This window comes from Lactuca sativa, chromosome 8 (genome assembly GCF_002870075.4).
Source record: "Lactuca sativa cultivar Salinas chromosome 8, Lsat_Salinas_v11, whole genome shotgun sequence".
NCBI classification, from domain to species: domain Eukaryota; kingdom Viridiplantae; phylum Streptophyta; class Magnoliopsida; order Asterales; family Asteraceae; genus Lactuca; species Lactuca sativa.
This window is the reverse complement of record NC_056630.2, coordinates 51,584,162-51,656,250: the sequence shown is the minus strand read 5'-3', so window position 1 is coordinate 51,656,250 and position 72,089 is coordinate 51,584,162. Positions and strand designations below refer to the sequence as shown.

The window sequence follows — 72,089 nt, the reverse complement described above, 5'->3', positions numbered from 1 at the left end:
TCACTCACAAACAGGGACTTTCATGCATTCCAACCCTTCTCCATTCCAGATCTGAGGTAGCAACCTCAGATCTAACCTCTAAACTCCAATACATCAAAAGATATGATCTCTAACACCCCCAAAATGATGAATCTAGATAATAACAGCTCAAACAATGAAATAATACCTCAAAAGGAAGCTCCAAGAGAAGATTAACCCGAATCCTTGCAAAGCCCTTTGACCCAAAACTCTTCTCCTTCAAGATTTCTTCAACAACCACCTCTCCAAGCCTCCCAAATGCACTTTGATCCTCTCACACACAATAACTAGGGTTTCTGGACTTATCAGAGAGTAGAGAGGCTGGGGGAAAGGATGTTATGTTCTTTATATAGGGCTCATCCTCTGGATTTAGGGTTTTCTCCACTCAGCGCCTACTCGCCGAGTCCATCCACTGACTCGCCGAGTCGGGCACTTAACACGCGACCAAGTCGCGACTCTACTCGCCGAGTCCACCCATGGACTCGCCGATTTCCCCTCCCACATTTACTCTCTATATTCCGGGATATTACAGTTCGATATTCTTGCTCTCTGAAGGGATCATGTTGGGATACATAGCCGCCAAGTCGCAAAACCTGGCTGTGTAAGCTGTTAGATCGGTCCCTTCCATCTTGAGGTTCCAGAGTTCCTCCTCAAGTTTCTGAATTTCGCCCCTAGGGCAATACTCCCCTATCATGAGATCCTTCAGTGTGTCACAGCCCATGGCGTTGGCTGTTACCAAAGAGAGTGCACTGACATGACCGTTCCACCATGTCAGGGCCCTGTTAGTCAGGGTGGCAGTAGCGATCTTTATTTTGCTCTCCTCAGGGCATGAGCACATTTCAAAGACAGCCTCAGTTCTTTTGAACCACTAATACAATGCTAGAATTCCTCTGGTCCCATCGAAGAAAGTGGGTTTGCAGTTCATGAAGTCCTCATAAGTACATCCCTGCGCCCTTTGATGGACTTCACCAAATCTAGAGTTGCCACCGCTCACATCACCAGAGTTCATTTGAGCCATGGTTGTCGTCACAGCTACGGTCACAGCTGTTTGAAACAGCACTGGATCGAACTGCGGAGGAGGAGGTGGTGGAGGAGGTGTTTGAGTTGCTGGTCTGCCTCTGGTTGGGCGCTTGCGAGGAGGCATCTTTTACTGAAAGTTCATAGAAATGATAGCATTAGTAAGAGTCTATTGCAAGTATGATAAGAGTGTTTCATGGACTAAATCAACATAGTTCAAAATCAGAGAGAGAGTCATAGCAATAGAGTAGTTAACTGCCAATTACTGGTATTAATGATGTACTACAAGTTCGGGAAAAGCGACCTAACAGTAAGTCTTACATCAAACCAAAAGAAAGGTGTTGGCAGTCTAGAGGCCTAATTAGAGTACTTTCAAAGTTAGGAATGTTTACAGACAAGTGCTCTACTGAGCTTAGAAAGAAAAGGATAGTCCTTAAACAAAAGAGTGAGATGATTTGACATCTTCTACGGGCGACGGGCACCCGTTGTGCGAACCCGCAGATCAGCTAGTTGACGCATAACTTCCTGAAGATGTCGTTCATGATCCCTTTGACATGCTCGGAGTTCCCTAACTTCAGCTCGGGATGCAGCTAGTTGTTGTTGTAGAGCCTCGTTGGTCCTCCTTTTCCTATCCATGGCTTCTTCAAGTTGGCGGAAGCGAACCGTGTTGAGGTTTGAGTTGGCATCCACTTCTACAACTCGGCCAATGGCTGCTTGGCCTTGCTCGACATTCCTGGCAATCCTTCGGATCATTATGGGCAGAACTTGGTCTGTTGATCCTCCCTCACTTATGTTGTAGAATCTTCGGTCTCCATTGTAAGGTAAAGGTTGATCCTGCTCCTCGCTCCATCGGTTCAAGGTTATTGCCCACATGGGAGTGGGACCCTGAAATGTCAGACGGAGGTTAGGGTTTGGAGCTTCAGGGGGTAGGTTGTTAACTTCTGGCTCGGAGCTGGAGCTATCCGAGAAGCCTTCAGCATGATGATCATCCAAAGGGATCGGGTGATCATCATCTAACTCCTCATCGAGCCATTCTCCATTGCCCTGGTTTGGATAGTACGGATCGTCGGGATGGTGGAAGCCAGCCATGCTATCTATGCGAGAAAGGGGGAAAAGAAAGGTTAATAGACGTACTAATCTAGGATACTTATAAGATGAATCGTTATTAGTCGACCTAATACTTTCGTAGTGCATACCAATTACATGCAACCGAATCAAGATAGTCCTTCGAATAAGCAACCCTAACTTCAGATCCCCAATCAAACAAGAACAAGAAATGAAGCAAAGGTCACAGATTTTGAGTCTATAGCGCCCTAGTCACATGTAACCGTGGTGTATCCACTTAGCAACTATTGTCCTACTAGTAACGACCCTTTTAGTTATCACATATGTAGCTAGTAGTATACAGAATACTCCTATAGTATTCTTGTTCTAACATTCTTGTGGTAGTGTTGGTAAGTTTTTAGACTTGTTGCAACCCCACAATCACTCTTAGGCACATGCTAGTCACTCCTGGATAAATGTAGTTGATCATGCTACATCCCCCCAGATGTGACTATATGTCTCTAATCTTAATTGTGTTGTTCAACGATCTTAATACTTTTGTTTTGTTCTAGTATGATACTGACCCTTTTGTAGTGGTGAGTGTGTGTGTGTGTGTGTGTATATATATATATATATATATATATATATATATATATATATATATATACTTAATTCAATATTTTACTATCTACAAGTATATATTATTGGTCAGAGTGTTTTAGTCCCGAAGTGTTTATAGTTCATATATCTTTTTATAGGTTGATATACTTGATTCAACATAAACAATGCTCTGATACCAATCTGTCACACCCCAAAACCGATAACGGCGGAATACATTCTGAGGTGGGGGACGTCATGTACAGTATCATAAAAATTGCATAATAGTAAAAACAAGCGACAACAACCATTGCATAAATATGGTAAATTTAATCACAAGCGTGTTCTGTATAGTTTCATAGACACCAAAAATTTAAAAAAATAAAAGATGGGCCTTGTATGCGCTCCATCTTCTCCAAAAGTTGCACCTGTACCTGTCTATCTTTGACCTGAGGATACAAGTTATTTTGAAAACGAGTATCAGCATAATGCTGGTGAGTTCATAAGAATTTAGTGTCTTTGTTGTATAAAAGTGTTTTCAACTTATAGAATAAAACTGAAATTTATGTTTATAAGTAGTAGAAATCCCTAGAAAATCCTATATTTTCCAGAAAAGTACTTTGTAAGTTAAATCCTTTGGGTTGTGTGTAAGCATTATCATTGAACCCTTCAGTTGTAAAAGTACAGTAATAAATGTCATGTGAGTAACATAGGTGAAGAACAGTTATGCCCGTTAACAGTAGTAGTGTTGCAAACTTCCCTTAGTAATAGATATTTACTTACTTCGGGATGTTAGCTTAGACTTAAGTCTTTGTGTATTATGTTGGATAAAGGTGTAACCCATCAGGTGACCAGACTGAAGTGATAATAGAGAACCCGATGACCTTCCCGGTCATGCATAGTGTAGTGATGTAGTGCCACCCCTGAGCCTAGTCGGCTCGGACTGTAGCTAGCAGTCGGGATGTAATAGTGTCTGTCCCGTATAGATCTATATGTGCAGTGTTTCCTTCCATCCGGAAAGCCCTTGTCACATGGTGTAAGCGCGGTAGAGTGTCTTATAGAGGGATAGTGTGTTATATTCTGGATTTGTGTATTCTTCGGTATTATAGTATAATAGTCTTTTGTATAGTTCTTTTAGTGCTCTCTTATACATGTATTAACTTGTAGTAATAGCCGTTATATTGAGTATAGCAGTAGTAGAGATAACGAGTAGTAGTCTTAGCTATACCTATTATAGCTAACCAATGTGTATGATATCCTACCTTTGAATAACAAAGATATAGAGTGAGATGAAGACTTTCATATCTAACACAAATATATATGATATATAACTAAGAAATCAACGACAGTCGGACGGATAACCGATACCCTAAGACCACATCAAACAAGAACAGGAAATAAGGCGAGCTATCGATCCTAAGTCCTTCAAGCCTTACTTATAGTAATATATTAGTGTAGATATATTGTAAAAAGAAAAGTAATTTAAACACAGTATTAAAAGCAGTTTAATAACAATTTAATCTTAAAAATGCATTTGATAATCAACTAAAACAATTTTATTGGAAAACAGCTAAAACTGTAGGAAAAATTCCTTTTTAATGATAATTTGTGAATCACATATGATTTAATAATAAAAACTTGTAGAATTTATACTTGTATCCCCCCCCCCTTAAAACATGTAAAAACATTTAAAAGGTTCATTAAGGGGTATGAACTCACCTGAATTGAGTAGTTCGGGTGGAAGTGTCGGATGCACGTTTGGTGTCAAGTAGAGACTTGTACACCCTTTATGACCCTAGTAACATATGAAGATTTATGTTTACAAGTAATTAGTGATTTAAACTCTAATTAAACACATATAGGCATCCTAATTTGATTAAAGGTCTTATGGTTGAGTGCTAGAAGGCTAATGGGTTGCAAGGAAAGAGTATAAGACCTCACCATGGAGTTTACTCTCCTAAAACTCACCTTGAGTGAGTTTACAGTTGGGAGACCATATCCCCCATGAGTTTACGGCCGTAAACTCATGGGAGGAGTGTTTTTGAGTGTTTTAAAGCCTCAAGTGGTTCTAGGGGTGATTCTAAGGTAACTTAAAAGGCTATAAGGGTGTTTAAGGTTCCAAAAGTATACTCCCTTGGAGTTTACTGTCCAAGGACCACTCCTTGGGAGTTTACAGCCGTAAACCACATGGTTTATGGTAGTAAACTCTTGGACACCCCCAATCTTTGATTAAAAGGCCCTTGGCTCATTCCTAACAAGTTCTAGTAAGGGTATAAGGCTCTTTAGGGGGCTTAAACTTTCATTTGGCATGTTTTAGGGGAGTTTACGGTCTAAGCATATTATTGGGCCGTAAACTCTAGTTTACCCTTCAAATGTTGATGTTTGGGTGTTCCAAGTCCGAAGTAGCAAGTCCCTAAGCCATCTCTTAAGCCTAAATGGGGTTTGGAAGTGTTTTGGGCTTGATTTGCAAGCTTAGAGGGTGTTTACGGTCTAAGCATGTGCTTGGACCGCAAACCCTCTTTCAAGCCCGAAAAATTGATGATTCAAGGTCCAAACACTTCTAGGTTAAGGCCAAGGCTAGTTTCTAGGCTTAAGGGGAAAATTTTGACACTTTTGGCCACATTTTAGGGGTTTACAGCCTAAGGAGGTTCTTAGGCCGTAAACTCCTCCTTTACAGCCTTTATGATCGATTTTTGGGTTAATACAACAATAATTGATGTCTAGAACAAGTTAGGGTAAGAGATCTTACGTTTCGGAGGCGGAAACTCGCGGTTTTGAGGCGAAAACGAACTTGAAGAGAGAGAGAGTAAAGAGAGAAAGTGGGTCTAGAGTGGTAAAAGGTTTCTATGGAGTGCCCACCCTCCTTTATATAAGGCTTGGGTGTTGTACCCGGTATTCGACTACCCGATACTTATGTTTAACGAGGTTTAAACTTTTTACCCGGTTAAATGGTCGTAATAAAAATAATCTTTTTCCAACTAAATAGAAATGAAATTTACAAGTTTTATTTATTTTTTTACGACAATATTAACATAAAATACAAATAAATAAAACATTTATTTATTTGTCGACCCTAAATTAACGGAACTTTTAATAAATAGAATATTCTATTTAACGGAAACGGGTTATAATGACGGAAATAATTATGGGTTGTCACATAACTTTCCGACACCTGAAGAACGTCGCATTCAAGGCCATCTAGTCTTTAGTATGATTATAACATCTCGCATGGAACATTAACATAGCATAAAATTCATGGAAATTCTAAGGCTTTATACAAAGGAGTTTTATTTAAATATAAAACACAAACCTAAGTATGACGATTTACTTACATATCTTAGGCCTTGTTTCTATTCAGTTTACAACAAATCTTTTAGAAAATATTGGATTTTCTAGAAACAAACTTGTAACAAACGTTAAGAAAACAACATATTTTTTTTTTATAAAATACTTGTGAACTCACCAGCTTTATGTTGATACTCTCTTTTCAAAACAACTTTTATTCTTAGGTAATCAGTAATACAGGTAACCGCAAGATTTCTGAAGTCAAGACGCTATGGCGTAGATTATTTTGCTACATTTTATCATCATATGTGATTTAATTGAAAACATGTATTCTTGGAAACAATGTAATCTTTTAAATTATATCTATGATGGTTGTGTGTTACTTTCTTCACTATGGTTATGATACTGAGCATGACGTCATCCGCCCCCGAACGTTTCCACCGTTTCGTTTTGGGGGTGTGACAGAGTAATCGTTGGTACAATTAGTGATGGAATTAATACAATTTCAGTGACTGCAACGGATATATGAAGAGCTTTACGACTTCTAATCCGTGATTAATATTTTCCTTTTCCTACTGTGGAGGAGTATCGCACTCTTTTTAAAAAACTGGATTATGATTTTAAGAAACAAGGAAACCACAAGGTTCTCTAATAGAATTTTCCTACTACCTAGATTTTTTCACTAGAGTTTTGGGCAAATGTCTCACCCACAAGATTAGGAACCTTTATCAAATGAATTCCTTTAACAACATATACTTTCTCTGTCATCAACAATAAGTAACTATAATTTGCTCAGCTAATATTTGATCAAATTGCTAAGATTATCAGAGGAAATAAAAGGTCCACTCATGTTCTATATCCCATATGGTTTGCATTAAATCTTCAATATGTTGATACCGGTTATGGTGATGATCAAGTTGAAGATTGGGTTCATTATTTTGCCTCTTCCAATTTGTTCAACCAAGACCCTGTTGACTATTGGAGCATTACAAAGGGAATGAAAAAATGGATAGAAGCTCCTTATGTTTGTGAAAGACTACCATTCGCTGCTCCTGAAGTTCCTTCAGTTGATGAAGTTATGGAGGATGAGAACCTCTCGGTGTCAAACCAACAAGTTACAGATCCACAATAGTGAAGATATGAAAATGGTTCATGTTTATCAGGATCAAGAAGATGCTGACGCTACCAATGAGAATCTTCTTGCTCGTAGTAATTTCGAGTACAATAGTGAAGATATGAAAATGGTTCATGTTTATTAGGATCAAGAAGATCAAGTGAACTTAAAGGATTTCAATGAAGTTGAATCAATTCGACCAAACAAACACATTCAGTTTGAGTCTTATCCATCATTGGAAGAAGAAGAAGAAGAACAAGAAGAGCGCATTCTTGAAACTTCTCCAACTCAGCAAGCTAATGATGTTGACAATGATAATATCTTCGAGACTCCTCCTCTTGATCAAGTTAATGTATTTACCGCTCTTATACCCTCTTTTTATCGTGTTCTAACTTCTTTATTTAACACTCCTGAAGCTCCACAAGTCCAACATGATCTTACATGCATCAACTACTCAACTTGAACGACATCCTCTTATTCAACAAATTCATCCCAGAGAGGCAACTGTTTAGGGGGAGCAATCACTACCACACTAATTTCTTATTGAATTCTAAGATTTTCAACAGAAAACTCTTTCTACATTGAAGTCTCTAGTTCAAATCTCTTCCAATATAAATCAACGTCAAATTACATAATTTTCATTACATTTCACTCAATTACATTCTAATTCTATCATATACATAATTCTACCATCGTGGATGAATTTGAGCATTCTAATTGGATTTTTTGCTATCAAATACCATCTAGGTCATTGTAGCACCTGGTTCCTGGTACGTAAAATTTACCTAAGTATTTTACATTTTTAGCCTTGGACTCGGCGAGTTGTAGGCCCGACTCGCTGAGTGGAGACGGGTTTGGAGCACGTTTAAGTTGGTGACTCAGCGAGTCCAGATTCTGGACTCGGCGAGTCCCAGCTGTCTGATGAAACCCTAAATTTCAAGGGTTTGCACCCTATTTAAACCCTCTTATCCGTCCCCAAGCTCGCCCCCCTTCACCCTCAGAGCTCTCTACTTCGTCCAAGCCTTGTTCCTTGTGAGATTGAAGCATTTTGGTGTGTTTTCTTGAATATTTTGTGAGGGAAGGGGAATAGATCAAGAAGAGAAGAAGGAGGCCAGGCATCCTTGTGTTATCTCAGTGATTTCCTTGAGGAATAACTCAGTTTCCCTCTATTTTCATGCTTATAGTCCCTTATAGCTCCATGAAAGTCCTTCTTGAGCCTTTCCCCAAGCTTGATTGTGTATTAGGGTTTGTAATATGTTGTTTAGCCTCTAGATCTAGGCATGATTGAGCTCCAGGAGCTTGGATCTACTGCCTTTATGGAGCCATATTGCATGAAAGCCCTAGATCTACTCTTATGGGCAGACAAAGGGATAGGGACTCGGCGAGTTGGCAAGCCAGCTCGGCGAGTCGGGTCAACTGGCAGTTGACTTTGACTTTGACTCTTGGTTTGGTTAGGGGTAAATGGTCATTTTACCCTGAAGTCGGTTGGCAGTATTTGACTAAGTGTTTTGTGGGAATTATAGCCGGAGGATTTCCGGATCAGCAGCAGCAGAAGACAGTCAGTTCCTACACCGATCAGCAGCTACTTTGAGGTGAGTTACCTTCCAGTAGCGGTAGGTCTACGGCCACAATGCCGACCCACCAATAGGAGTTGTATGATAGATGATTGTCTTTGTGATATTCATCTAGGGTTGCTACTACCTGTGTTATGTTATTGTGCTAGTATGATACGATGCTATGTACAGTGACAATAGGGGGGAGATAGTCCCCCAGATTACCGGTCGATAGGGCCGAAGGGGTGGTCATGCCCAAGCCATGCTAGATAGATTATATGATATATATATATATATATATATATATATATATATATATATATATATATATATGTTATGTGGTAGTAGTAGGGGTGAAATAGTTCCCAGTACCCGGTCGAGAGGACCGAAGGGGAGACCAACACCCAGATATGCTAGTCAGTATCCGTTCGAGAGGACCGAAGGGGAGGCAAGCTCCCATATATACTGGTCAGTATCCGGTCGAGAGGACCGAAGGGGAGGCCAGCTCCCAGATATACTATACAATATCCGGTCGAGAGGACCGAAGGGGTAGGTCGGGCACCCAGATATGCCTGACAATATATGTATGTTATGTGATTGTATGGTATGTGGTATGTTGGGGGAAACTCACTAAGCTTTGTGCTTATAGTTTTCAGTTTTGGTTTCAGGTACCTCTTCTTCGAAGGGGAAAGAGCTGGCGCGGTAGTAGCCCATCACACACATGCCTTGTATTCTGCACTATGAGATCTTCCTGGGGATTTGTACTCTGACGTTATTATGTTTTATGAAAATGTTTTTCTAGACATGCGATATCTTTATGAAATGTTATGATCGGTGAATGTTTTATTTCGAATGTTTTGCTAAGTATATGTTTTAAAAATGAAATTTTTGGCTTGTATTTTTGGGATGTTACAAGTTGGTATCAGAGCCCTGGTTTGAGGGATTCGGACACACCTTCGGGGGTGTCTGAACTCAAATCGAGGGATTAAAAGATTTTAAAGAAGAAAATGTTTTCTAAAAAAAGGCTAAGTGAAGAGTTTTAAGAAGGAACAAGTGTGTGATGTGCGCGACCGGCCGAGCTCAAGTAAATATTCCCGAAAATACCCATACAAGCTTATGTTATGTTTATCAGTTTCAGTAGAACAGCATCCTAGACTAAGACTAAGGATCTAGGAGTGATGCCTTATGTGCCTGCTTTATGTGCTTCAGTGTATGAAAACTGCATGCTAGAATTGAGTAGACAGCAGTAGGATAGCATGTTTAGGTTATGCCTGATAGTATGAGTTTGGCATTGTATGCTAGTCAGTTTCTCTTTATGAGGGCGGATTTGCTTGAGATTGTTTCCTGTTGTCTGAATGTTGCTTGCTTTGTGCTTCGTGGGACTCTAAGTGATGGGAGTTAGACATTAGGTGAATACGTCACATCACATGTGATCAGGGTTGAATAATCTTAGAGTGCTGGATTTGCTCTATTGCGCAGCTCTTGTCTGAGTCTAACCGTTGTAGAGCCGAGTCTGTTACTCGAATGATTATCTGAGCCTCACCACATGTGATGGTATTCAGTTAATGGCTAACTGGCATTGCAAGGAGGCCTTCAGCAGTTGAGGACCAGGTAGAGTGGAGTTAGAGATTTTCCTAGGGCAAGCCTAGGATGAGTATAGCGGTGATCAGCGGTAGTGAAAGGGACCTGCTGGAGTCAAGGCAGTCCTTGGAGAAGGTACGGATAGATGTGGAAGGTAGTATGGGCCCGTACTACTGAAAGCAGAGGATCTGCACCCGAACCGAGGAAGGTCAAGATAAGACCAGGAAACTTGTAGTAGGTGTGATCCCTCCAGAGGTATCAGTATCGCTAACAGTTATTATTTATGTATTTCAGAATGGTGGTACTACGCTCGAGGCCAGCAGTTGGCAGTACAGGAGAAGGATCGGGTTCGGGATCAGGTTCCGAGCCAGTAGATGAGGGGCTACGCGAGTTCATCGCGTCAGAGATCACCAGAGGCATCCTTGAGTCGACCCCGATTATCTTTGGGTCAATCAAGGAAGGGATATTGGAGTTGATGGAGGATCGCCTCAGGGCATTCAGGAGCGACATGGCATCTGGCCAATCGGGATCTCGCACACTGTCCTTCAAGGACTTCTGGGGCAGTGGTGCGCCGGATTTTCACGGGGCAAAGGACCCCATAGCTGCCAGACGATGGATTGCAGACATTGAGTCTGCACAGTTTACTAGCTTCTGCTCTGTTGGGTCGAAGGTGACATATGCAGTAGGATGTTTGAGAGATCGAGCTAGGGATTGGTGGGAGTCCGTTGGTGACTCGTTGCGAGCCTTGGCTGTTGAGGCTATGACCTAATCGGACTTCGTGACCAGGTTCAGGGCAAAGTTTGCGCCGGATGTTGAGCTTCAGCAGCTGGCCAGGGAGTTCCTATATATGAGACAGACGACGGAGACTGTGGAGGAAATCACCGCCAAGTTCCGGGAGACGGCGTTGCTGGTGCCCAGTACGCGGGTGATGAGGATATGAGGAGGACCCGTACGAGCTGATATTCGGGAGCATGTCAGTTTTTCAGCTTGCCCTACCCTGGACTCTATGATTGCCAGGGCGAGAGAGAGGGAGATAGATCTGGAGCACATCCGGAAGAGGAAGGCGGAGGAGGGGCATGTTATGGGGGCTTCGGGGAAGAAGCCCAATGGATCAGATGCGGGGCCGAAAGGCCAACAGGGGTGGGGCCGCTGCAGGAAATATGGCAAGACGCACGAGGGAGCGTGCAAGTTGGGATCGTCAGGCTGCTACAAGTGCGGCAAGTTAGGGCACTTCAGTAGGGATTGTACCACCCCTGCACCTGTGGTTCAGTCATCGGAGTTGTTGTGTTTCCACTGTAACCAGAGGGTCCACAAGAAGGCCAATTGCCCCCAGTTGACAGCATCAGTGACGGTTAAGGCGCCAGCTCCAGCTACCCTACGGATTACAGATGGCCGGCAGGGCAAGGCAGAGGCTCCAGTGGTGAGGAGCCGGGCGTTTCAGCTGACGACAGAGGAGGCACGCACCGCACCCGATGTGGTGACGGGTATGATTCTTTCCCTCTACTTTATTTTTATGATGTTATGATATTGATATGTGCTCTGTGTATATGCATTAGGATCGTTCCATGTGAACGGTATTCTTGTTCAGGTGTTGTTTGACTCAGGTGCCACCCGATCGTTTGTTTCCCTTGCGCTTAGCAAGAGGTTTACTGAGTCTTCGGGCATGTTGGATTGCCCTTTAGAGGTAGAGATTGCCAATGATCAATCGGTGCGAGCGTCACCAGTATTCAGGGATTGTGACCTAAGGTTATTTGAGGAGCACTACTTGGTGGATTTGGTTCCTATTCCGTTGCGTGGGAACAAAGTGATTATAGGCATGGATTGGTTGAGCCCTAATGGGGCGGTGATAGATTGAACACAGCAGTTAGTGCGGATCAGGACCCCAAGTGGGGGGGGGGGGGGAGTTGGTGATCCATGGCGAGAGGCCACAGCGTGGACCTGCAGTGTGTTCAGCAGCGAGAGCTAGGCGCTACCTTCAGCAGGGTTGCACGGGATATGTCGCGTATGTTATGGATACCCGGGAGACGGGTAAGGCGACGGTGAGCGAGGTCCCAGTGGTGCGAGACTACACTGATGTGTTCCCGGAGGAGCTTCCTAGAATACCTCCGGAGCGTCAGGTAGAGTTCAGGATCGACCTAGTTCCTGGTGCGGCTCCGATAGCCAAGGCACCCTATCGGTTGGCTCCTCCCGAGATGCAGGAGTTGTCTACGCAGCTATAGGAGCTGCTAGACAAGGGATTTATTCGACCGAGCAGTTCACCCTAGGGAGCCCCAATCCTGTTTGTGAAGAAGAAGGACGGGTCGCATCGGATGTGTATTGATTACCGGGAGCTGAATAAGGTGACGGTGAAGAACTGTTACCCACTCCCGAGGATTGATGACCACTTTGATCAGTTACAGGGAGCATCTTGGTTCTCCAAGATCGATTTGTGTTCAGGTTATCATCAGATAAGGGTCAGAGAGGATGATGTACAGAAGACCGCATTTCGGACGCGTTATGGCCATTATGAGTTCGTGGTGATGCCGTTTGGGCTCACCAATGCTCCTGCCGCGTTCATGGACCTCATGAACCGCGTGTGTAGACCGATGTTGGATCGTTCTGTGATAGTTTTCATTGATGACATCTTGGTTTATTCCAAGACGCAGGAGGAGCACGAGGAGCATCCGAGAGAGGTTTTGGAGACCTTGAGGAGGGAGATCTTGTACGCCAAGTTCTCCAAATGTGAGTTTTGGTTGCGCGAGGTGCAGTTTCTTGGGCACCTCGTCAACCAGAACGGGATTTTAGTAGACCCGGCCAAGGTGGAGGCCGTGATGAGGTGGGAGGTTCCAACGTCTCCATCCGAGATTCGGAGTTTCCTAGGATTAGCAGGCTACTATCGGAGATTCATTCAGGATTTCTCCAAGATAGCCATACCCCTGACACAGTTGACTAGGAAAGCCGTGGTCTTTCGATGGGGACCTGAGCAGTAGGCAGCGTTCGAGATTCTGAGGCAAAGATTGTGCGAGGCGCCAATCTTATCCCTGCCTGAGGGTGTAGAGGATTTTGTGGTATACTGTGATGCGTCTATCTCGGGCTTAGGCGCAGTATTGATGCAGAGGGGTCATGTCATTGCTTATGCCTCGAGGCAGCTGAAGCCTCACGAGGCGAACTACCCGACGCATGATTTAGAGTTGGGAGCGGTGGTTTTCGCCCTCAAGATTTGGCGGCATTACCTCTACGGGGTTCGATGTACTATTTACACGGACCACAAGAGTTTGAGGTACCTCATGGATCAGCCGAATCTGAACATGAGGCAGCGTCGGTGGTTGGACGTGGTGAAGGATTATGATTGCGAGATCCTTTACCACCCGGGCAAGGCCAATGTGGTGGCCGATGCGCTTAGCCGTAAGGCAGCACCGATCAGGGATGTGTGTATGAGGATGAAGGTGGTGAATCCACTGTTAGAGCAGATTCGAGAAGCCCAGCGGGAGGCTATGAAGGAGGAACATCGGAAGAGCGAGTGAATAGTGGGTCAAGTCACCTCCTTTGATTATGATAGCCGAGGATTATTGACACTACACCGTAGGGTGTGGGTGCCGTATCACGAAGGTGTGCGCCAGATCTTGATGGAGGAGGCGCACAAATCCGGATTTTCTATTCATCCAGGGGCGACGAAGATGTATATAGATCTTCGTCTAGACTATTGGTGGCCCTGCATGAAGCGGGATGTGGCATGGTACGTGGAGCGGTATTTGACCTGCAGGAAGGTCAAGGCCGAGCATCAGAGACTGCACGGAAAGATGCAGCCGTTGGACATCCCGTTGTGGAAATGGGAAGATATTACGATGGATTTTATCACGAAGCTTCCCAGGACTACGCGAGGAGTAGATTCGATTTGGGTCATCGTGGATCGATTGACCAAGAGCGCCCACTTTATTCCGATCCAGGAGAGTATCTCGGCCGAAAAGTTGGCTGATATCTATATCAGGGAGATAGTGGTGCGGCACGGGGTGCCAGTGTCAGTAATATCAGACTGAGATGTGCGGTTCACTTCCAGGTTTTGGAAGAAGTTTCATGATGAGTTGGGCACTCGTCTGCATTTTAGCACCACCTTTCACCCGCAGACGGATGGTCAGAGCGAGCGGACCATCTTGACCTTGGAGGATATGTTGTGGGCATGCGTGCTAGATTTTGGTGGTAGCTGGGATACTTATCTACCCTTAGCTGAGTTCTCGTACAACAATAGCTACCACGCGAGTATTAACCGTCCTCCATTCGAGATGTTGTACGGTCGGAGGTGCAGGACCCCGATATGTTAGGGTGAACTTGGCTAGAGGGTCATGGGGAGCACCGAGGTGGTGCTCAAGACGACCGAGAGGATCCAGCAAGTTTGAAGCAGGCTTCAGACTGTGTAGAGTCGGCAGAAAAAGTTACGCCGACAAGCGTCGTTCAGACCTGGAGTTCCAGGTCGGGGATATGGTTCTCCTGAAAGTGTCGCTTTGGAAAGGCATCATTAGATTCAGGAAGCGGGGCAAGTTGGGCCCGAGATACATTGGTCCGTTCAGGGTTGTAGCCCGGGTGGGCAAGGTGGCATATAGGCTGGATCTGCCAGCCGAGCTCAGTCAGATCCACAGCACTTTCCATTTCTCCCAGATACGGAAGTGCCGAGTGGATGATTCAGCAGTAGTGCCGCTAGAGGATATACAGGTTGATGACAGCTTGAATTACATTGAGCGCCCAGTCGCAATCCTCGACCGGAAGTCGAAGGATCTGAGGAACAAGAGGGTGGAATTAGTAAAGGTGCAATGGCAGCACCGAAAGGGTTCAGAGTGGACTTGGGAGCCGGTGGAAGAAATGATGGAGCATTACCCCGAGCTGTTTCATGATCGAGCAGCAGACTTCGAGGACGAAGTCTAAAATAAGTGAGGGAGATTTGTAGCACCTGGTTCCTGGTACGTAAAATTTACCTAAGTATTTTATATTTTTAGCCTTGGACTCGGCAAGTTCTAGGCCCGACTAGCCGAGTGGAGACGGATTTGGGAGCACGTTTAAGTTGGCGACTCGGTGAGTCCACATTCTGGACTCGGCGAGTCCAAGCTGTCTGATGAAACCCTAAATTTCAAGGGTTTGCACCCTATTTAAACCCTCTTATCCGCCCCCAAGCTCGCCCCCCTTCACCCTCAGAGCTCTCTACTTCGTCCAAGCCTTGTTCCTTGTGAGATTGAAGCATTTTGGTGTGTTTTCTTGAAGATTTTATGAGGGAAAGGGAGTAGATCAAGAAGAGAAGAAGGAGGCCAGGCATCCTTGTGTTATCTCAGTGATTTCCTTGAGGAATAACTCAGTTTCCCTCTGTTTTCATGCTTATAGTCCCTTATAGCTCCATGAAAGTCCTTCTTGAGCCTTTCCCCAAGCTTGATTGTGTATTAGGGTTTGTAATAAGTTGTTTAGCCTCTAGATCTAGGCATGATTGACCTCCAGGAGCTTGGATCTACTGCCTTTATGGAGCCATATTGCATGAAAGCCCTAGATCTACTCTTTTGGTGCATTTTGAGCCCTAAAACCTTCATTGGTGTTTATTTACACGTAAAGTTGGAAACTTTACGTGTTAATCAAGCCCTAGAAACCAAGATCTATGAATGGCATGAGCTGGATTCAAGCAAAATCGAGTTTACAGTATTTGCATGTTGCAGACTAGGCGAGTCGTTCATCGGACGCGGCGAGTCGAGTCGTGAGTCCCCGAGTTTTCCCCCTTTTCGTGTTACGGTTTGGAGTAGTGAGTCATGGGGTGTGACTCAGTGGGTTGGAAGCCAAACTCACTCATGAAGTAACTCGGCGAGTCAATGTCATGACTCGGCGAGTTCAAGGCAATCTTCTTGCCTCAAGAACAGACTCGGCGAGTTGTCCATACAGCTCGGCGAGTCGCATCATAGAGTGTTCTTCGGATGAAGATGAACTCGGCGAGTTGTTCATACAACTCAGCGAGTAGGATAAAGGACTATTGGCCTTTGGTTTAGAAGGAAAACTCGTCGAGTCAATGCCTAACTCGACGAGTAGTGACGGGTTTATGGTCAGACAAAGGGATAGGGACTCGGCGAGTTGGCAAGCCAGCTCGGCGAGTCGGGTCAACTGGCAGTTGACTTTGACTTTGACTCTTGGTTTGGTTAGGGGTAAATGGTCATTTTACCCTGAAGTCGGTTAGCAGTATTTGATTAAGTGTTTTGTGGGAATTATAGCCGGAGGATTCCCGGAGCAGCAGCAGCAGAAGACAGTCAGTTCCCACACCAATCAGCAGCTACTTTGAGGTGAGTTACCTTCCAGTAGCGGTGGGTCTATGGCCACAATGCCGGCCCACCAGTAGGAGTTGTATGATAGATGATTTTCTCTGTGATATTCATCTAGGGTTGCTACTACCTGTGTTATGTTATTGTGCTAGTATGATACGATGCTATGTACTAGTGACAGTAAGGGGGAGATATTTCCCCAGATTACCGGTTGATAGGGCCGAAGGGCTGGTCATGCCCAAGTCGTGCTACATAGATTATATGATATATGTCTTATGTGGTAGTAGTAGGGGGTGAAATAGTCCCCAGTACCCGGTCGAGAGGACCGAAGGGGAGACCAGCACCCAGATATGCTAGTCAGTATCCGGTCGAGAGGACCGAAGGGGAGGCAAGCTCCCAGATATACTGGTCAGTATCCGTTCGAGAGGACCGAAGGGGAGGCCATCTCCCAGATATACTAGACAGTATCCGGTCGAGAGGACCGAAGGGGTAGGTCAGGCATCCAGATATGCCTGACAATATATGTATGTTATGCGATTGTATGGTATGTGGTATGTTGGGGGAAACTCACTAAGCTTCGTGCTTACAGTTTTCAGTTTTGGTTTCAGGTACCTCTTCTTCGAAGGGGAAAGAGCTGGCACGGTAGCAGCCCATCACCCACATGCCTTGTATTCCGCACTATGAGATCTTCCTGGGGATTTGTACTCTGACATTATTATGTTTTATGAAAATGTTTTTCCAGACATGCGATATCTTTATGAAATGTTATGATCGGTGAAGGTTTTATTTCAAATGTTTTGCTAAGTATATGTTTTAAAAATGAAATTTTTGGCTCGTATTTTTGGAATGTTACAGTCATAGAATCCAATCCCATTTCATCATCAATTTAAATACCCCTAATTTGGGTGTTTTAGGGTTTATGTAGCTTTTTATCGAAATCATCAAATCCATCAATGGGATGATTGGAATGAGATTACAATCATGGAAACCACTCAAGGGATGTTAGAAAACCAAAACCTAATCATCAATTGAAGCAAAAATTGATATTGGGGTTCAACCCCAATCATGAACTCAAAAATAGAGTTAGATGAGGAGAAATTATGCCTATAAAGCATCTGATTCCTCTTCCTTTTGCTTGGATGCACAAAACTCCACTTGAATCAAACTCTAGAAGCTCTTGAGATCAAAATAGCCATTAGAGGATGTGGTGAGATGCTCAATGACGTTTTTCTCCATATGAGGGGATGGATGCATCTTATTTGTCCAAAGTTTACAATTTAGTCCCCCAAGTTTGCTTCTTTTAGCCAAAACCCACCAATCCTCAATACTTGTGATTCTAATTTAATTTTAGACATAGTAAGTCCTTCACCATCCATTATGTAACTTTTTTAGTCCATCCCTTTAATTGAGTCAACCCTTTGGTCAAATAACTTTATCAATTTGACACTTTTGGCCCTTTAACTTTTAAAATGCTATTATTTTCACTTTTAATTTTCTAAACTTCATATAAAATAATGATATGATTATTCCTTGCTGATTTAAATATATAAATCATCTTTTATTTATTTACTTTATTAATTTAAGAACCTAGTCTTAAATTTTTGGCTGTCACATACATACTCCTACCTATGCCTGTTTATATTCGTAGTCGTTGTCATGAACCTATAAGTACTATATTATTCATTTATTCCAGTAAAATGTTCTTATTGGTCTACTTAAGGAAGAGGTGTCTAAAATACACACGTTGGTGAGGTTGTTGCATTTCAGAAAAGTTATATGCCAAAATGTTTCAGCCTACCTGACTGTCTTGACGTGTTGATCCTTATTTGATAGCCATGAAAGCATAGTTTGGGATTAGTGAGGTGTAACGCCCCGATCTTCAGGTATTAATTAATTAAGAATTTCTGGATAAAGCTCTACTCGACGAGATGGTTGACCTACTCGTCGAGTAGCAGCGGGGTGAGAACGCGTGTTTAGTGACCTACTCGGCAAGTCCACTATTGGGACTCGGCGAGTAGGAGCTGGCAGCTGAAACCCTAAATCCTGGGGTTTTCACCCCTATTTAAAGGAGCCTCAGCCTCCTTTGGGCTTCCTTACAGTCTTTGAGAGCCCTTAAAACCCTAATTTGTGTGTGTGTGCCTTGGTGTGGGTTTGAAGCTTGGAAAAGAGGATTTTGGAGGAAGGAAGCTAAGAGTGCAAAGGAAATTGAAGCATGAAGGAGGGGGAAAGGGGTTTTGCCTCAGCTAGCATCTTTTGAAGGTATCAAAGTGACATTCTAACTTCCTTTTCTTTCCTCTTGTTGAGTTCTAGGGCTTTTTATGGATTTTCAAGTTGGGATGTTGAGCTATGGGCTAGATCTGAAGTTGTAACTTCAGATCTAGACCCTCCTTGGGTGCTAGAGTCATAAAGTTGCTGTATTGGGTGTGGTTGAAGTCCCTCTTGGACTAGAAGCTCCAGTAACAACTTAAAATAAACATTTGGAGCCTTTATAACCATGCATGTACGTAAAGTTTGCAACTTTACGTGTTAAGTATGCCCTAGAAGCCTGGATCTGTGATTTGGAGCCGCTGCATGGCTCAAAACAAGTCTGTATGGAAAGAGGACTGGATGGACTTGGCGAGTCGCAAGGATGACTCAGCGAGTCACACGAAGATGGCCATTGAACTCGACGAGTTGGATGAACAACTCGGCGAGTCCGATGAAGATCACCATAAAACTCGACGAGTTGAAGAACAACTAGGCGAGTCGGATGGCTTTTCCCTTGGATAGTCATGCGTGTGTACCCATCGAGTTGCAAGGAGGAAACTCGACGGGTGGCCCTTAAGGATTTATCGGGATTCGAAGGAACTCGACGAGTCACTCCGATGACTCGGCAAGTTGGAATGTGCTCCGTGGACTCGGCGAGTGGCCGAGTGCACTCGGAGAGTTAAGGTCAACATGGACTGTTGACCTTGACTGAGGACTCTGACCTTGATCAGGAATTACTAAGAGATTATGGGGTGTCTCATAAGAGTAAGAACTTATGAGTATATTGTGCTGTGGTTATAGGTGGTGGAGTCGGTGTCAAGTGATCCGATAGTTGGAGTTTGCATTTCAATCGACATCTGCGAGGTGAGTTATCCTCACTATATCGATAGGGTCTACGGCACCAAGGCCAGCCCTTTATGATTTACATCCTGGTTTAGGATGGTTGCTTTGTTATAGCCATTCTAGATTTCATCCTGGTTTAGGATGGGTGTTATAATATTGCTTTGTTAGAATTTATCCTGTTTAGGATGGTTGTTATACTAGAGGTCAGTTAGATCGGTTGTTATGGTATGCTACATATGATTCTGATCTGTTAGATCGGAATCAGGATAGATAGTATGTTATGCTTTTATGATCCGTAAGGATTGGTATGTTAGTGACATGTTAAGTCGATACTCTAGTTACGAGTGAAACTCTATGATTAAGGGTCAATGAGATAGATATGTTTGCTATGTGTATATGCAAGTATATGATATTATGCGTACATGGTTAGTTTCTTGTTGGTTGGGTTGAGGCGGTCCTGCTTTGTGCTGAAGGCCACCACACCCTCTGAGCGGTCCGGGGAGACTGTAGGCCCACGCGGCGGACCAGTCATGCCGAAGGCTCGGGATAGATTCAGATAGACTGTAGGCCCAGTAGGGCGGACCAGTCCGGCCGATGGTCCAGTATGTATGTTGTTTGACTGATCGTTATGGCTATGGTTTCTGCCAGTGTGGTATTGGTATTTTGGGGGTAGCTTACTAAGCCCTCGAGCTTATAGTTTCAGTTTATTGTTTCAGGTACTTCAGGAGAGCGAGGGAAGGTGAAGGCGTGATCGTATCGCTCCTCATCCTCGTGGTCTATTTTGGGACACTCTATTGATAAATGAATTGGAAATGTTTTGTAAAAACAATTACTATATGACTCTTTTGTTAGTATTAAAAGTTTAAATTTGGCGTAAATTTTATGGGTGTTACATGAGGGATCTAATTATATAGTTTCAATGTCCAAATGGTCAGTAACTAGTATAGTATATTATAGGTTGTGTTCATCTCGAGATGTCTACAAAAATACCTACATAGTTGTTTCGAGATTGTTCAGATGACTTTTCTCGTTGTACTATAGATTACAGTATGTATCCTATGTATGTTAGGAGGTATTTATACTTTGTATGCTGTTAGCAAGTAGACTAGCTTAGTAAGTTGCTTGTTGGGTTAGACTATTTATATATGTTGTGTATATATATATATATATATATATATATATATATATATATATATATATATATATATATATATATATATACACACACGTTGATATTATGAGGAGTTAATGACAGAACGACGAAAGGTTGTGGGCCTATAGACTCGTGTTGATAACGGAGCAATGATAGGTTGTGAGTCCAAATACACATGTCAGTGGTGGAATGATGAGAGGTCGTGAGTCGTTGTGTATATTCACTGTATATGTATTGTGATATATGGTATTTTGGGAAACTCACTAAGCCTCGGCTTATAGTTACGAATTAATTCTTTTTAGGTTGTTCCTCTGCTCATGGGAAGCCTCCAACATGAATGTACTCGCATCGAAGAAATAATACGTTTTATACTTCCACTTTTATGTTTGATAAATGTAACGAATTTGATCTTTGAATATAAATGGGCTTTTGGAGTTATTTTATGTATATTTTCAAAATGAAAAATTTGTGATGAAAATCAGGTTACAAATTGGTATCAGAGCCCTAGTTTGAGGAGTTTGGACTCACACTTGCATGTGTCTGAACTATTAGAAAGTGATTCCTAATATATCCATACTTGCTATATGTGTTGTTATACGAACTATTAGAAATGCATGCTAGTATGCAGGCTAAGCATCTTTTTAGGAATTGCATATTACAATTTCCTTAGAAATTGCTTGAATGTGCTACTTAAAACATGTGATGATATTATGTACTTGCTAAGTGTATGCTTTAGAGTTATACATAACTAGGATCCTATAGCCTTAGAATACTTGATTTAGTTTTACTTAATGTTTCTTCTTTGGTTGTGGGCTTAGAGTAGAATCATTAATCTTACCACCTATCCTATCCTGGATTACGTACGAATTGCATACACAAGGCGGCTATATGCAATTTAATAGAGGATGGGATAGCAGCAGCCATAAAGGAGATAACTCCAAAAATGTTCAGGTCTATCAAGACCGAAATGATCGCCATTGATGTCGTCACAGCAGTTGTTGTTTTTGTTGATGGACCATAGGGAGGTAAGGAAATGCCCTACCAAGAGTTCACTAGCACAAAAACCTCATAGTTTTGTGGTTTCAAAGACCCAATTTCTAGCACGAGATGGGTCGCAGATATTGAAGGATGTTTCTACACATGCTCTTTCCTGGAGATCCAAAATTTCAAGTTCGCATTGAACCTTCTTCCCACGAGAGAGAAGGATTGGTGGGGTTTAGCTTCTAAAGCTTTTTCTCCTACCGAGAAAATTACAGTAACATGGGAACCGTTCACTAACATGTTTACCATGGAGTATGTTCCATAAGTAGAGAATGAGAATCTAACTCAAGAGTATTGGTCGTTGAAGCAGACAATGGAGTCGGTGAGGGAGATCACCAAGATGTTTACTGGGAGGGCACTGTTTTTTCTAAAATAACCAGCCACTGAGCAGTTATAGATCAATATCTAAGTATGATGAAGACCGAGATCAATGAGTTCATGTCGAACAGTCAACACCAGACCTTATTAGAGCTACAGTCATATGCTAACAAAAGAGAGATAAAGATAAAGACCTAGAGAAAGGAGAATAGACAGACTTCGGTCTAGTCTCAACTAGCGGCTAAGTGATTTAAGCCCGTAGATTTGAGGTCTGAAGGATAGAAGAGTCACATGTGTGACAAGTGTGGGAAATCACACGAAGGAGTTTGTCCAGCTTCTAGATGCTACAAGTGCGGCAAAGAGGGACATTAAAGTCAAGATTGTAAGCAGGGGATGCAGGGGTTGCGTGTTTGTTAAAACTGTAACCGGATGGGACACTTCAAGGTTGAATTTTCCCTTCTGAGATCAGCAGTTGAAATGCAAACTCCAACACTTTCAATTTTTAGGCTCACTGGTGGACGCCAGGAAAAACTGAAGCTCTAAGGGCTAATGGGTGAGCTTTTTAGCTCATGGAAAAGGAGGCCAGAGCGGCATAAGGCGTTGTGAATAGTATGTATTCCTTGTTTTTTATAATATTGCTTTATACCATTTAGTAATTATTTACTGTTATATATGGGATTAGGTACATTATTAGTCAATTATATGCCTACCTTAGTATTATTAGATTCAGGGGCGACTTATTTCTTCATACCATTTAAGTTTAGCAAGAGCTTTGATGCCACCGTATTAGAGCTAAAGCATCAAAAGTTTAACATAGTTGTACCGCAAAGATTTATGGCGTCAGTTTTCTGATAGATCTCATTCCCATTCCTATGAAAGAAATGAATATAATAGTAGGCATGGACTGTATTGACCAATTCAAGGCCCTGATCGATTGTAGAAAAAAGTTGATGTGTGTCTATACTCCAAGTGGGGGAGAGCTAACCATCTGAGGTGAGGGTGCTAGAAGTAATACAACTTTTTGTTCCACCTCAAAGGCCAGGAGGTATTTATAGCATGGTTGCATGGGATTCTTGGGTTACGTTGTCGACAGACGAGAAGAGAAAAAAGGGTCCATTGTGGAAGTACCGATAGTTTGTGAATTTACTAATGTTTTTCTTGAGGACTTATCAAGTGTGCCTCCGGAGAGGTAGGTAGAGTATAGGATTGGTCTAATCACTAGTGTGGCACAAATAGCCAAAACATCATATCGTCTTGCACCACCAAAAATGCAGGAATTGTTAACTCAGATTTAGGAGTTTATGGAAAAAAACATTCATTCGACTAAGCAGTTAACCTTGGGAACCACCAATTATGTTCGTTAAAAAGAAAGATGGGTCTCACAGAATGTGCATCGACTAGAAGGAACTTAATAAACTCACCATGTCGTCTATGTTTGACTCAAAGATTCTTCCTATTTGTTGTTCAAACACCTTATCCACCAACCTATGGTATGTCGCCCCGCATTTTGTAGTCTGAAAGGTATTTTTGTATAACAAAATGTGTCATTCTCGGTATAGAAAGTTGTCTTATCTTCATCAGTCGCTCCCATTTTTACCTGATGATAACCTTTGTATGCATCTAAGAAATATTTCTACTTGAACCCTCCCAACGACTCAATTTTATGTTCGGTTTCTAGAAGGGGTAGCTATCTTTTGGGCACGCTTTGTTGTGATCAGTGTAATCAACGCACATTCGCATCATACCATCTACAATTTTTGCCTAACACTGGGTTGGCAATTCAATTCGGGAATTGTGTTGCTCCCATGACTCCTGCCTCTACCTACTCCTTAACATCCTTATTGACTTTCTTTCCTTCTTTGGCAATGATGTTTTTCTTCTGCTTGATAGGTATATATGATGGGTTGATGTTCAAATGATGCTCTATTAATGATCTAGGGATCCCTGTCATGTCCACGGGTTCCATGCGAATATGTCTGTATACTCCTTCAATACGAAAACTAGACCTCTTTGTAAAGCTTCAGGCACTTCGGAACCCATTTTAATCTTCTGGTCTTTGTTCTTCTCAGAGATAACTACTCCATCGGTGTCCACCAAGGAACTTCTTTCTTCGAACATTGGTTCGCTCAGGTTGGGGTGGACAACATGACTACATTCAGGTGGGCCCTCCTCAATAGAAAATTTGAGTAGACCATGAACTTCTTTCTTCAACATCACGCTTTGGACTATTGCAATGCCCTCCTCGGTAGGAAATTTGACTAGACCATGAACTGTGGATGGGACTACTTGTAATTTTCACAGTTCGGTTCCTCCTAACAGCATATTATAAAGAGAGGGCGCTTTTATCATGATAAACTTTGTTAGGATTGTTTTTTGAATACTATCTCTATAGTCTTCTAGTGTGAAAGGTAGCGAGATTTTCCCCATTATCCATACAGATTGGCCAGCAAAGCCTACTACCGGTGATATAGCTGACTTGAGATACTTTTGGACATCTTTAGGTAATCCTCTCAGGAAAAGCTTGTATATGATGTTGACGGATTTCCCATTGTCCACATAAACTCTTCGAATCAAAGTCCTTCCTATGGCTACCTTGATTATCAGGGTTCGGTTCCTTGGTGAGCGAAAGGTATCGAGTCGTGATGATGGAACTTTATGTTAATTATCTTTGTTTCTTTGTCGACTCGGTATCATTTCTGCCTCCACCTTGTATCATGGCAATCCCAGTGTCATATGTCTGAGTCTCTTCTTTTTTTCAAGGTTCGCTCCACCACTTCAAGTGATCGGTTTTTCTCCTTCTCCCTCTTGAGGCTTTCACAATCTTTAATGGCACGACCTAGCTACTTATGAAACTTGTAGTATTTATTCGGGTCCCAATGATAATTTATGCTCCTCTCATTATTCCCTTTATTCGTTTTCCGTGGGGTATATGCCTCCTATCAGTATGGTTAGAAGCGATTATTCTGCTTACTTCTTCCTTTGTGGGGAAAACTTTGATTCTATTATAAAGAGATCTATTGTTAAATGGGGTGAGTATGGTTTAATCCACTCTTCTTGTCTTCTTTTTCCAACCATTGCCTTTCATCCTTGCTTTTTTTGCACTCTCTGCTTCCTGGCTTAGGAATCGATTAACTTTACGTATCATTTCTTCGAAATTGACCCACTCCTTGCCTACCAGTTTCCAAAATAATTCTCCATCCATGGGACCGTAGGTGAATGTGCTATGATCATAGGATCGTCCCTCGCTGGCATCTTTCTACTAATCTCATTAAATCGTTTAAAGTACGCCTTATTCGATTCCCCTCCACATTGACAACAAGATAATATTGCATATGCTTGTTCTTAGAACCTTTATTGGATGAAGCTGTTGCAAAACTTATGACATAGTTCTTCAAAAGTTCCCATGCTTCAGGGTGGCAGGCTTGCTAACCAGTATCGAGCAGATTCATCTAATGTTCCTGTGAAGTATAGACTCTACAATTTTGGATCCATTTGGATCATCTTTATGGCCCACTTGAAGTTCGATACATGATCATCTAGGTATCCCGTTCCATCATAGGGCAATACTCTTGGCCCTTTCAATCCTTTTGGGATGAGCGTCTCATTAATGTCCTCCATAAAGGGTGAACGGAAGTTTAGATTCTTGAAGGCTTGATGGTACTGTTTTGCTTATACCACCTTCGGGGGGTTTTTCTCGCTCCTTGTGAGTGTTCCTCTTGGTCTTTGCATGGCCAAAACTTATCTCCTTTATTTTTTATTTTTTCTCATATTCCCTCGATTCTCCTTCTTCTTTGTCTCAGTCTTTCGTTTGGTCAATGTGAATAGAAATTCGATCTCGCTACTTTTCTTTTTGAGTTTTTTTTTTCTTTCTGTAGTCTTCTCATAGCCCTGAAGCTTTTAAATGCTTCAAACTCTTCTAACTCCAATTATTTTGTTGTTTTGCTTTGCTGACTCGTTCCTCCTTCTTCAACTAAACCCCCTGTCGCTGCGTTCTTATGTCTTACCAAGGTGGTAATTTTCATTGCTTCTCCTGGACCTTCTAGGTTCTGCATTCTCGTGACAGGACTCACATTAGCTACTGGTGTTTTTTCGTCGACTATTTGTGGCGGAGTCCAACGGATGACACCACTGGGTCGTCTTCCATTGATTATTCTAGAAGTGTTAGCTTGACTCTTTCAATTAACCTAGAAGATACAAACAAGTTGTAAGCCAATGACCGGGAGGGGATCGCGGGCCAATGCTCTGACGATCAATGAAGACTCTGAAAGATAAGTGAGCGATAGGAATTAGGTCGTTCTCTGAGTGAATTGAATATTGTGTATCTTGGAAGTGAATCGAGTCATCTATTTATAGTAGAGATAAAATGGTGTCGACCTCTTTATGTTACGAACAAGCATGTCATCTTGTCGCATTTACGACTATATACCCGAAGGTAAGTTTTATCATTAACAAGTTCTTCTTCATTGGTTCGAGAACCTATCAATCATATATTCATATAAAGGTTGTATATTTAAAGTTCATATGTACTATACTAGTGTTGTGATGTCGCATCAAACTTCTTCTGTCGCTTTCCATACCCCAATAGGTTAATTTCGGTATATAGATTAGTTCGGTACATATATAGTTCGGTACACATATACTAGTTTGGTATATATATACTAGTTCGGTATAAGAAGGGTGCATATAGCTATTAAGCTATGTTATACCCTATTAATAATCAATCCTTCAACCTATTTTCCAGAAAGAAAAAAAAATTCACTTTAAAAATCAAATAAACCCAAACAAATGAACATTATTCAAAAAAAAAAAAAAAGTTAAGGATCTTATAATCATGTAATTGTAACTAAAAAAAACAAAAATAAGAACTTTTAGGCATAGCTATATTGAAACAAAGGTGTTAAACTTGGTCGGATGCGATAGTTAAAAAAAAAAAAAAAAAAAAAAAAAAAAAAAATCCTGAAGGTTGGTTTTCCTCGATCTCTTACGGAAATTAAGAATCGACTGTTGAGAATAACTTAGGACCCGATGACGATAACTCTTTAAAAAATCAATCAAAAGTTGGCCAACGTTTCGATTTCTGGAAAATTCTTTCCCGCTTTCTATCGTAGCAGTCACTGATATTTGCTTTTCGAGTATCAACAGCGTAAAGCAACAACCAGAGCAAATAATTGAATTGCCCACTTGTCCAAGTCCATTAGTCCAATTCTCGTTAAGAGTGTTTATCATATTGGGCCCACTTTATCAGATTAGGCCTCTTATTTGGGCTAACATATTATACAAGACAAGTTTTGGGGCCCTTAAAGAGTTGGGCCATGAACGGTTGCCCGGGCTGCCCATGTCCAGGGTCGGGCTCGGGCTTGGGCTTGATGATGACATTTGGTCACATATTCGATCATGGATCGTATTTGTCATAATTCTTTTGTTAAATTGTGACTAAATCTGTGAATATAGTTGGAAATCGTAATGACAATTAAGATAAAATATGGATAAAAAAAATATAATAATTACATCAACGACCTTTAGCCATAAAACGATGGCACACTGTTTTGACAAAACTGTGACCATTTATCATTTTTGTACCGGTGCTATATATCTAATTTTAAAATCTATTTAATATCTTTTAATAAATACTAAAATTTAATAGTATCTCATACTAACATAATTACTCTTGTATTTATATAGTTGAATATTAATATATTTTATAAAAGGAGCATTAATTTCAAGTATCTAACATTAAATGCATTCATATATATACTAGTGATATATCAAATTTAAAAATCTACTTAATATCTTTTAATAAATACTTAAAAATTTAATAGTATCCCAAACAATTATAATTACTCGTTTATTTATAGTTGAATATTAATATATTTTATAATAGGAGCATTAAATTAAAGTATCTAACATTCAATATATATATATATATATATATATATATATATATATATATATATATATATATATATATATATATATATATATATATATATATGTGTGTGTGTGTGTGTGTGTGTGTTTGTATGTTCTCAGAAAAGCATATAAAGCAAAATGAAGAATGCCCAACGCACTTTTCTTTTCTTCATGTTGCTTATTGTTGTTTCATATGGTACAATCACTTTTACTTGTTTTTGAATTTATAAGATTATTTGTTTATTGTAAATTTTAAGCTTGTTTTATCTAACATTTGAGTTATTGGAAATATGTTTGAAGCGATGACATTAAGAGTAATGGCAGTTCGACCCACTTCTCTACCAAACTGCAATACTAAAGATGATTGTGCACCGCTTTGCCGTGGTTGTGGGTTTTGTGCTTGCTTAGGCGGAACATGTGTTCGTGGATGCCCGGGCCCACCAACAACAATTTAGTTGATGGAGGTGTTTTGTAAGAAAATTGAGTTTGATTAAAAAGCTAAAATCCTTTTAATATATATGTAATCTTAGTAAACTTTTGGAGTACTGGAATGATTTTTGTGGCTTCAATCTGCACTAGAATGTGATTTCTCGTATACCTCATAATTGGTCTTTCATGACACATTAGGAAAACACCATATTTATATATTTGAGATTACATAAGAAGATTAATACAGCCTCGACACCCACTGTAATCAACCTTAAGCTTATATATATATATATATATATATATATATATATATATATATATATATATATATATATATATATATATATATATATATATATATATATATATATATATATATATATATGTGTGTGTGTGTGTGTGTGTGTGTGTGGAGCAGTGAGCACTGATCATTCAAAGTGATCATTCAAAGGCAAGTTTCACATCTAGAGGAGTTTAAATGAAAGTCAACGACGTTTTTGCATTCTTATAATAAACAGCGATAGGAATGATTAAATAAGTAATTACCAGGTGACATAGTCAATACGCATTGAGTTTTACTGGTCTATCTCATAAATAGGTGAAACATCACATTCACATGACATCAGAAATTTTAATATACAGGGTGAAGATTATTTCAAGTATAATATTTTGGTTAGAAAGCATAATACGTACGCACTGACTAATTCAATCCTGTGGTCATCAGCCACCATGTCCAGTCCTTATTAACTTGAAATCAAGTTTCAATTAAAGAAGTTGCAGAAGTTGAAAGGTGCTCAATATGTCAACCAATGGCGGCTCTAATTGGTTTTCTTTGGTATGATCATGTTCTTCATATCTCTATATATTATCTCTATATATCATATATGTGTTTCGATTGTCTTTGTCTCCTGCTATTTGTGTACTTACAATCCTCAAAAATATTGAAGTTTTATCATGCTTTAATTAAATTGTTTCTATGAATACTATCTCGTTTGTCATTTAATGATCCAACAACACGTATGAGCATGTAATAGTCGACTCTTACGCTTTTTCAGGGTTAAAACAAGCAAATCTAGAGGAATAAGGATATGAAACAAAGATGTTTGCTTTTAAAGTATATAAAATCTCTTTTTTCTGCTTAAGGTGTACATGAGGTCAAGTGCAAATCATTTGAAGTCTTTGCTGCTGTTTATTTCTGAAATCACAAAATTATCACTTATGACAGAAAACAAGAATTTCATCAAAGTAGGATGCTTATTTATCGTGTTCCTTCCATCATCATTGATTTGGAATCCTCAGAGAATACACCAACAAATGCAGAAGAGATCTAACTTTCCCTATCAAAATTGATAAACATATATATAGCAAAAACCTGTTGTCAAAATGCAACATTACGCGTATCAGTATGATTACACAAAAACAAGAAGCCGAAAGAATCATAAAACAGATGGATAGGGTAGTTAAACACATGGGTGAAGTTCTATAATCCATAAAATCAGCATCAGGAGAATATTTCCACTATATATGCAATTCAATCAATAGTGAAAGACATCAAAGGTTTTTATTTTGAAGCTAGTGAAATGCAGACGATAGGAGACATATATGTTCACAATGAGAAAGATCTTTACTCCATTAATGTTCTTCAAGGTTCCATGGACCATGAATCGACAGAAATAATAGATGTTTACATGGAACCACTCTATGAAACTTTCTTTTGTCCATTGACAAATAAGATAATGGATGATCCTGTTACAATCGAAACAGGCATCACTTATGAGAGAGATGCGATAACAGAATGGTGCAAAAAGTTTGGTGATCCTGCTGATATCATTTGTCCAAAAACAGGCGTTAAGATAACCAATCAAGTTTTCAACAGAAATATTGCATTAATGGAAACCATCAAGAAATGGGAGGAAAGAAATGAACAAGCAATTATAAGGGCTGCAAAATCAACTCTATCTTTAGTCAGTAATAAGACCATGATTCTTGAAGCATTGCATAATTTGCAGACTTTATGTAGAAAAAAACAGTACAATGTGGTTGAGATACGTACTATTGGTGTCATACCACTTCTTGGAAGAATCTTGGGACATGAAGACAAAGATGTGATCTTTGAAACGCTTGAGTTACTAAAAAAGTTGGCTGAAAATGTTGATGATGATGATGATGATGATGGAAAAGTAAACTTCTATCTCAAATTATGTTGTTATATGTTATAATTGTGTAAGATTTGAAGAAAAATCGAATCCTTTTTGCAGGAAATGATTGTCAAGACAATGGACTTATCTGTTATAATACAGAATTTGTCGAGTGAAGTTGAATGTATTAGGCATGCGGCTTTGCTTCTTCTTGTTGATCTTTCAAAAAGTGGAGATTTTTGTGATAAATTTGGTTCGGTTACTGGAGGATTTTTAATGCTGATTACTCTGAAGTATAGACAGCCCATTGATGAGTTGGCTTTAGAGAAAATTGATGAAATTTTGAAAAACTTGGAGAGGTCATCAAGTAACATCAAGTGTATGGCAGAAAATGGACATTGGCAGCCCCTATTGCATCATTTTCTTGAAGGTATAACTTTCAGTTAAAAATGTTTATAACAAAATTTATATTCCCTTCTATCAATCTCTAAGGGTATGTTATGTTTGATGAAATGGAATAACGAATGAATGGAATGACTAGAATATTGGAATGAGACAATGAGTCGTTACTTTCCATGATCATATTCGGTTTGCAAGTATGAATAGGATGAATTTCGTATGAACTTTATACATTAAATGTGGATATAAAAATATATAATTTTAACTCTATTCTATACATTAAACGGACTTTTATTTACAAAAAGATAAAATTAAATAATCAAAGCTGAAGCCCAAAAAACTTATAATAAAAATAAGAACTTTTTGTTAACAGAAAAATGACTAAATTAAAATAATAACATACTTTCGTTGAAAAATACATAGATAAAAACCGGTTATTTGCAATTTTTCATTGCCTTTTATGGAACAAAAGTTTACAAAATGGAGGGAAACATATTCCTTAGCAATGGTCAATTCCATTTCTTTGGGTAAAACAAATGGGTTTTCTATGAACCATTCCATTATTCCTCTATGCTAATTCGATCGTATCAAATACTATCTAAAATACTTTACATTTTGTGTTTTTTCCGGATTAAACCTCAACTTTATTTTTTTCATGAATAAGACATTGTTTTTTTTTATCTTTTTCAGTCCGACCCTTTTAGTCTTTTTTTTCCAAAAAACTTGTAAAATTGGCGGGTTTTTTCGAGAAAACTAAAAAAGTTTAGAATGTGCTTGAAAACAGTTAGAAAGTTGATGGTTTTATCCGGAAAAAACATAAAATATAAGGTTTTTTATGAGATTAACCCATGATTCAAATTAACCCATGATTCAAATATACAAAATCAAACAGGTGATGAAGAGACGAAGATGGAAATGGCGAGTTTCATTGGCGAAATTTTTCTTGGAAATGATGATGATAACAACACTTATGTCGCAGAAACTGCTTCACATGCTCTAATCGAAATGGTGTTTCAAGGTAACTCACTAGCAAGAAATGTTGCATTTAAAGCACTGAAGCAAATCTCATCTCACCATGAAAATGGAAAGATTCTTGTGAAATCAGGTGCAATAACCAACATGTTGCATGAAATGTTCAAAAGAACAATCTATAATGAGCCAACGAATTCGAAAGCAGAAGCAGCTGGGATACTTGCAAACATACTTGAATCAGGAGAGGTTGACTTAACTGACCTTCAAGTTGACCACACGATGTCATTGGATTACATCATTTACAATTTCGTAAAGGGTGTCTCCAATTCAACACCAGATGAATTGAGCATCAACTTTGTTAGAATCCTATTGTGCCTCATGAAATTCCCAAAAACGTCGGATATTATTGTGTCTTTGGTAAAAGAGAGCGATTTATGCACAAATTTGATTGAACTTCTGAATAACCCAAGTGCGAAACTTCAAATCTCTTCCATCTTGTTTTCAATTTCTCTATCGCCCTTTTTTGGTCATACATTAGCAGAAAGGCTATGTAAAACAAGAGGCCAACCTCAAAACTTGCTAAAAGACTTGCCAAGAACAATGCCACCAACAAAAAAACAAGCGGTTTCAGTCAAATTTTTAGCAACACTTCCTCACGAAAATCTTACTCTCAATCTTGCTCTACTCAACATGGATATCGTTCCTTTAATTTTGACAGAAATAGATCGTGTTCAGAAATCTGGCATGAGAATAAACAAATATGGAAGTGATTATTTTGAAGGACTTGTGGGTATTCTTGTTAGGTTTACTTCAACTCTATACGAGCAACAGTTTTTGATTCTAGCAATGAATTTTAGTTTCACAAGAACGTTCACAGAATTGCTTATGAACACAAGTGATGAAGTTCAGAGGTTATCGGCAATTGGGTTACAGAATCTTTCATCAAAGACTGTTTCTTTATCAAAGCCAACCGATATCAAGGAACACAAGTTGAGAAAGTTTTCATTTTTACAGAAATGTTTCCCATTCAATTCAAGAAAACTTAAAACCACACCAATGTACATGTGCCCTATTCACAAAGGAGCTTGTTCTTCTCAAGAGACCTTTTGTTTGCTTGAAGCAAATGCGATTCAGAAGTTATTGACTTGCTTTGACCACAAGAATGTAGATGTAGTGGAGGCTGCATTATCGGCTATTTGCACTTTGTTAGATGAAAGAGTTGATTTGGAAACAAGTGTGAGTATTTTGATCCATGAAAAGGCTATACAACATGTTTTGAATGTGGTGAAGGAGCATAAAGATGAGTCTTTGAGGCAAAAATCGTTTTGGATTTTAGAGAAAATGTTGATGAAAGGAGATGACAACTCAACTTCTGAAATATCACAAGACAGGTTCTTCCGTGCAATGTTAATCACTACTTTGCATCATGGCCATGCGGACATTAAGTTGATGGCTGAGAGAATCTTGAGGCATTTGAATACAAGGCCTAACTTTAATACGAATTTTACAATGTAATTCTACATACTTTTTTGTATAGCATACAATACTACTTGTAAAGTTTCCATACATCAAGAATCAAATTATTGTTTGTGCATTAGAGACAGTTCTCATGGGATCTGTTGCCATGCCTCACAGCTTTGAAACATGTCTTTGGAAGAGATATTCAAACCCTTATAAGGAAAGTTTCGTTTCCCTTTCTAGCCAAATAGTAAAAAAATGCCACAATAATTGATGAATTAAGTAATTAATAGAAAGTATAGAAAACAAATATATGTTAGCAAGATGCAAACTTTCTCTAATTAAATGGCCGGCATACAAAGGCACAAGTCGCAACCAAAAGAGTCATTGGACGTTTTGTCTTGTTACACCAAATCCATGATTAATATTTTATAATTCAAGATTAATGACACGCATCAAGAAATATAAACATATGTTATGATCGAGTACATAGCTGTTGCCAATTGGCTTTGAGATAAAACCCCAAATTATAGTAAAGATTAAAATATAGCACAAGGGGTTAAGGCCGGCAAGTAAGATGACGTCATCATCAACTATTTTGCTGCTTTTCTATTTCATGAAATTGTTTATAGATTGTTTCTTTGAATAGTTTATTAGAAGAACACGTCTTTCTGTTCTCTAATATCAAATTAACTAAACCACCATTGATATTGTCAAAAAGACACAAGTTTCTACTTGTTTTATAGTACTATATAACATGCAAATGGACGTCTCTTGTATTCTGAGATGGGATTTAGGCCTATAAGTTCATCAACTTGATCAAGTTTGATACAGTTTTCACATTCCATGGCTTCTTTCTCGATGGAGGATTTTGTGGGAACCGGGTCTCTAAAGAAACTTCTTCCAAAGCTATTAGATGATGGCTGGGATGATGTTCCAACTTTAAAGATAATGAATACAGAAGACATGAGTGCAATCAACATGAATCAAGCACAAAAAGTAAGCTATAGATATCACATATTGTTCTCATTATCTTCTATGAAAGTTGTACTTTTTTTCCGAATATTTTCTTTTGTTTTACTGAAGGATGCGTTGGAGATGAGGTCATACCTTCATGATCGATCACTAATGCAATACGCAGATAAGCTAGAAGCTTCAGGAAAATGTCTAGCAGAGCTTCTAAACCTCGGAATCTCAGACCTTTCTTCTCAATTCGCCATGAAAAGAGGACACATCGCACGCTTCATGGACAGAACCTCACAATGCGAAGCTGATCCAATCCCATCGTCGTTTTCTCTCCCTGCAAGAAAACCAACGAACCCACCTTCGCGAAACCCAAGTATGTTCAAGAATCCATCGATTTCTACTCGACCAAAATTACAGGCTATGTCAACACGAAGCAACATAGCTTATGATTCAACAATCGAGCAATCAATCGCTGATTTCAAGATCAAAGATGGGTATATCTTCAAAGGAGTTGTCGCTTCCTTACCTGATGAGCCTAGGGCGTGTGGTTGTATACAGCAACCTCCCATTGTCGATGATGTCGCTCCATATTCCAGTATCGAGAATATTTCAGTTCAGAAGCTAACACCGGAGTATAAGATAGGTATGGAGCGATTAGTCAAAACCAAGACACCGCCGATGAGAGTTTCCGACTTGTGGCGGGACAAACCATCGCTCCTCCTTTGCATCCGCCGGCCGGGATGCATCATGTGCAGAGCTGAGGCGCATAAACTTTACTCAAAGAAACCCATATTTGATGCACTTGGGATCAATCTCTTTGCTGTTCTTCATGAACATATAGAATCAGAAGTAAGAGATTTCTGGCCACGATATTGGGGTGGGGTTGTGCTTCTTGACAAGAACATGGACTTTTTCAAAGCTCTTGGTGGAGGATCATTGCTTAAAGACAAATTCATATCAGGGTTTCTCTTTAATCCTCGAGCTCGTGCAAACTACAAGCGTGCGAAAGCTATGGGAATCGAGCAAAACTTCAAGGGAGAAGGCGAAATAAAAGGTGGACTTTTTATTGTTGGCAAAGGGAAAAGTGGAATTGCCTACCAGTTTATAGAGCGAAACTTTGGAGACTGGGCACCACTTGCTGAAGTCATTGAGATTGGTACAAAGTTGCAGGTATAATTCAGGAATGATTGATAGATCAATTTTATACCTCTTGTTTCAAGAATGTTGTTAATTAGTTTTGCTAACTTCATGATATTTATGCAGAACCAACAACTGAATAGGGAGAATTCGATAGCATCACGGGACTTTGAATGAAGGGATATGAAACATGGTCGAATCCATACTCGTCGTTACGTTAGTTCTAGTGAGGTTATATTGGTTTCAAGAGTATAGCGTAGTCAGATTACTGGCTTTGCACTTCAATGCAGATCTCCTATTTGTTTGTTTTTTTTTCCTTTTCTTATGATTAATTATTTAATTAACCACTGTTTATTCTAGTTCTTGCTTTAATTAGAAAATCAAATTGTGTTGGGGATTTCTTTCAAAGGATGTGGTGGTAGTTAATGTAACTTAGATAGCCAACTAAATCGTGTTTGAGACACTATTCGAAAGTAGTATTTTGATCTTTAACACTATGTTCCCGAGGTTAATTTAACATAGAAAAAAAAAAATTGATAGAAGTGAGAAGAAAGTAAAATAAATTGGTATTCAAGTAAAATAAATTGGTATTCATCATATTTATTAAATGATGAAAATGGAAAGAAATGGAAGGAAAAGGTTCTTTCCTAACTTTCCTTTAATTCTCAAAGTATTTTGAGAGAAATGAACACAACATTTAATTTTACTTTCACTTCTTTCCAACTCAAAAATACAAAAGACAATTTTTTCCTTTCCTTTCCTTTTTCTTCTTCTCGCCTACTCTCTTTCTCATTCTTTTTTTTTATTTGCTCAAACTCATGATCTAGGCCTAATGATAATCCAATTGAATAACAACTTCTGAGTTAAGGCAACAAGCTAGAAGTCAAATGACTAAATTCGTGTAAATTAAAGGTTGTTTCTTTTAAAATTTTAGAATTAGAGAACCTGAATAATAATATATGCCAAGAAATTTATAAAATATGCACTTAGTAGTCTTCAAAACTGTTTATATTTCACAAGACTACCCCTTGACCTGCCTGGACATGTCAACATGACCGCTACAAGGATGTGTTCATATGTGAAGACTTGAGAAAATGTGTTCTTGGTGAGCAAATGTGCTCTTGGTGAGAAGGTGCTCCCAAGATGAAAAGATGTTAAATCTTGAATTTGTTGGAGCATTCAGAGAATGGGCTCCAGCCATGCTAAAAGGCACTCTAGCTATAGGATGTGTTCAAGGTATGTCAGAGTGCGCACTAGGCTTGTTAGGATGCACTCTAACTTCGCAAAAGCAATGCTTAGTTGTTGAATGCGCTCCGACAGCTAAAGAATGTGTCACTTGTGACATCCTCTAGTTTTCGGAACCAAAAAAAATTCTTTACGCTTTAAAAATCATGATACTTTATTTGCGGAAAAATACCAGTATATAAAAATCTTTTGAGTATAAGATTATCTCAAATAAAATCCTAAGGATATCATAATCGATACAAATACATAATTTACAGCATAAACACCATTGCATACTTTCTCTTAATCATTTAGCATCCTAACCAAGTTCCAGTTGCTTAAGTCTTGATACATGTGATACGTACAAACTTACCGGTGATGCATATATATATATATATATATATATATATATATATATATATATATATATATATATATATATATATATATATACACACTGCAAAACCAAGTGTTACCAAACAATATATAGATTTATCTCCGACTTGGATATTTATAAAACCTCATACCTATACATGCCCACCTCAATCGATCCTCATAGATCCTAGTCCATGATTATCAGGAAGATAAACCATTTCAGAGCAAGGGTTTTACTACACAGCTAGCGGCTTCCTTGGCTAGTAAAATTCATAAAGGCATTCGAGTCATCATAGTATTTGATGAATATTGTATTCCATTTCATCTACGTCTGTGGGTTATGAACCCACACTAGTAACGTAATTCACAAGACCATCTAGAATGATCAAGGATTGTCATCTTACTCTGGTAGATGACTAGACATACAATTGTAGTTGCCTGATATGGACCCACCATTCATGGTCATCCAAAGAGGAATACTAGGTGTACTCTGCTTTGTATTTTGTATCATCGACACCTGAAAGTATCACGGAACATAGGTTTACTCTCCATTCCTAACTTACACACATTCTCTTAATGAGACTAACCAATATACAACTTAATTAAACTAGGAATCTATAATAAGTCTTATCTCATTAATGGCCAAAACTACTAAGCTCCCAATACCATCTCTGTTTGTTACGGAACCGAACTCCACTCTCCCTTCCTAACTTACACACATTCTTCGAATGAGACTACCATAATAAGTCTTATCTTATTAAGGGGATCGACAACCACCACGATCCCAAGATATGAGAAACAGAATTGTTTCCCTCATCTTATTTCCTTTTCCTTTCTCACCTTCTCTGATTGTTTGTTTCTCAGGTTACATCCCTAAAAATAAAAGCTTATGATTTGAATACATGTTTACAAAATATTATACATCATGTGGTCACATGTCTTAGTGGTTGCTTTATTGTCATATTTATTAATGTTTAAGTACTTTCCTGGGGATTGGTTGTTGTACTATTAGACTTTAGCATGGTAGCTTGAATTCATCATAAGTTGCTTCAACGGGTGTGTGACTTCCTCGCAATGTTATTATTATCAAGTAATGGCTTTTCAATATGTCATTACTTACTTATGAATTACTTTTTCAACTGTATAGATTGAGTTAATTATTATCATTTCTTTTGTATTTATTTCAAAATTTTACTTTAAAAAATGCTTAATGTTTACACCTTGATATTTAACTTTTTTTAATCAACATGCGTAGTACACATGTCTCATGCCTAGTATTTAATGATTTTCAACTCAAAGAATCGTTTGTCATCCTGTAGGATTAAATAAACCATATCAAGAGAATCAACAAACCTCATCTTGTGGGTAACTATAACCGTATGCATATGTGATCCATCATCATAAAAAAATCTCTCCTACACCAAAACTAATATTACAACCGTGATAAAAACATGCATTATATGGTCTATTCACATATTCATAAGCATTCAGTGGAGCTTAAGAACTATGTTATGTGGACGTCCTCAAAGAACAACAGAGATAAAAGTTAGATATAAAACAAATCTCTATAAATAATGTGTAAAACCTATGAAAAGTTGTGTTTCCAAACACTCGGTTGTGGTAATAACCCAAGAAACTTACGAAAATTCACAAAAAACCCACAAAACTTAAATATGAGATTCTTTCCAATAAATACAAATGCAATGTGCATTTAATTCTAATAAATACATTAGGTGAGAATATCGTGAGACGTGCACAAGTAATATATTTTTTAATTATCTTATTAGAATATACAATAGTGAATATAATTCATAATAATGTTGAATAAAAGAATGAAGCGTTATATCAACAAACAAAGCAAACCAATTTCTTGCTAGTGTGATGTTACTTGTTAAATAATGAACCAACAATGCACTTACTAGAGAATAACATAAGTTATATATATTCTAAACAAGATCACATCCAAGGAAATTCATCTTCGTACTAGCTAAGATACTTTTAATTTATTTTTATTTTAAATTATTTTGAGTTGATCTAGAAAAGTCATAGCTTATAGTTCGTGATTGCTCTTTGAGTACAAATATGGATTAATCATTAATGTTGTTTGTTGGCCTTATTTTGCAGCATTAATAGTTTTTCATTTTTTTCTTGTAATTTGGAGATCATTATGTTGGAGTATGTGACTAAGCCAATAACTAAATTGGTATATACTTAATTAAAAGCAAAGTCCTTTTTAAGTTACCCTCAAAACTAGTAATTAACGGGATGACTTTTGGAGAGAGAGAGAGAGGTTGATTTATTGATTTATTATATGAAATAAATATTTTGTTAATATATTATGAGATTAATATATTAACTATAAATAGTATCATTTAATTAATAATTAATAAGAAATTAATTGGATTTAATGTTGGGATTAATTTGATTAATTAAAAGTGCAAGGACTAAAGTTGTAATTGTTCAATAGTTGAACAAGAGAGGAATTCTAGAAAGTTCCTAGGGTTGTCCGAAATTTGGAGGCTCTTTAGGGTTTCTAGATTATTCCATATGAATAATATGGATAATTAGGAAACTAGATAATTCTATATTTGAAATAATATTATTTCATTTCAAATTAGGGTTTCTAGGGTTTCCTATCAGCTATAAATAGGGTCCTTTGGCATCATATTTTCATCCACTAATATTACAAGAAGAAGATCCAAATTTATCATCCTCTTTCCTCTCTCCTCTCAAGTTTTCCATTGCTAGGGTGTAGGTACAAACCATTAGAGACATCAAGCTTTTGGTGTTAGCTTCATGGCTTCAAAAGGACTGAACTACTTTGGTTATTTGCTATAATAATTAAGAGATATCCCTTGTTATTTTCGATAATAGTAGGGTACTCTTAGCTCTTGATATTCAATAGGTTATTGCTTTCAATAGAAAAAATTTAGATCCAAATAGGTTGCATGTGAACTTAAGGGTTAAATTTTTCCGCCACATGCTCTAATTATAACCTATAAAACCTATCAGTGGTATCAGAGTCATAGTTTTCAATTGATTATGCATAAAGTTGAATAGATCAAAATTAGGGCTTATAGAAATTAAACCCTAAAGGCTTGAAAATTTCGATTTTAGCTAGGGTTTCTGAAACCCTGGCCTCCACCCTCAGATTTCGAAACTTTGCTAGGGTTTTTAGGGTTTATCTAATTTCCTTAATTATTATTTTAAAAGCCTTAAAATGGAATAATTAAAATTGTATAAACCAATCCCTAATTTTTGAAAATTATTAGGGTATTGGATAAGGATTAAATTTGAATTATTTAATTAATTTTTTAATAGTAGATAATTATTTAATTCATAAATGATTTAATTTAATTTAATTAATATTTAATTATAAGATAAAGATTAAATCATCAATGATTTAAATTAATTTAATTAATACTTAATTAAAAGATAAAGATTAAATCATAATTGGTTTAAATTTAATTTGAATTAAAAAGTTTAATTTAGATAATTAAAAGTTTAAACCTTGTATTCTGAAATGTTTTAAAATACACCTTATATGTATATTATTAAAAGTTAATTACTATATGTATTAGAAAAGTCAGTCAAGTCAATAGTAGGTCTCATTCACGAAATTAGCTATAAACATAATATAAGGAAGCGTCCTATAAAATGGTCGTTGAATGGGTGTCTATTTTTATCCACCGCTCTCTTGTGTGGAGGGTCGTTAGTCAAACGAGTTTGATAGGACATAATCTCATTAAAAATATAATGATATAAGAGAACTAGAATCCTCTTTAAATAAATCTCACTCTAGTTACTTTAGGAAAAATGTGAAAAGTATGTTAATCCATAAAAACGCACATCATACTTTAATATGTCGTTAGTGGAGCATGTGTGGTTAACCGGCACACTAATAGGGACTTTAACGAGAAATGATGGGCATCTTGAAAATTATCATTGTTACTGGAGTGTGTGCATCTAACCGATACATTAATTGGGGATGATAAATGACATTGAGGTTACCAAGCGTGTTTGCATGGTTATTCACATCTTGTTTGTAATCCTTGGCATCCAAATCACAAATGGAAGAGCATAATCTGATACTAAACATGTCATTGATAAGATTCAATGAATCTCAAAAGATATAGGAATTTCATAGATTGAAATTGGTGAATTGTTTTACCTACCCTCATAAGTTCATAATAAGATTACGACATCTATCTTCTTAGTTGTGAAGTTTTATCTTGGATCCTAGCCTTGAATATTAATTTTGGGTTAAAATATTAAGGATTTTTATCAACTAACTAAAACTATTTCTTCATTATAGATGTCGACTCCCGTTGATGCTACTGCTACTTTGTCCTCCAAGAACAACTCAACATTCACTCTCCTCTCGATCCTTTCCAAAGAGATACTAGTTGATCCCAACTATGTGGATTGGATGTGAAATCTCAAGATGACTCTTCGATATGAGAGCAAAGAATATGTCCTCAAAAAAACCCTTCTTGAAACTGTTGAGTTAACTTCTACTCCTTAAGAGCTTACCAATTATAAGAAACACTATGACGGCGCAACAAAGGTCGCTTGTATCATAGTTGCACCCATGGCACTTGGGTTGCGAAATTCCTACGAGGACTACTGGGCGTTCAAGATGTGCTTGGATCTTGCAAAAAAGTTTCACAAGATAGCACGTCAAGAAAAGTATGAGGTCATCAAAGAATTAATGGCATGAAAGTTAAAGGAAAGATAACATGTCTGCACCCATATGTAGAGAATGCAGAGATATGTGGAGCGGTTAGAAAAGCTCAATGTGTCTTTTGACCAAGAGTTTTCCATTGACATGGTTTTGAGCTCTTTAACTCCCAGTTATGACCAGTTTATCCTAACTTATCATTTGAACAATATGGAGACCACATTGACCCAACTCCACAACTTGTTGCAAACTGCTGAGTCGGAGATGAAGAAGAATCAAACGCCTTCTGCGACAAGTGCTCCTGTCCTTTCCATTGGATAGAACAGAGGAAAAAGGAGAAATGATAATCTTCAATCCAACTGGAAGGTCAAGGCCCATGTTGGAGGGTCTAGCAGTGGGTCAAAGGCAAAGCCCAAAAATGATATTCCAACGGTGTATGATCTAAAATACGCTACTTTCTACTAATGCAACAAAAATGGCCATTGGAAAAGAAGTTGCCCAACTAGTTACAAGACGTCAAGGATGGTAGTAACACCCATTTCAGGTATGCATCAATTCATTTAATTTTTAGAATTTTATTCTTAGGAGACCACGGCCCGACGTTATTTTTCTTGACCGCAGATTTAAATGACCCGCCACGGCGTGGCAGCCGATTTTGGAGAAACCCTTATCCCTGGGCTTTGTTCTCTATATAAAGGACATTGTGGATAGGGTTTCATTATCTTTCAGCCTCCATCTCCCTCTCAAGACCAGAAACCCTAACCCTAGCCTCCCTTGTGTGATATTGAGCTTTTTCGTGGTGTTTGGTTGCATTTTGAAAGAATAAGGAGAAGGTGCTAGCCTAAATATCAAGCAACAACTCTTCCCCATCCTTGGAATCACTCTTTGGACCATTTATAAGCACTTAAATTTCCATCTTGATGATTCTTTGGTTATAGATCTAGCTTATTAGCTTATTTTGGTCCATAAGTGATGTTCGGTAGGTTTGACGTGATAAAGGTTGCAACTTTATTAATCTTTTGAGTCCCATGAGCAATATATCTTGCTGATCTAGACTTTGATTCGGATTCTTAGCCTTGCATGAATTTTGGTCACCTTTTTGCTCATTTTGACCTAGAATGAAATCTTGACATGCAATGGACATGCATGTCTATAAAGCACCCAACTTTATATTAGATCTGGTATTAGAAACTCCTATGGAGTTGGTTGGACTAAGGAATTTCAGGAAAAGTGCTTAATGGTTAACCCCATGTCATGATTTTGCCTTTATTAGACCTTTGATTAGAGATATTGTCTTATTAAAGTGTCTTAAAGGATAAAGTTTCAAAATTTATCCATTAAGCATTGAGAAGGAGTAGATTTGAGTTTTTGAGCCTTTGGTTTTGAGTTAAAAGCAGCTTAACTTAATTAAGCTAATCAGATTGTTCCCCATGGCATGGCACTAGGTTTTCATAGCGTGACGAGTAGGGACTAGTCGACTATTTTGTCATCTTACGCCCACGGTGTGGCCAAGGAAGTCCATGGCATAGAGGATTTTTTTGATGGCTTGTTGACTTTTTTAACTTGGGTATGGATCGAGTTTAGACTTGTGGGCCACGGCATGGCCAAGGTTGGTCATAACGTGGAGGTTAAATGAATATGAGTTTGACTTTGACTTGAGTTGACTTTTGGCCAACCCTTAGCTTGGGAAGTTAGACTAAGGGTGTACCTTGTATGACTATCTAGTTGTGGACTAGCACTTGTATTGTTGATAGTGAGAGCATCAATAGTTGAGTATCATCTGAGAGGTGAGTCTTTTCACTATACTCGAGGGTCGAAGGCACCAATGACGTCCCAGTAGATTATGTTTGTAGGATGATAATTTTCTTTGTATCACTTGTTGATATGCATGTATGTGTTGTTGTCTTTGTGACTCTTGCTGATATAATTGTATGCTTAGTTGTAGGGGTGAAATAGACCCATTACCAGTTAAAAAATACTAAAGGAGGTGAAATAGACCCAGTATCGGTTGAAAGATACCTAAGGGGTAAAATATACCCAATACCGGTTGAAGGATACCAAAAGGGGTGAAATAGACCCAGTACCAGTCAAAAGATATCGAAGGGGAGAGGTAGACCCAGTACTGGTTGAAAGATACCGAAGGAGGTGAAATAGACCCAATACCAGTTGAAAGATACCGAAGGGGTGAAATAGACCCAGTACCGGTTGAAAGATACCGAAGGGGGTGAAATAGACCCAATTTAGCTTCGAGCATTTATGTATGTTTGGTATGTGGTATTGTGGGGAACTCACTAAGCTTCGTGCTTACGATTTCATGTTTATGGTTTTAGGTACATCTGGTTTCAAAAGGAAGAGTTGACTTGATCGCACTACATCCCCTGAATATTTTATTCTGCTATGATTTTTTATGATCTTACTCTGATGTTTTGAGAATACTTATACTCTACTCGTTTTTTGGGATAATGAAAGAATGGTTTGACTTGGTTAAACGAAATTTTTTACTCGGTAATTCTAGGATGTTACAAGTTGGTATCAAAGCCTTGGTTTGAGGGATTCGGGCACACTCTCGAGTGTGTCTGAACTAAAACTGAGGATTTCTAAAAATCTTTTAAAATAAAATGATTTTCTAAAAGGTTTTCTAAGAAAAGGGGTGCGATGCCTACAATCAGACGAGCTCAAGTAAGCTTTCCCAAATTACCGATACATGTGATATGATTATTGTTTTGGTATGAGTATGTGAGAATCACATGCTAGAATAGGGCTAAGGATTTGCTTTGGATTTGCATGATAGAATTCTAGGAGAGATACCTTTATATGCCTATTGATTGAGCTTTTGGAACTTCATGCTAGAATGGATTTAAGATTGGTTGATAGAATGGACTGATTAAGTGAGGCATTGGTTTAGATTACTCGATGCTCGAATGCTTCTTGCTCTGTGCTTTTAGGGACCTCCAATAATATCGGCTAACTATTAAGCGAATACATTAGGTTACATGTTGTGGGGATTAGATAATTTTAGAAGGTTAGGTGTAACTCTGTTCCACAACTCTTGTCTGATTCCGACCGTTGTAGTGTGAGACCTTGCAGTCGAAGAATTTTTTTTTCTAGTGCATGTGGCATGTAATTGTATTTGTGAAGTAGTTAGGAGATATTATAGGGTGTCTCTTATGCAGTTTATGGCAAAGAGTGGAGTGAAGGGAACCCTAGGAACGCCTAGCAAGAATGTTAGAATGTGATTCTGTGAGCATTTTCAAAAGAGAGATTCTAAAAGGAGAATCTAGGAAGATTGGCAATGTTGGTAGAAGCTCCTATCATCGCATAATCAAGTTAGTTAGAGGATGCTCTATTATGTTTAGTGGCATATATAATGTTACTGCCCAAATGTTGCTTGCTTTGTGCTTTATGGGACCCATATTAATGTGGGCTAACTATTAAATGAATATGTTAAGTTACATGCTACAAGGGTTACATAATCATAGAATGATTGATTTGGCTCTGTTGCACAGCTCTCGTCTCAATCTAACCGTTGTAATGTTAGGTCTTTTATTCGAAAGATTATTTAAGTTTTGTTGCATGTAATTGTATTCATGGAGTAGTTAGCTGATATTAGTAGAGGTTCTTCAACACTTAATGGCAAGGTCAGGTGGGAATCCTAGGAGAGCCTAGGAAGTACCTTAGAGGAATTGGTGTGCTATCTAGCGGTGTATATTAGTTTGAGAGCGGGTATATGTGATTGGATCGGACGGTTGTGGACATGAGTAGTTACCTAGAGGATCCGAAACGATTCTTGAGGAAAGTATAGATAGGTGTGGAAGGTAGTATTAGGCCCATACTACTGAAAGCATAGGATTCGTACTCGAATCGAGAAAAACTTTTTGGGATTCTAAAGAGCTGATTAAGGGGAGACTGTATGGTTCGGCACCATGATTCATTGCAATGTGTTTTCGTCTTTTTAGTTTAGCGGTTGTGGTTGTTCAGGCTGAGGATGGGTTTGGTGATTTTTTATGCCTTAGTAGTCATGTCAGTTTGGGATTGAATGGTGCATACCTAGGTGGATTAGTTGATTCGAGGTCTCGAGGGACTTGCTCGAGGTAGTGCCAGTTGAGTCACGGGACTCAAGAAGGAAGCGATTGTGAGGATCGACTGGAGGATTGCAGCCAAAGGCTGAGTGATTGACATATGGATTGGGATGCCACTATCTATGTCAGAGGCTATGTGGTTGTGGTTTTGGGGCGGCAAGTATGTCAGTGTGGCAATGCACAATGGATTCTTGTGGTATGGTTGCCTTGAGATGAGATCAAGGGTCTGCTTTCTTTTAATATAGACAGGTCAGTTGCTAGTTGATTGTTTTAGGTGATTAAGGGAGGTGAATTGGGAATGAGAACTTTGTTGTCTCTGATGTATCTAGACTAAGAGAATGATGCTTCTTATATTTATGAGTAATGCTCGTGATGAATTGTTTATTGGGGATTTATAGGCGAGGTGTGTGGTAGACCATTTGTATCTAGATAAATAATCGGACCTATGAATATACCATCTTAATTATTTCTTGTGCATCTGCAAAGGATTCTTGATGTTAGAGGCGGTTATGATTGGGAGGTTTCTGAGGTCTCCATTTGAGATTTAGAATATCTTTGATTTTTCTTGGTCTTCATCTAAAAGATCGTCTTGTGTTGTGTTATACATTCCAAGAGTCATGGATGGTATGTATCTGGTTAAGCCAGTTTGAGTATTGGTTTGTTGCAATGTCAGTTGGTGGTAGTTTGAACCCTAAGTTGGGGAGAACTGGGTATTATGCTTTGAGGATCATCGATATGTTAGAGTATATGGTTTCAGAAGAATGGACCATATGGATTTACGGTCTGCGAGACTTTGTTTCAAGATTTGGTCAATATGGGGGATGCAGAGCAAGTTACCATCAGATGTGCGTGCTCAAGAATTCATGAGTTGTCCTTATGGTAGGAAGTTATTGGAAAAGGAGCTCACCGAGGCCAGTGGTTCCTTTCAGGAATGCAAATGGATAGATCAAGAGGCGCTTAGGTTGCTCAGGTTAAGTATAAGTTGTCGAGAGATTCATCAGCTCGTTGTTTGGATTGTTATCTATAGTCTAGGTTGGGCAGTTATTGATCTGTAAATCAGATTCAAAGTTTGGTGTGTTTAGTTCTGCATGGTTGTTGGTTCAGTAGTGTATTGGATCATTAGATTCGTTTTTAACGCATTCTTGATCGTTGGTCATTTCGTACATCATCAATAATAGAGGTTCTTCAAAAGTTTCGAGTTGTATCATTTGAAGTTCAATGGATGCGTCAACCTACAATCAAATTATGTATGTTGTATATTTTGTTTCAGGGTATGGGTACCCTCAATTGTTGGTTGTGGAATTATTGTTCATAGCAGGCTCGAGTTTGGCAGAGTTCCTTGGTCAAGGTTGTAAGGAAGAATGAATGTAGTAGATCTAGGGTTGGTTATGGGTTCCCTTGAGGGTGTATATTGTGATAGTTCATCAAATATGGTCATGATGGAGGTGTATGTGGATGGAGTATGATAGCATGAGAACACTTGGTCCAAATTTATTGGTATGGCTCTTACTTGGTTAGTAGACTTTAAATTAGAGCAAGAGTACAACTTCCTATCTCAATTGTTGGTTTTGTTCAACCATGATTTCGTCTGATTTTGCATCTGTAAGCGGCATTGTTGTGAAAGGAATTGTATGTTATAGAAGGTATGGATCATGTTGTGTTGAGAGGAATATTTTTTGGGATACTGGAAGTCGGTGGGTTAATGGTTTAATACCTTTTAAGCTCATGTGGTGTTGTTTGTGAGTTTTCAAGGAACTGATGGTAGGCCATGAGGCTGCTAAGTGGAAAGGGGCAATGGATAGCACAATCAAGTCAATGTATGAAAACCAAGTTTGTAATTTGGTTGATCATGTACCAGGTTGAAAGACAGTTAGGTGCAAATGGATCTTCAAGAAGAAGACCGACATGGATGGAAAGGTACACACTTTCAAGGAATGACTTGCTGCGAAGGGCTTTACTCAAACCCAAGGGATTGAATATGATGATACACTTTCACCAGTGGCTAAGATAAAGTCTATCAGGATAATTCTTGCCATAGCTCCCTTTCATGATTATGAGATATGGCAAATGGATGTCAAAACCTCTTTCCTAAACGGGAAGTTAGCTGAGGATGTTTACATGAGTCAGTCATATAGTTGTGTACATGTAAAGTTTCCTAATAGATTATGTAAGCATGATAAATCCATTTATGGATTGAAACACGCATCTCATAGTTGGAATCTTTGCTTCCATGAGAAATTCAAATAATTTGGTTTCTCAAGGAGCGAGGATGAGTCTTGTGTGTATGTCAAATCTAGGGGGAGTATACTAACTTTCCTGGTATTGTATGTTTATGACATACTCCTTATGGGAAATGACATCTCAACCTTGCAAGAAGGGAAATCATAGCTTGGGAAGTGTTTCACCATGAAGGTTCTTTGGGAAGCAGCCAATATTCTTGGGATAAGGGTTTTGAGGGATAGAAAGAAAGGACTTATTGGTCTTAGTCAGAGTACAAAGGGATAGAAAGAAAGGACTTATTGGTCTTAGTCAGAGTACAAACTTGGATAAGGTACTAAAACTTTTTCGTATAGAAAATTCCAAAAAATGGGAACCACTTATTCATAGTACTATCAAGTTGAGTAAGACTCAAATTCCGGTACAGATAAAGAAATAGTTGACATGAGTCGAGTCCCATATGCTTCGGCTATAGGTTCAATCATGTATTCTATGACATGTACTCGCCCTGATGTGTCTTATGCTTTGAGCATGGTTAGTCACTTTCAAGGAAATCTCGGTAGAGCTCATTGGACAGCAGTGAAGAACATTCTCAAGTATTTGCGAAGGACAAAGGAAATGTTTCTAGTCCTTGGTGGCAATGATACATTCGAAGTAAGTGGATATAGTGACACCAACTTTCAGACAGATCGAGACAACTTTTGTTCTCAGTCGGGTTGGGTGTTCTTATTGAATGGGGGAGCAGTTACTTTGAATAGTTCCAAGAAGGAACAGTGGCTAATTCTACTTGTGAATCAAATTACATCGCATCAAGCGAGGCATCAAAGGAAGCAGCTTGGTTGAAGAACTTCATTGGTGATCTCGGAGTAGTTCCAACCATTCAAGAGCTATTGGAACTTTTATGTGATAATGAAGGCGCGGTTGCTTTGACCAAAGAACCAAAGGATCATGGTAGATCCTAGCATGTCGACAGAAAGTACCATTACATCAGACATAGAGTTGAAAAAGGTCATCTTCTGGCAAAGAGGGTATCTTCAGAAGATAATCTTGTAGATCCTTTCATGAAGGCTCTGAGTAGGGTTAAGAATTACCAGCATGCTAGGAGCATAGGTTTGAGATATGACATTAGTTTTAGTAGTTAGTTGATAGTTTGAAACTTGTAACAAAATGAATATGGTTGATTTTGGTGATTAAATAATAGAGATTATTTATGAGTATGGTTACTACCTTTTTCGATTGTTTATTCTTGTGTTTCACTTAGCATGTTTACTTCCTGAATGATTTGATTATTCTAAAATCCACGTTCGTTCATACTTTTGGAAGTAAATAGTGAATTGTCATGAATTAAATTGTAGATTGACTTTAGGAGTTAAACATTGCAATAAGATTTGCTACAATGTTCATGAGTACTTAGAAATTGGGGATTTTGAGTATAGGATAAACCCAACTCAGAGAATTACTTCATGGATTATATCACAAGTAATTCTAAGATTATAATATCTTTTATTCTTAAAATGGAGATATATGAGTTGTAATTTACAAATCGGTTGTTCATTGGTATTGCGAGAACGCATCAGTAACATGATGTTATAAAACATGGTGTCATGCATGATTTGGTGAGTAAAAAATACAAGCATATAAGTCAAAGTTTATTCGTTCCTTTTGCGCTAACAGGAAAAGCAATATCTTTAGGCCCCTCGCTGATTTTGTGTTGACATTATAGTATAGGGTTCAACCATGACTGAATTGATGTATTCAATTAGTAGTCTTAGGAGGTCATCACAAATCAAGAAATCGGGAAACAGAATTTTGGATAAGAGATTGATTGTAATCCATGTCTCATGTGCATATGATATCTTGAAGAACGAAGGAATATTTAATCACTTATCTTAGGATCGTTGTCTGATTAGATTAGAGTCTGACAGTTGCTTTCGAAAGCATACTTTTTTATTTAATTTAGAAGTTATACTTGCAATTGTAGTTACAGACTTATCCAAGTGGGAGACTGTTTGATTAGGTGTCTAATCCAATATCTAAATTGGTATATACTTGAATTAAAAAAGCAAAGTCCTTTTGGGTTGCCCTCAAAACTAGTAATGACGGAATGACTTTTGGAGAGAGAGAGAGGCTGATTTATTGATTTATTATATGATTAATAAATGTAAATAAATAGTTTGCTAATATGTTATGAGATTAATATATTAACTAGAAATAGCATTATTTAATTAATAAGTAATCATAAATTAATTGGAATTAATTTTGGGATTAATTGGATTAATTAAAAGTGCAAGGACTAAAGTTGTAATTGTTCAATAGTTGAACAAGAGAAGAATTCTAGAAATTTCCTAGGGTTGGCCGAAAGGGGAAAATTTGTTGAGTAAATATAACTTCTTCAATGAACTTATAAAAAATATTCTAATTATTAAGAACTCAATGACACCTTCTCCCTCAAATCAGACAAACAAAGAAGGGAATCCATTGAGTTCTTACGTTTTCATGTCTACAAGTCAATTCATCCGATCACTACATGGATGAACAACCCTTTGGAGGCTCCTTAGGGTTTCTAGATTACTCCATATGGATCATATGGATAATTAAGAAACTAGATAATTCTGGATTTGAAATAATTTTATTTTATTTCAAATTAGGGTTTCTAGGGTTTTCGTATCAGCTATAAATATGGTCATTTGGCATCATATTTTCGTCCACTGCTTTTACAATAAGAAGAGCCAAAACTATCATCCCCTCTCCTCTCTCCTCTCAAGTTTTCAATTGCTAGGGTTTGGATACAAATCATTAGAGGCGTCAAGCTTTTGGTGCTAGCTTTCAAGGCTTCAAAAAAAAACTACTTTGGTTATTTGCTATAATAATCAAGAGGTATGTAAACCCTAATCCCTTGTCATTTTCGATAATAGTAGGGTACTCTTAGGGTTCTTGATATTGAATAGTTGATTGCTTTCAATAGGGAAAACTTAGATCCAAATAGGTTGCATGTGAACATAAGGGTTAAGTTTTTTGCCACATGTTTTAATTATAACCTATAAAACCTATCACATTACAAGCTGCATGTTTTCCTTCATCATAGGCGAAACACCAACTATCAATATCAACTTGAAAACAACATATTCATGTGTTGTTATGTGGAAACACAACGAATCGATATCATAGTGAATGGCCAAAATTTTGAAAGAAGCAAAAATTCACATTGCAAATATCATACAAGTAACTAATAGGTAGAATCTTCAAACATTTAAATGGACCAAAATACATTGCATGGTTGAACATTGCATTCGGAACAATAAAAACATTGCTACTCACGAGGGAAAAAGGTGATACATGAATCCTTAGCGAGCATTGTTTGGTAGGGGTCGTTGAATATATCATAAATATTTCCCAAAAAGCATAAATTTTATATTGTACTTAGGAATGTTTATTTGTGATGTTTTATGTGAAAAAAGCAAATACCAACTTCGCGAGCAAATATTTACGATAGTCGTGGTCATTTTGTTAAAGTTCATAAAAACTAGTTTTGTGGTGACATAGTATTACCATTTTACATGGTCATTTTAGTGAATAACTCTACATTTGTCGAAAATATTAGGGTCATTTTATACTAATAACCATGAACTTTCATGATGTAGTGTAGATTTGTGCATTGGGGCTTGGGTCAGGCACCACCCGGCCAATCCAGGCTTTGACCTTGACTGATCAAAGGCTGAGCTAGGTTAATTGGGCCGGGGCACTACATGGATCGGCTTTCGGGACGGGTGGGACGAGTCGGGGCAATTGGATCAAAAAGTCTGCATATTCAAGTTTGCAAAGACTGTGTTTGAGCATTGTTTAAGTTGTAAACTTCTAACAACCTACTTCAGCATTGTAAAGCATTTCATGTTATCTCTTTGTAATCTAAATAAAACCCACAACCAAAAGAATCGTTCAATGGGGGCATCTACCACCTGAATTTTATGTTTTCAAAAGCTTAAAGCTACCCTTTAAAGCACTTGAAAGTAGTATTTTGCATTGTTGGTATTTCTTCACATCATAAGTTTAGATTATATCATTTGTTAAAATGTGTAGCCCATTATAGTGGTGCACAAAAAAACCGGTGTCCGAACCGAAAACCGGTTCACCTCTGAACCGGTCCAAGCTAGAACCGATCCGATGCCGAACCGAACCGGCGATTTGAGCCAATTCGTATTTCCGAACGACATGACCGGTTTCGAACCGGTTTACAATGAACCGGACTTCCGAACCGGTTTTGGACCGATTATGAACCGGTTTTTGAACCAATTATGAACCGGTTTTTGGACCCGTTATGAACCGGTTTTTCGAGATGTTTGAAGATGTTTTTTTTATGTTTATTTTTTTATGTTTGAAGATGTTTTATATACTTTCAATATAAATATCCAAAAAGAAAACCCACGAAAATTACTCCGAAATGAGTCTTAATTCAATAGACATGCACAAACCAAATTTGATACACATTACATACATACCTATTGTTAATTGGGTTTTTTAATTTTTTTTAATACGTCAACTACTAAAGAATTCTAACCAATTGGCGATGCATATATAACCTATAATATCCCAAAAAATAAAACAAACAATCAAAAAAAGATACAATTTCTACCGGTTTTTTTTTAACATGTTCAAAGAACCGGTTTTGAACCGGTTTAGGAACCGGTTTAAGATGATCCGGTTTGAAGTGAACCGGTTTGCAATAAACCGAACCGGTTTGTATAGGATTGGATAAATTTGATGGTGAACCGGTTTAAGGGTGAACCGGTGTTGACTTTGTTGATTTGAACCGAACCGGTTCGGAAAAAAAAAAAAAAAAAAAACGGTTTGAAGAAAACATACTACCTCATTTTCTCACTTACAAAAAGATTATCAAACATGTATTTCTTACTTGTACTCTTAAACTAAATTGTTTGACACCCAAAACAGGAGTAATTATCAAATTCTAGTTATACTTCCCTCTTAAACATACTACATCACTCAAGCCTACGTTTTAATTGTTGTGCCTTTAATTAGTCGATTACCATGACACTTAAACAAATATTATAATCTACCATACACTTAAACAACCAAATAAAAATTAGAGTTATAAACCCAGGCCTTAACGGGCCTCTTTTTATGAAGGCTGAGCTGGGCCGGGGGCCCATTTGTGCACCTCTAATGTAATGCATCACATGGATTGCAATTTGCACTTGAAGTAACAATTTGAAACGTCAATCTAATCAAAGTCTCTTGAATTAGTACACACACTGTTTACTATCAGTGTGTTTCGAAAAGACTTTCAGACAAGAAAAGAGTACTACTCCTACTCCCTTCTCTTTTTAAAGAAGTGGGCACTGGGCGCTAAGATTCTCTGTACAAAAAGTCCATACAACTAGTAAAATACATACGAAAGAATCCAAACACATAATCATTATGCCTACACCCTACCCCCTAACTAATCCATTTATTTCTCTTTCACCTTCTTTAATAACACAAATCTTGACTTTATTAAACTCTTTGACTAAAACATGTCACAATTTACTAAAAAGACACCATCTTCAAGTAAAACAAAAACAAACTCTTCTACTACAATTCAAGATCACAAACATCAACACACTAAAACTAAACAAAGATTTTTGACAAAATAAAACGTTCCACACACACAATGCTGATACTTCTGCATTTCAGTTGCTTTACAATTTAAGCAAAAAAAAAAAAAACTCTTTTTTTTCAACTAATGAGCAACTCGACTCCCATCTTGCTATTATATGATTATATGTATCAACCTTCTTTTGCTGTTTTCTATATAGAGATTAACCAAAAAGAATATCCACTGATTAATTACATGACAACCCTTTTCTTGAAACCTAATATATCTCTTTTAGGGTTCAGCTTTCAGATGACTTGGAGGTGTTGATCCTGCATAAAGAATATAATTATATAGTTTTCTTCTTAGCTAAAAAGTTAATTAAATTTAAATAAAATACCTAAATTTTGAGTACTACTAGGATTTAATCCCATTTGGACTATGTTATTCAGCTCATCATCCCACGAGCTAGGTACCTGTCTTTACATAATACAGATAGAATGACTTAATGGGTTAAGTCAAAAGAGTGTTTGATAGTTGCTGATTGAGTCAGATCTCTGATTAAAAGAGAAAAGGTATAAGTTTACCTGAGAAGTAGGATCTTTATATACTCCACCAATAGCCATTAAATGGGAATTAATTGTTCTTCTCACTGCATCTGATGAGCTTCCTAAACCAGAAATTCCACCTTGCATGATTGCCATTTGTGATGGATTATAAGCCATTGCCATGTCAGCACCAAAACCAAGTGTAGCAGAAGGCACCCCTCGCGATTCAAGCATCTGTTAAAAATAAATCATTAACATTTATTTATTTTTTTAAAATGAAATTAAAACTTAAGTTAAAATAAAATGTCGTACATCTTTTGCTATAAGTCCTTCAAGGTTAAAATCCATTCGGGGATTAACTGTAGCAAGCTTCATCGACAAAAACTACAAAAAAAAAAAAGGAAATTTAATTTACGATTTTACATATGTTTGAATATTAGCAATCGAAATTTTTTTTTTTTTTTTTTGTGAAGATCATACCTCGACTTGTCTTTGTAGTGACTGTACATAGTTAATAATTTCATCTAACATAACAGCTTTTCCTGTGACCTTAAAAAACAACCAATATAAATAAGAAAAATGTAAAACAATAAATAAATAAATAAAAGACTTGTGTTTCACATAAATTTAAGTAACTTACCTTGCTACATCCAGGGACAAGATCTTGAAGAAACTTCATTCTTTCGCTAATTTTCTCCCTTCTTACCTATAATTATTGGATATTAAATGCTTCAAATTAATTCATTAATTACTATAGACTTTAACTATTAAAGACTGTATTTAAGTGAAGTCTTACTCTTTCTGCAAGACTATGGCTATTGGTAGCTTGGCCTCTTCTTGCCCTTACATGAATGTATTCTTCTTTTTGTCCATCGGATGATTGAGATACTTGTTTTCCATGTTTACCACTTGATTTATTCGCAATTGAATTTGGATTCTTGTCACCCATTTGTTGGATTTCAGTGTTGTTTTTTGTAGATTCGTTAGGTGTTTGTGGGGATCTTTTGACTTGGTTGTAATCAGTATCCTGTTGTTTAGAATAAGAACAGTAAAAAAAAAAGTCAAAGTCAAAGATCATATTTGATCAAGATAAAGTAGTAATCAAGATTCGAGAGAGATACCTGATCACTTCTTCTTCGTTTCTTTGAGCCAAGTCCCTCGTTTGAAGTATCATCTTGTCCACCTTCACTGAATTCAGCTTCACCGGGAAGATTGTTGCCGGAAAAACCAGAACCGCCCTGTCTGGCATCGTTCTTGGGTTGACTTCCATCGCAGTCTACAGGAAGTGGAATGTCTTTAGACCCTTCGCCAGATGTCGATTTGAACCCGTTTACAAAACCCTCTTGAACTGGTCTAGAATAAGGACTTAAAGATGATTCAGGTCCATTGCCAAAAGGGTTTATCATGTCTTCGAAGTTACCTGCACTGAACGAGGACAATCTGGCTGCTCTTTCAATGAAACCTGAATCGGCTGGAAATTGGGATAAAGTGTGAGGAAGCATGGTGGAAGTAGCAGCTGGTGGTGGTGGTATGAACATACCGCCTCTTTTAATGGCGGAATTTGGTGGGGGCCAAGACATGTCGAGGTTTCGTGAAGGGGTGTGGAGATTTCCTTTTCGGAACCCAAGTGAGGATGATGAAGTGGTCGGATTGTTCTGTAAATTCATATCGCAGAAAGCTCCTAAGTTTTGAGGATTTGTGGGATTGTGATCCCAAATGGTGGGTGGCGTATGGCAAAAGGAATCGATCATGGAAGCTGAAGAACACGGAGTGTTGTTGTTCATGGGGTTGCTTGAGGTAACCATGGCCATCGATGTGTTTGTAAGATCACTGGAACTGTTAAACGGCCAATCTGAGGATAAATTGGTGGAATTGTAATGCATTTGTTCATCATCATCTCTGTTTCTCTCTTCAATCTCATCCTCCCCAGCCATTATATCGCAATAAATAAGTCAAAATCACAAAATGTTTGACCACCCAGATAGAAAAGAAAGAAAGAAAAAACCCTAATCTCGAAGCGTATAGACAACAAACCCAGATGAATTAAAGCTCCAAATCAAAGCAACTTCTTAAATGCAGATAGAAAAGAAACTGTACCATGAGAAAACCCGAAGGAATCGGAAGTAATAAAGATGAAATTTATGAGAGTGAAGAAAACAAAAGGTTAGAAAATTAATAGTTAAAACATAGACAAGACACTTCCCGAAAGGATCATTGGAGTTGAAATGTGTAAAATTAAATCAAATCCCCAAATTTACACAAACAGATGCCTCCTCCAATGACAAGAAAACTCATTAAAGAGCTCAGAAAAGTGTTCAGGGAGTAGTTAATTTACGCACAGACGCAAAAGAACATCGATTCAGTATCATAAATAACCTCTCCATTCATTTCATGATTCATTCTGACCAAACCCTAATCGGAGGAAAACACAACCAAAAGTAGGAAGCGAAAAAAGATACCCAATTCAGAGAATCTGAGCAACTTTTGGTACTATGCTCTTCACTGCCCACTTGAAGACGAATCAAACAAAAAAAACCCAAATCTTTTTCTTCAGATTAAAACAGCCCCCTCAAGATATCGAAAGAAACCCCACAAAAATTTCACAGATCAGTAAATATACATAATAGAAAGAAAGAAAGAAGAAAGAGAAATGGGTGTTTGAGGAAAACTGGAACAGAAGGTTTACTAATGGCAAAGGTCCTGCATTTATGCCCACGCCTGCATGAAAAACAGAGCTGTTGATGATTAACCACCGCCACTGCAGCTGTTAAAAAATTATGGTAAATCTTTTCCACAGAGATAAAGAATTGATATTAAATTCAAATGTGTCATAACACTGAGTTGTATGTTGTGCATTAATGGATGTATCTTGTGACTGAATCTGATATGGAAAGGGACCAACCCAGTATTATACATTTATACTAGTATACGTATTGTTAATGTATATTGTTGGGTGGCTTTATGTGTAGCACCACTTTCTGTAGTGTAAGGATATTGGGTGGCTTTATGTGCGATTCTTTGACCCCCCTCATCCCTTTATTTTATGTTTAGCAAATCCCCAATATATCACTATTTAGATTTTATGTGTTTTTATGCTATTTATATAAGTTATTAGTTTTTATTAGTTTGTACATACATAAATTAATGTGGTATTCAACACATTCTCTTAATCAATTCAATATCAAATAATATGAAAACCAAAATGCCTTGTCTTTTTCAAAAATATGGAATTTTTGAAGAATAATAAAATTTCAAACATTTCCTTTTTTTTAATTATGCTATAGTGGATGTACGTTTCAATTTCCAATCTTCCTGTAATGATATAAATAATAGTTTTTGTAATGAATTGTTGTAGAATGTTGTTGTTTTCCAGAGTTATATTGATTCAAAAGATGCCATCGGTTAACGAAGTCGGACACGTGGGAGTTGCATGTTGAAGACGCGCAAGATGTGGTCTAGAAGAACAACCTTGCGAGCAGGTAAAATTTGGTCGTAATCACAGAGTTATCAGAAATAGAGCACCGCATGGTGACTAAGTGATCATCAAGTTAAGAGATGTCATTCGGTTGAGAAGAAAAATCAATGCAACTTTTGATCTTTGACCTATAATATGTGGTATGCAATAAAAGGATCGTGAATTGCAGGAACTCAGACTTATTTAAATAGATAGGCAAAAGATAGACTCATTAGTAGGTTCTTACATATAATTTGGCATGCAAATGAAAGATTTTTAAAATGCCATGAAACAAATGGTTAATTAGCTTGATCATTGTTGTTGGTAGATGAGACAACAATATTACCAAAAAAATTAGGAATTTGTACATGCTTCATGATTTGATGACAACTCGAGTGAAAATGTGGCGTATACTAATCTTTCATGCGATTTATCATCCTCCGAGAAGTAAGTGTTCATTACTAGATTTTTAAAGAAATTGTTATGAAATCGATACGCGTTCTTTATAGGATATTGTTGTAAAACATATACAATCATTTCGAGTTGTGATATGCACACATTAATTTTAGGAAGTTATGCTTTTCTGAGTTATTATTTCAAATAATGTGGCATTCATTCAAATTTCAGCAAGACCATAAATTCATTTTCAAATTTCTAAAATCGTCAAGAAGAGCATACACCATCCTGTTCAATCAAATTCAGATTTGAAACATCCCGATGATGATCTATTTTTAATTTTAACCCTAAGCATGAACAAATATTGCATTTTAGTCCTTATACATAAGAAAGAGTGCAAGATGACATATAGTGGCAATTTGGCAATTTATGGCTAGAACTTATATGTTGGGCGTACTCTTCGTACGCATGGCGTACATACGAGGGACATAGTACGTTGGGCGTACTCTTCGTACGTTGGGCATACGTATAAGGGTTCCAAACCCTAAATTTTAGGGTGTGAACCCTATTTAAACAACTTTAGGGCTCCAAGACCTTCACCCTAATCAACCTCCAACTGAGAATACGACCCTCTAGCAAACCCTAAGTGAGAAAAGTACTTTTTGAGCTCATTTGTGTGCTTTGTTGGTGTTCTTGAAGAAGAAGAAGTTGTTGCAATGACCTTGAAGCTTGGAAGCAACTTAGATTTGGGATTCTCCACTTGCTAGCAACCTCCAGGAGGTAAAAGGCTCATAGCTTGATCACTCTATCTTGTAGATCTAGCCATTTCTTCATTTAGGGCATTTTTGGTCCCAAATATGGTGATTCTTGAGCATGACATGTTCTTAACCAAATAAGTCTTCCTTTCAGACTATGTGAGGGGCCTTGAGTCATAAAAATGTGGTATTCATGCTTAGTTTTACTCCATGCATGCTATAGAAGGTCTTAAGGCATTAAGATGTTGAGATTTTGTGTATTAAGCACTTAATGGACATGCAAGTTCATAAAGTTGGAAACTTTATGACTCTTGGTGGTATTTTAGCCTTGGATTTGCATTTGGACGTGTTAAGTTGGAGAAATAAGCTCTTAATATATTAAGAAGGGGACTGAACGTATGTTCGGCATACTGAAGGGTACGCTACGTGTACGGGGATTTGGTCCTAACGCATCGGACAGCTAGTACGCCCCATGTACATCCGGAGTACGCCCCTGTGTACATCCGGAGTACGCCCCGCATACGAGCCCCGTGTTGACTTGGCTGGGTTGACTTGGTTGGTTTGAATCGGTTGACTTGTTGATTTTGACCAGTATGACTTAAGGGTATTTTGGTATTTTGAGCTATAGTTAAGCCTTGGTCTCCATCTGTTGATTAGGTGGCCCGTAGAGCCGGTATTTGGAGCAGTATCTTATTCAGCTATTCATCATACTGTGAGGCGAGTCTTCCTCTCTGTTCTTGTGGGTCGAAGACACCAATGTCGGATCATGTTGGTTATGTATCCTGGTATCTAGGATGTTGCTATATAGTAGTAATATGTGGATTTGCCTGCTAGATTGTTAATTGGTTATATGATTATCTGTTGTTGATTATATGTTAATTATTATGTGTATCTTGACATGGGATGATGGGGTTGAGACTGTACTGCTTTGTGATGTAAGTCAACAGACCGGGACATTCCAACCATAAGGTTATGGGCTAGGGCATTCCAACCGGAAGGTTATGGGCCGGGGGTAATCCAACCAGGAGGTTGTGGACCCGTTATGTATTGGGCATTCCAACCGTAGGGTTGTGGGCCAAGGCATTCCAACCGTAAGGTTGTGGGCCAGGGGTAATCCAACCAGGAGATTGTGGACCCGTTATATGTTTAATTATATGTTGTATGGTTGTGTTTTGGGAAACTCACTAAGCTTTGGCTTACAGTCTTTAGTTTGTGGTTTCAGGTACTTCCGAGGATCGTGGAAAGACGAAGGCGTGATCGTATACAACTTTTTGTTTGTCACTAGATCTCGGGGAAAAACTTTGATTTGAAATAATACTTTGAAAACAATGACTATTTTGTAAACAGTGATCATGAACGGTTGATTTTTAAAAATTTCAAATTTTTGTGATTTTTGAGTGTTACAAGATTCAGCAAGAAGCAATAGAAATTGTTACCATTTCAGCAAGATTCAAGTGAGTGTGCCGATTTATGGATTGTAAACTGATTTCAGCAAGATTCAAGAGGTTGCACAACTTCAATAGGATTTGTGTTCAAACGATTTCAGATTCGAAGAATTTAGGTTTTTTTTTTCTCTAGGTTTGTGTTTAAACAATTTCAAATTCAAACGATTTTCAAAAAAGAATATAGGATTCATATTCAATAATTTCATATTCTAAGGATTTCTTATTCAAACAATTTAGGTTTTTTGACTTTCAGATTGAAACGATTTTATGAGTTATACGTTCATTTTCTAAGCTCCAAACATGATTTCTAAACCTAAATTTTAACAAAAATATAAGTATGTCCTTTCGAATATGTGTTCGTGTCCACGAGTGTGTTCTTGAGTGGATCATTGGAAGGATTTTGAAAGAAATCAGGACGAACATCCGAATGTGTGTTTAGTATTTTTGCAGGTTGTCGGGAAACTTTAAGATTGCCAGAAAACTCATGTTTTGTCGGAAAGCTCAATGGTATATCGAGCACAAAATTTCATGACTAAATATATACAACACCTAAAGTTGGTTAACCTTACAAGTTATTATCTTTAAAATTAACATTTATGTGTTGTAGAACATGAAACAGTAAGTATTGGCTTTGCTTTAACTTTACTTAGTCGAGCCAAGTCCAAATATATTATATATAATATCAAACCTCAAATATGTTTCCCTCTCTCTTAAAAAGCTTCGAAATTTCTCTTGTAAAACTAAATTTCTGAAAATAATCAAGATTTCTTCTTACTTAATTAAAAATTACGATATTAACACAGTATAAATTAACAAAATATGAATAATAAATTTTCATCCATTGGTTACAATTTCTTGGTAAAAGGGCAGTCACTACGGATTATTTTAATGATTGGGTAGGCACCATATTTTATTAGATTGAAATATTATAAGTAGGGTTGCTTTATATATATATATATATATATATATATATATATATATATATATATATATATATATATATATATATATATATATATATATATATATATATATATATAGAGAGAGAGAGAGAGAGAGAGAGAGAGTCAAATATAAACAATAAGATATTAGGAACCTTACGAACCCCATTTCACGATTATTAAAGTGTAAATATCAAGGTTCTAAATAATTTAAGATGTAACATGGCGGCAACAAGGCCGGCCCTAGAGCACAGGCAAGCTGGGCGACCGCTCCGAGCCTCGCCAAATCTCGGGGCCCCCGCAAAGTTACGATTAATGTATATGTATATTGGTATAGATGATATAAAATATTATATGCAAGAAATAACCAAATGTAACGTTGGTTGAGATGGTTGACGCATCTTGATTGATGTTTGTGAGGTTTTGTGTTCGAACCTTTTCCTTAGTATTTTTTGGAATTTTATAATTTTTATTTATTAATATAATACAAGGAAAAAGGCCCAACATCGTGTAGTTAGGGATTAGGGATTTTTCTTCTTCTTAAGACTCAACTTTCAATAAGCAATAATTTGATGTCTCCTCATTGCTTTCAATTTGTTGTTGTTTTCGTGTTTGGCTCCTTTGGATCGATTATCAAGCTCGTATTCTTTGTTTGTCTTTAGTGATGTTTCTTTGGTGTTGTATAAATTCTTTACATCTATTCTAATTTTCTAATTTAAGAATTCTATTTTTTTTTCTAATTTTTGTGTAGGTAAACTGAAAGATGAGTAAACAACGTGATGGGAGGATGGTTCAAATGACGATTATACCCACTTTCACTTTGGTTTGTAAAATTTTATATTGTGGGTCTAATTATATTGGTTGCAAAAACCAAAACTTTGGCGGTAATGGTGATTTTGGGTGTAGTAGTTGTAATGTTGTGATGTAAAAGATGTATGGATGCAATCAACTATAATCATTTTTATACACTGGCGTTTAAGCTTATACCATATACTTTGATAATGAAAAAAATGGGATTATTTGCTTATTGTTTTAAATTGTCATCATATATTCCATCAACTTTGAATGTTGATAAAAGGGCCTCATTTTTTTATTTTCCCCAGGCCTCAAATTGGCTTGGACCGGCCCTGGGCGGCAATGTCAAACTTCAAGTTTTATGAGTCGTGGCAAGGAACGACGTTTGTTAAAGAGTAACTTAAGGCCTCAATTATTTATATAATTACTAATTTTATATAGTATATTATATTATTATTCATTTTTATATACATATGACTTAAGGCGACGTTTTGTTAAAGTGTGACTTTAGGTATAAGCCTTGGAGTTATGGTGAAATCATGACGAGTTTTTTAGAATCATGGTGAATACTGATTAAATATATAAAAAACCTATTTTTTGTCTTTTCGGTAAGAAAATGGCAAAATTGTCATTTTTACAGCCAAATATTTTCATTCATATACTCATTAACTACTTAATACAATCATTCATATTTTAACACAAAATTCACAACTTAATACAATACATTTACGACTTAATACAATACATTCACAAATTAATACAGTTCATTCACGGTTTAATAAATAAATTTTATATGTGAATACAATATGTTTACACATTGTTACACAACATTCATGAGATCAAATAAACCATTCATAAATTCATGAGATCAAACACCTTGTGTGCATCTTGTTTCCTCTTTATGTAAACACTTTCATCGAATGCCAAATTAGTGTGGCAGTGTTGGCCACCATGAAATACACCACACACATACATCAAATCTAACATCAAAATGCACAAACACACCATATATATATATATATATATATATATATATATATATATATATATATATATATATATATATATATGGTAGTGGTGTTTCACATGAGATCGGAGAGAGAAAGAAATAGAGGCGAGTTGGTGGTGTTTCAACAGAGCGATGAGGCAACAACGGTGGTGACCATTGTGTGTTATGTTTTATGTCATTAACATATGTGTTCTTTATCTTAATTTGAACGATTGATGTATTTGGGGATTATATGTTTTCCTTTTGACAATATATAACATCAATTGGCTCATGAAACAAGGGTTGGCACTTGTTTTACTTTGTTTCATATGATCGATGCGGGTAGCTTATGTATTGGCTTGTGAGATGGGATGCTTTTGGGTAGTAGAGATTTTGTTTATAGATACCACTTGAACATGTACTTTATTTCTTACTTTAAGTACTTTTACTTCAGCTATGTTTAAATAGTGTTGGAGTTATGTTTTTAGTAACATTGTGGTTTAAATGATTTTTTTTAATAATAGAAAGCTATGTCTTCCGTCGTGATTTTTCCATTTAAAATATGTTAAAATAAATGAAAACAGTTACAGTAAAATTCACGGCGGTACAATTTAGGGATCCTTTATTATGTCAATTGAAATGTTATAACATGTATTTGAATCTCCTTGATTTATTTGATTTGTATTTGAGGCCTATAATGCAAGGGTCAAGAGTATATTCCTTTGAAGAGTTGGTTGTGCAATTTTGTGTACAGACCTGGTGACACTAGGCATATCACGTGTTCAAGTAAAGAAGATAAGGTGGTACTTTGCTAAGATTTGGAGTAAAGTGAGTTTACTGTAACTGTCACACCCCCGGACCAGACGGCAGAAACGTCCGGAGGCGGGTGACTTCCTTGTGCAATATCATAACAATTGAATATAAATGAAACAGCGTAATCCAAACATCATACATTTAGACAACTAACTTACGTTGTTTAAATGTTGTATTCGTCATTCGATTTCCATAAAAGAGATATAAGTGGAAAAATTCCAAACTACAGCTAAATAGTTATGCATCCGCATCCCTTGTTACCTGCTTACTAGATCCCTGAGAATACAAGTCGTTTTGAAAAGCGTCAACTAAAAAGTTGGTGAGTTCATAAACGTTTTTGTATAAAATAGTTTTACAATTGTTTAGAATTGTTCTCAATGTAGTTTCAGAAAATCTGATATTTTCTATGAAATCGTTTGAAGCCTTGCTTGGAAAATCATGAGTATATGTGTGCATGTCGTTATTTTGGTTCATCCTTATAAGGAGTGATTTTAAAAGTAGTGTAATTTGTAAAGGCAAACTGTGTTCGAGAATATTTCTTTTGAGTAATAATAGCCAACCGTTTCCAGAAAATCCCCTATTTTCAAAAAGAAGGAATGTAGTTGTAAATCTTGTTTTCCTTATCGAGTAAAATTGAGTGTGCATTCTAGTTTATCGTTATCGAAATCGTATAAAAATCGTTTTCTCTAGAAAATCCTATATTTCCTGCTATAAAATATTCGTAAGTTCTGTTTCCAACTGTGTATAGTTGCATATGTGTGTGTTAGTTTATCGTTTTCAAAATCGTTTACAAACGTTGTTCCTAGAAAATCCTATGTTTTCTTATTGGTAAAATAACAGTATTAAGACTCTAATACTCATTAGGTGAAAGAAATCAACATGACGATTGTGGACATTCTACGCAATGAAAAAGGACAGTCAACACAACAAATGCGGACCATCACTACCATGCTTAGAACAGTCAACACAACGTGCCACAATTTATTTATGAGGTTTTCCTTACATAAATTTCTAGCTAACATAACGTATTGTAGTGAGTCGTTATAACCATACTAATATGATTGAGACCTGTTTTGGCGTTTCTCAGGTGCCCTTGTTTTGTTCCAAGACATTTGTCACCCTAGATTGGCCGATCTAGCTGTAGTGAACAGTGAAGGTGCGGGGTGTCAACCCCGTATAGATCTATACACAAATTATCGCTCTCCCTCCAGGAAACTCTGGCTATAACTCCTTACAGGACTTTAAACGTACACTAATATTTTTATATTTAGGTACTTTTGAGATTTGTCTGACTAGAATACTAATAACCTTTTGAGCAATCGTTTGAGATCCATTATTTGTTAGATAAAATAATGATATTCGTACTCATTGAATAGAAATATCGTTTTTGTTCCATCTCGTTTATTGTGCTTGTTAACTGGGTGCCTCGTGTTCGTTCTGTTTCGTTTATTGAAAAATAAGCCATTTTGAACGTTTATCAAAATGACCCAACATTATCAGAATTGGCAAAAATGGTCTTTCTTTTCTATAAATTGGCGGCCCAGGCCCATATTAGTCAAAAGGAAAGTATCAAGTTATAATTTGTGTAAATTCTTGACTGTAGGTTATGACACACATTTTCTGTTTTATGACATATAGAACATTACTTATGTCCCTAAAGGTTTTACGACTGTAGTTTATGACATGCAAATACTTTTGTCATGAAAACTCTATTTTCTTATTTTGTTCTTGGTAGGATTATTTTTTATTAAATAATTATAAATAATCTCTAATAGTTTTGTTAATCTGGTATAAAGTCATGAGTATGACATAATGTTCCAAGATAACCCTTATGTTTATGTTTAGCCAAAAGTGATCCAAAATATTATTATTTCCATAATTTAATCACTTTCAAAATATTTTGTCCCACAGCTTGTTTAAGTTAGTCTTGAAGCAAATCCTTATGGTTGTTGTTATAAAAATTCGTGACTTATACTTGGTAACCTACTAATGCTTGTCTTCAAGCATGATTTGTGGAAACATAATCCAAACTCTTGAGACTTAACCAAAATCTCGAGTTTTTGGACTATTTATAAGGGGTTTCATACTTAAGCACAAGTAATAATGGCATGCATACACAATAGATTATAATTTCTGCAAGACTTTGACTTGTATTCTCCCTGCAAAAACAATGAAACTTTGAGAAAAGGTGGGGGGTATGGAGCTCACCTTGAGTTGTTTGATGAGTTGTTTGGAATGATGGAGTGAAGATCTCAAGCTTAGGCCTTTGGCTGAGATGAGGAACTTCCTAGGAGGAATGTTGTCCTAAAGGTGATCATCACATACTATTATGAATAAAATAATATGGATTCATTTTGAAAATTTCATAAAATGTTAGATGAGTGGAGAAACTTACTTAAAAACTCTATAGAGGAGTTGAGAAATTTAGCTTTCAACCAGCTCTTGTTCTTGCTTTTTGAGATGAGTTTTTGAGAGAATATGAGAGAGTGATAGAAGTGGTGAACTCTAAAACGCCTCCACAAACGTTGTTTTAAGAGGATAAAAGAAAAGGTGGGAGACTTAGGTGCATGGAAATCTGATGGTTCATGCTTTGCTATTTGGTGGGTAATGCCTTGGTTACTGTGATTTGCATAGATAATAGGAATTATATCAAATCACAAAGTCAAACCTTCTTGTCCTTATCCTATTCTTATCTTGATTGAAAATAATCCCTTTATAAATCTTAGGCCTTATTTTATATAAATATGTTTAAAATAATTAATTTTGGCATAGAATAGGGGTTTAAGGGGTTTAAGATATGAAAAATATGAGTTTGGTGTGATTTCCGACGTCGAAATGCCTTAAAATGATGAAAAAGTCCGAAATTGACAAAAATCTAGAGTGGAGCCTTGTTCCTGCGAGGGTCCGAAGTCAGCTCCATATTTCCGGAGTCACTAAGCAAATTCCGGTGTCAACTACTAATTTCTAGAGCCACAACATGTATTCCAAAGCTGCTGGGTGAGTTCCGAAGGCGCTCCAAATTTCCGGAGCATTTCTCTCGGATCCGGAGTCAGGTGCGATTTCAGGAGCGAAGCCAGCAGTCCAGACCGGAGGCGTGAAGCGGGTCGGGTATTCCGATACGGGGCTAGTCTTCCGGTGTGATGGGTCCGAAATAGGGGAGGTTCTGAGATGCAATTCCTCTTGGCTCCTTAGAAGGCATTCCAGACTAAGAGGGTTCCGGACCAAGAGGGTTCTTTTGGGTTTTCTCCTTATGTTTTGAGCTGTTTTTGACTGAGGAAGGTACTTAGAGATATTTGAGAGAGATTTGAGATACATGGAGAGATTTGGGAGATATTTCACATACTTGGAGAGATTTGGGAGAGATTCGATATACTTGGAGAGATTTCACATAATTAGAGAGATTTGGGAGAGATTTCACATACTTGGAGAGATTTGGGAGAGATTCGATATACTTAGAGAGGTTTCATATACTTGGAGAGATTTGGGAGAGATTTCACTTACTTGAAGAGATTTGGGAGGGATTCAATATACTTGGAGAGAGTTGCATTCTAACACTACATGGCTCATTAGGAACTCATATTGTACACTTAAATGTGTTAGCACAAGTCTCACAATAGTCCTTGCTTACCTGAGGACGGAATTTCCTAGCCAAAAACGCTAGTTGTGAAAGTAACATCCTAAATTTTTTGATCATGTTCTTAAAATAACAAAGTAAATAAATGAAAGATGATTTATATAGTTAAATCATCAAGGAATCATCATAACATTAGTTGATATGAAATTTAGAAAGCTAAATGTGAAAATAATAACACTTTAAAAGTTAAAGGGCCAAAGTGTCAAGTTGGCAAAGTGATTTGACCAAAGGGTTGACTCAATTAATTAAAGGTGCTAATAAAGTTCTATAATGGATAAAGGAAGACTTGTTATCTCAACCTTTTAGGCAAATATGAAAATAAATAAAGTAATGGTAAATTTGACAAAAGTGTTGGATTAATGTCTAAGTCCATAACTATATTTGGTATGTACTTGACCCGACCCGGCATGGTCCATTTGGGTTGCACTTCACCGACACAATTTATATGGATAATCTTTTGAGAATAGTATGTTTATGATTAATATTAATATGTTATAAGTTCTAATATATTAATATGGAATCATATTATTTAATTAGTATTGATCAAGAATTAATTCATAATTAATTAAGTGATCAAAAGGAACTAATTAAATATGGACTCTTATATATATGGAATGGGCCAAGTTCATTTAGGTTGGGCTAAGCTTTCATGGATAGTCCATGGAGTGTTTAACCCATGGATCCTAGGAAATGAAAGGTCATGGATATTAGGGTTTAACCCTAATCCTCCATACTATATAAAGATGTGTTTGGTTGGTGAAATTGGCACTAGTGTGGATACACTAAAGAAGGGCTAGCCAATTTCACTAGAGAGAACCAAGTAATCATATTCTCTAAAGTATTCCAAGGTGTCTTGGTGATTTGTGATTCCACTTGAGGCTTCCACACTATTGGGGCTAAGCTCTTAAAGCTTGAAGACATCAAGCTACATCAAGAGGTATGTATTCTATCTTGTTACATTCATAGTTTTTGTATGCTAGATTAGGATAATACCTTGGATGTTCTTATTTGCATGTATAATAGAGAAAACATAGATCCAAGGTATTTAGGGTTGCATGTACACTTAGGAAGTGTTAGAATGCACATAACCCAACAAAAAGATGTAAACTAGAGGGATCAAATATAAAAACGTTGGGGAAATAAGATGCATCCATTTCCCCTTATTCATAAAAAACATAAAGGGGAAGATAAGGAGCTCCCTCATGGTGTTTTTCTTCCATTTTTCATCTAAGGTTTGATCCAAGATAATATTTGAGCATCCAAGAAAATGAAAAGAGGAAGCAAAAGCTTTCTAGTTATAATCTATTCTCTCTTACCTCTAAATTTCAAACTCAAGGTTTGGGGAAAACCCTAATGTTGAAATTAGCTTCTTCTAATGGTTAGGTTTTGGTTTCTTGTAACACTCGTTGCGAGGTAATTTCATTTTTAGTCCTTTTGTTGTTTTAATTGTAGTTGGCTACTTACACTGGGAGTACTAGCGTTGTACGCCATGCGTAAGTCAGCGAATGAGTCAAGGCAGAGGAAAGAGTACGTTGGGTGTACATAAGGGTACGTTGAGTGTACTCGTACAGTTCCTAAGCACTAAATTTTAGGGTTGTGACCCCTATTTAATCACCTTATGCCCCCTTGGACATCCTCTCATCCAACCTCTATTCCCTCTAAACCCTAAAACAAATCCCTAGCTTGTGTATGAAAGATTTGAAGCTTGGAAAGTGATTCTTGAGTGTTTGTGCTAGAAGGAAGATCATTCAAGAGGTGATGGTGCATTTTAGCTTGTAGATCCAGAAACTTCATCTTCTTGTGACCTTTTAAAGGTATGAAGTTCAAACCTTAGGACTTATGTTGTTAGATCTTGTTTTGCATGGTATTATGTTTCTTTTGTCCCAAGACTTGGATCCTTGCGAGTATGGAGTACTCCAGGGCTTTTGAGTTGTCCTTTCATAAGTATTCGAGTGTTGTGATTCATAAAAATGCTAGCTTGACCTTCTTATTTCCTTCATGCAAGTGTTTTTGGAGCTTTTGGTGATGTTGAAGTTAGGATTTTTGAGTTTAAGCTCTCTTTAGCCATGCAACGGCTTAAAGTCAAAGAATTTATGGATTAGGATATTCTTTAGGTGCCAGATCTGTGTTTGGAATGAATGTCTTAATGATTAAGACATTAATAAGGGAGTGTTGAGATCTGCTTACGTACGCTGAGCGTATGTTGGCTACGCCCAACATAGCCATATTTGAGCCCGCCCCTCCTACCTTGCAATCTACGCCCCCACGTAGAGTGAGTACACTAAGCATACTAGTCATGGGTGACCCTTAACTTTTGTTGATTTTAACCACTTGTGTCTTAGATGGATTGTGATGGGTTTTGTAAGGGTAAAACGGTCTTTTACTCTAAGTGTGGACTAGACTTGTCTTGGGTTTAGTAGTGTGTGTGGGAAATACCTTAATTATTAATTAAGGTTAATTGGTGTATTTAATTAGGCAGATTCTAGTTCCGGCAGTTCAGGTGTGAGTTCTATCAGTCATCAATATCAGGTGAGTCTCCTCACTTATTCTTACCTGTATGGTAGAATAATTGTGTGTGTCTATATATATATATATATATATATATATATATATATATATATATATATATATGTGTGTGTGTGTGTGTGTGTGTATGTGTGTGTGTATGTTTGTGTGTGTGATGACCACCACGGTCTGAGTGCTATTACTATGCTTGTGTTGCTTCATATGTGCTGAGACTTCGGGTAGTCTCCAAGGTTGCCGATAACCCATAACTACTTATTTTGTGTTATGTTGTATGTGGTATTTTGGGGAACTCGCTAAACTTTGTGATTATAATTGTTGGTTAAATGTGTTCCAGGTATTTCTGAGGATCATGGGAAAGTGAAGGTTTGATTCTACACATTCGTCGGAAGATTATGTTAGTGGATATTTTTAAGACACTCTGATATTTTGATGTGGAGTTCTATTTGACATTATGACTTTTCCTGAGATGGTTTTTATGAAAACTGTTTTTTTATGAAATGAAAAATGATAATCTTTGCTTGAAAAATTAGATGTTACATTTTCTAACCTCCTTTGAGCAGTTTTGATGTTTCCAATCTCCATCCAGTCACTATCTTGGTGGATTTGATGATTTGGGTGAAACCCTACATGAACCCTAGAAAGCCAAAATTGAGGATATTGCAATTGATGATGAAATTGTATTCGATTCTATGACCTAGATTATATTTTATAGCAACAGATCTAATTTGAATGCTCAAATTCATCTATGATGGTAGAATCAAGTATAAACATGGATCTGTAATAATTTTGAGGAAATATGTTGAAAAATCATACAAACCTAGTTAGACATGATATTTAGGGAGTAAATGAACTCCACAAACATGAAGGGATAGTATTGGGATAATCAGAATGCTACAATACAAAGTGTCACTTGATTACTTGGTGAATCCCTGGAATTTATAGCCAAAAGGGCAGTTTAAGAATTTCATAAATATGGAATAGAATTGGCAATCATGTGTTGCAAGTTATTAAGCACTTGACAACACCTAGTGATGTATTAAATGATTTGGGAATAAGTATTATGGGTAGAAGAGTGTTATTGAGTAACTTGAGCTCTTAACCCTTTCAATTGAGTGTTTATAACCATTTATAGTGTAATAGTGTAATTGAAAACTTAATAAATTAAGTTGAATGTTTTGATATGATAAAACATCCGCTAAATTTCTTTAAGAGCCAATAAAGGTTTATGAAGTGTAGAGTTTAAATTTAAAGTGAAATGACTTCATTGAAGGTGTGAAAAATGAGTTTGGATCTGATTAAAATGGTCCTATGTCTGGGCAAAAACCATCCTGGTTGATTTTGACAATTTTTGAAAATTCTAAAAATCTTCATAACTTTTGCATACGGATTCGAAATCACATATAGTTTTCGCCTACATTCATATTTTTACACGAGGAATGGTTTGAAGCAATAAAATTTAGTAATGGAACCTATGAGGGATATTTTAATAATTTTAATGACTTATGTCCATATTATATATGTGGCGTTTGAAGGGTGTTTACTTAAGGAAGGAAACTTGGAAGGGACCGACTAATCTTCATTGTTGAACTGGGTGAGAATGTGTAGACATTTTTCACACTTTGGAGTACATGGAAAAATGATTTTTGGTTAACATAATAATGTATTTGAAATATTTTGAAATGAATGTGCTTAACTTTTGAAATAATTATTTTGATACTAATGTATGAAATGTGTAAAGCATGGAAAGTAATTACAAGTATATATCACTTGAGCTAGATAACCTTGTAACAAGATATAAAGGAATCTATCGGGGTGTCGCTACCCCTTCACGAGATAGATTACCTAACAGATAAGATGTTAGGGTGAACTAATTATGTTATTTTCACCTTGGTTTAGACTTGAGGGTATTATTAGACCCTAAGTATAAAAATGGAAACGATTCAATACCAGTATTAGCCCTTAATGATAAAAGGGAATGGAATGTGGAAATTTCCTTTTGAAATATCTTTTTCTTAATGAAATGTTTTTAATAGAATGTGATAAATGTTTGGGTCACAAACCTGCATATCTCACGAGGCATTATTTTCTTATGTATCTTTTTTTAATGTCATGTATCTAAAGCTAAACTCAAGAAGAAAAAATGATATATGG

The 72,089-nt window shown here is 37.4% G+C and overlaps 3 protein-coding genes and 1 long non-coding RNA gene across 5 annotated transcripts; 2 read left to right on the top strand and 2 right to left on the bottom strand.

The window, feature by feature from the left end:
* Window positions 1–28,970: 28,970 nt before the first annotated feature.
* LOC111896605 (putative U-box domain-containing protein 42) lies at window positions 28,971–33,513 on the top strand. The gene is made up of 4 exons (XM_023892585.3): window positions 28,971–29,245; window positions 29,466–30,590; window positions 30,669–30,978; window positions 31,840–33,513. The coding sequence occupies exons 2-4, from the start codon at window positions 29,991–29,993 to the stop codon at window positions 33,432–33,434; spliced, it is 2,505 nt and encodes an 834-aa protein (XP_023748353.2). The 5' UTR covers window positions 28,971–29,245; window positions 29,466–29,990; the 3' UTR covers window positions 33,435–33,513.
* Window positions 33,514–33,804: 291 nt separating this feature from the next.
* On the bottom strand, window positions 33,805–34,898 carry LOC122195349 (uncharacterized). Its single transcript, XR_006185675.2, has 2 exons — window positions 34,488–34,898; window positions 33,805–34,317 (listed from the first exon to the last, which is right to left on the bottom strand). It is a non-coding gene; the product is annotated as an uncharacterized LOC122195349 (long non-coding RNA).
* LOC111896608 (uncharacterized) lies at window positions 34,207–35,961 on the top strand. Its single transcript, XM_023892589.3, has 3 exons — window positions 34,207–34,376; window positions 34,464–35,513; window positions 35,607–35,961. Exons 1-3 carry the CDS (start codon window positions 34,224–34,226, stop codon window positions 35,655–35,657), a joined length of 1,254 nt encoding a protein of 417 aa, XP_023748357.1. The 5' UTR covers window positions 34,207–34,223; the 3' UTR covers window positions 35,658–35,961.
* A 17,712-nt stretch (window positions 35,962–53,673) lies between these two features.
* Window positions 53,674–57,047, bottom strand: LOC111896594 (transcription factor bHLH49). 2 transcript variants are annotated; one of them, XR_002851960.3, is made up of 8 exons: window positions 55,313–57,047; window positions 54,988–55,218; window positions 54,832–54,897; window positions 54,672–54,740; window positions 54,504–54,575; window positions 54,231–54,425; window positions 54,044–54,123; window positions 53,674–53,975 (listed from the first exon to the last, which is right to left on the bottom strand). XR_002851960.3 is itself a non-coding variant. In XM_023892568.3 (8 exons), exons 1-8 carry the CDS (start codon window positions 56,123–56,125, stop codon window positions 53,938–53,940), a joined length of 1,560 nt encoding a protein of 519 aa, XP_023748336.1. In that variant the 5' UTR covers window positions 56,126–57,043; the 3' UTR covers window positions 53,674–53,937. The 2 variants fall into 2 exon arrangements, 1 of the variants encoding a protein (XP_023748336.1); XM_023892568.3 differs by having other exon boundaries at window positions 54,044–54,119; window positions 55,313–57,043.
* Window positions 57,048–72,089: the final 15,042 nt, after the last annotated feature.

What these genes read in the sequence shown, in the direction of transcription:
- LOC111896605 (XM_023892585.3), top strand. Translation starts at nt 29,991, where the DNA reads ATGCAGACGATAGGAGACATATATGTTCACAATGAGAAAGATCTTTAC. An exon ending in ATGATGATGATGATGGAAAA is followed by an intron (nt 30,591 to 30,668) that starts GTAAACTTCTAT and finishes TCCTTTTTGCAG; the next exon opens with GAAATGATTGTCAAGACAAT. An exon ending in ATTGCATCATTTTCTTGAAG is followed by an intron (nt 30,979 to 31,839) that starts GTATAACTTTCA and finishes AAAATCAAACAG; the next exon opens with GTGATGAAGAGACGAAGATG.
- LOC111896608 (XM_023892589.3), top strand. Translation starts at nt 34,224, where the DNA reads ATGGCTTCTTTCTCGATGGAGGATTTTGTGGGAACCGGGTCTCTAAAG. An exon ending in ACATGAATCAAGCACAAAAA is followed by an intron (nt 34,377 to 34,463) that starts GTAAGCTATAGA and finishes GTTTTACTGAAG; the next exon opens with GATGCGTTGGAGATGAGGTC. An exon ending in AGATTGGTACAAAGTTGCAG is followed by an intron (nt 35,514 to 35,606) that starts GTATAATTCAGG and finishes ATATTTATGCAG; the next exon opens with AACCAACAACTGAATAGGGA.
- LOC111896594 (XM_023892568.3), bottom strand. Translation starts at nt 56,125, where the DNA reads ATGGCTGGGGAGGATGAGATTGAAGAGAGAAACAGAGATGATGATGAA. An exon ending in ATAAAGATCCTACTTCTCAG is followed by an intron (nt 54,120 to 54,230) that starts GTAAACTTATAC and finishes ATGTAAAGACAG; the next exon opens with GTACCTAGCTCGTGGGATGA. An exon ending in TAGTAGTACTCAAAATTTAG is followed by an intron (nt 53,976 to 54,043) that starts GTATTTTATTTA and finishes TTCTTTATGCAG; the next exon opens with GATCAACACCTCCAAGTCAT.